Genomic DNA, 72,089 nt, shown 5'->3' on the forward strand with positions numbered 1-72,089 from the left:
GTCTTCTCTGGCGGGAAGGAAAGGACAGAGTCCTTTTCCTTCCCTGCCCACCGCCCGTCCCGAACGGCCAGGAACGCCGAGCCCTGCAGGCAATGGTTATTTCTGCCGTCCTGGGACGCACTATTAAAATGCAAAAAATAGGGGTACAGGATCTATTGATTTATAGAAGTAGGGGCACGCAGTGCCCTCCCGATCCCGCCCACTTCCACCACTGATTACAATATGACTTTCTTCATGGATATAAAGGAGTAGGTTTGCTCTATAACCAGCACAAATTTCAAATGAAGACGAGATGATAAAAGAAAATAGAGACTGACTCGTCACCTTGTTTCTCTCACTCGGCTTGGCCAATGAGGAAGGCCAGTCAGTCTCCGCCCCCCACCTATAAATGTCCGCATCGCCAGTAGCTCGGTTTGCAATGGGGAAGGAGGGTGTTTGAATGTTGGCGGACAGAATGTTTCTTATCTAGATCGTTTTGAAAAACGAACGTTACTTTTAGATTGTAACATCCATGCTGTTTGTTAGTCTGTCTCATACTAATGCACACTGTTTTGATATATATTTTTTTTTTTGTGGGCAGTGTTTTGGGGTTTTAAAATACAAAAATTATGTACGTTGTTTTTCATAAAAACCTGTGAAATTCACATGGAAGGAAGCGATTTGTTACTTTCGTGAAAAACATGTTCCTTTCTGCATCTAATTACCTTCTTTCATCACGATGTGCGTCTTTGAGTTTGTTGGGCTGTTTGTGTTAATAGTGGATCAGGAAGTGTCGGTTGGGGGCGGGGGGTGCTCCGCAGTCAACTGCTTGATTCTGTTGGGAACGGGGCGTGAAAAAGATGTACCTTAATGGGTCGAGAGCGTGCACTGAAAATAGGTTACATTTTCTCCAAAATGCTTTCACGTGGAAGCTTTTTAGACGTGTATAAAAAGGGCGCGCTCGGCAGTTTAGCTTGTGGTACCGTGCAGAGTAGATTAAGTAAACTCTTGCTCGCCAAAATTAACAAAAAAGAATTTCAAGGATTGTTTGTATATGCTGGAAAGTTTATCAACCGGTCTCCAAAGAGTTTTCGTGGGTTGCTCCAGTAATCCAGTCCTATCCGCCATCCCCAGACTCCCGTGTACCTTCCCGTGGGAGCTTTGATTGGTTATTCCTAGGGCACAGGCCCGGTTCTAGAGGGTGGGCCAGGCCCACCCAAACATGAGCTTGGCCCACCCAAACAAAGAAGCCTTGGACCTGGCAGTGAATCTGCCACCGATGTACAACAACAATAAAAACTGTCCAGATAACTGGTGATTTACGATCCTGCTGCAGGGCAACCATTTGTCTGTTGGTAGTTTTTAAGTCAGATAAACTGAATTTTATGGGAATAGCTCAGTGGGTTACTACCTCTGTCACAGATATCCGTGTGTTACTTGCAGTTCAGAAGTTACTATCCTAACCTAGGACAGTGACCTATGAACTGCCATCAAAGAGCTGCATACAAACTTCACTTTTTTGTGTTGTGATATAGTTAGAACTTCTCCATTCTTTCATTATTCTAATGTTACTAAAAAGTTTGTTAGGGCAGTTATCCGTTTTTATCAGTAAAGCCAACCACTGGAGTACTCTTTAAATCCTGAGTTTGTGCTTCTCCAGACTAAACCCCCCGTAAAATATATTGCCCACCAGTATGGATGACGTGATTTCTACACCTTGTAATCCTCATTGGTTTATGTGACATTCCCCGTAGACTGATTTATTGTGTCTGCATAATGTGTGTTATGTAAAGTACTGTGACACCCTACACATGAGTAGCGCCATAGAACAAATGGAATGGATATGAGAGAGGGGCAACGGAGAGATGAGGGGCACTAGTGGAGGGATGAGGGGCACTAGTGGAGGGATGAGGGGCACTAGTGGAGGGATGAGGGGCACTAGTGGAGGGATGAGGGGCACTAATGGAGGGATGAGGGGCACTAATGGAGGGTGGCAGTGAGGGAATCCGAGGAAGAGGTCATGGGGTGGGGGGGAGCTATGGAGAGATATGGGGCACTAGTGGAGTGGGGCAGTGAGGGAGTCAGAGGAGGAGGTCATGGGTGGGGGGGGCCTATAGAGAAAGGAGGGGCACTAGTCGAGGGTGGTAGTGAGGGAAGCCGGGGAGGAGGTTATGGGTTGGGGGAAACTGCAGAGATGAGGGGCACTAGTGAAGGGTGGCTGTGAGGGAATCAGAGGAGGAGGTCATGGGGTGGGGGGAGCTACAGAGAGATGAGGGACACTGGTGGACAGTGGCATTGAGGAAATCCGAGGAGGTGGTCATGGGGTGGGGGTGCTATGGAGAAATGAGGGTGACTAGTGGAGGGTGGCAGTGAGGGAATCCAAGGAGGAGGTCACGGGTTTGGGGAACTACAGAGCGATAAGGGGCACTGGTGGATGGTGGCAGTGAGGGAATCTGAGGAGGAGGTCATGGGGCAGGAGGCTACAGAGAAATGAGAGGCACTAGTGGAGGATGGCAGTGAGGGAAGCTGAGGAGGAGGTCATGGGGTGGGGGGGAACTACGGAGCGATGAGGAGCGCTGGTGGAGGGTGGCTGTGAGGGAATCAGAGGAGGAGGTCATGGGGTGGGGGGAGCTACAGAGAGATGAGGGACACTGGTGGACAGTGGCATTGAGGAAATCCGAGGAGGAGGTCATGGGGTGGGGGTGCTATGGAGAAATGAGGGTGACTAGTGGAGGGTGGCAGTGAGGGAATCCAAGGAGGAGGTCACGGGTTTGGGGAACTACAGAGCAATAAGGGGCACTGGTGGAGGGTGGCAGTGAGGGAATCTGAGGAGGAGGTCATGGGGCAGGAGGCTACAGAGAAATGAGGGGCACTAGTGGAGGATGGCAGTGAGGGAAGCTGAGGAGGAGGTCATGGGGTGGGGGGGAACTACGGAGCGATGAGGAGCGCTGGTGGAGGGTGGCAGTGAGGGAATCTAAGGAGGAGGTCATGGGGTGTGGGGTGCTACCGAGAGATGAGGAGCACTGCTGGAGGGTGATAGTTAGGGAGTCTGAAGAGGAGGCCATGGGGGGGAGTGGCTACGGAGAGATGAAGGGCACTGTTGGAGGGTGGAAGTTAAGTTATCTACAGAGAAAGAGGTCAAAAATACTTTTGCACCAGCAAAAGTCTGCCACTAAAGCTGACCCTGCCGTGGCCTTTCTGTTTTCGTTTATTTAATTAACAGTCAGGTGATTAGGACAACTGTGGAGCATACTTTAACATGCATGCTAATTACATTTACTGCTACTGCTATGTTTCGAGTTTGAAGGTGATTTTACTATTGTTTATTACTGGGAATAATGAAAGCGGAACTGAAAGGCGGCTGATATGGAGCTGGGGCCCAAGGTCAGCTGTGAGATAAGGTTTAATGGAGAGGGTAGGGTAGAAAAGTGGGTAATCAAGCCTGTAAGGGAGTGCACTGCAGAGTCAGGGGTCAGGTGGAGGTAGTAATGAAGAGTTTCTCCCTGAAGGCTCACACAGAGGGAGCCTGAGTAGTGTCACTTGCTTGATACTCCCACCGTAGAAACCTCTTCCCATCAAAGGGACATTACATGGAAGAAAATCACTTTTTGAGAGTGATAACATTTAAAAAGAGACTTGGAAAAGAGTGCGTTTTACTGTGCCTTGTAAGACTAAGGAGAGATAAAGGAGGGCCCAGAAGCAGGCCTGGCTAGATATATAAGCAATAAATCGGGCCAACAGTGGCCCACCCGAATGTACCCCTGGCCCACCCAAATAAAAATTCCTGGAGCCGGGCCTGCTAGGGCACCTTGATTTTTGCAAAGGGCAGGGGGCCTGATTAGGCGGGCTAACGAGGCACATTTTTTGGGGATAGAAATACTTTGTTCTGGTCATCCAAACATTTTTACCACCCCAGGCCCTCATTACCTCCTCGCCACAGTATATATAGTTTATTGTGCATTTACTGGGGCGAGGAAGACCAGGTCTCGGAGTAATCGAGAATACCGGTAAGTAACCGGGACATAAAACAAAAAAATGACCCGTCCGCCATTCCAAATGGTAACAAGTGTAATTCTCGTTTTTGTTTTTCTAAACTTTTGATTGAGCTAGACACATTTTGGTTCAAAATCAGCAGACGATCGAGTTTTGTGGCAAAGATACAAAATACCATGTTTACTAAGGACTTATTTTAGTATTGTGGCTCACATGGAAAATCCAGTAACCCCAAGGCTACCAAATTGCATAATTCTACTGGCCTTGGGTAACCTATAAATCTATCTGGATTCGGTTAAAGATCTGTCTGTATTTGAGGGGTGGTGGAGTTGGCAGTTCGTCCGAAGTGCTCCAAGCCTCACAACAAAGTTATAAAACCGCGTGAAAAGAATGGAGTGAAACTAAACCTCTTACTTGTTCTGAGATTAATTTCTCTATAAAATAAACTAGTAATCTTTTTGAAGATTAATAGTGAATAAAGTGGCGGTGAAGTATCAATGTCGATAAAATCAATACTGTTGAGTTGTATAACACTCCCCTGTTCAGTGCCACGGTGGTCTGCTTCACAAATGCACATCGTCTGGCAACACTTAGCCATACATCCGTATGTATACCTAATGAACTGAGGATTCAGATACTTTTGGAATGTAAATGAAGTACATGCAAGGTGACATCTGAAGCATTATGCAACTCTAACAAAACATGTTATTTTTTGGTAGGTACCAGCAATTCCCTTAATGACAAATTAAATTGTGTACCTTGAAATTCGTAAACAAATGCCATTTAAAAAAAAAAATGTATATAAACAAACTATTTCTGTCCAGCTAGCACCTGGCCGAGTGCCGTCCAGGCCGGCGACAGTTATGGAAATTGTGCATTTATTAGGATGTTTCCAACTATACTGCGATTTTCCTTTTTAGTAGCTTCTATGCGCTTTTCATCAGCTTCACCCATAACATTTCATAATACTATTTCTTCTTTGATACTTAATATGCAACTTCCTCCCAAAAAGACATAGCTGATTAACACTGAGCTGTTACAACTCGAGTAACACCACTGTTTGTTTAAGAATGTTCTTTATCCTTGGCTTCATGTACCGTAATGAAATCTCTATAATTTGCTTCATCGTAATGAAAAAGTAATGTCCAACAAAGTACGTCAATGCTTCTAAATTGTCACAGAATCTCCTCTGCTTTTTTCATGTTTCAGATTGGTCCATGCTTCTGCGATTGCATAAAATGGAGGTTGTTAAAGTTTTAATCACATTAGTGTTTGTCCTGATGAGGCTTTGTAAGATGTTACAGCTGAGAAAGGGCTGACCACAAGTAAAAGGGGCACAAAACTAATTTTAAATTCTTTATTGTAGTCTGCATATAGGAATGTAGATAATAGTCAAAATAGTTATATAACCTGGAGACCCCAAGGTTGGACTACGCCCCCCCCTTCACCTAATCAAGTCAATGACAGACATACTCAAATATTTGCTTGGTTAACGGGTCATGTTTATTCACATCAAACCATTAAAAAAAAATCTTGAGCTTGACAAAAAATATTTTCAAGTTACACAGTAGGAGGGTTGTCTCATGCAAATTACGCAGGATACATCGTAGTTACATCTCATCTAAGAATACCGGGTTAACAAAATGTCATATCAAGATCTACAGATTTTGCGTGAGAGTCCAACATGGGGGAAATGAAAGCCACAGCACTTGGGACTTACTTCCCTTAATCTACTCGGACCACACATGTGAAACCACCTGTATAGTTGAGGGGTGATTACAGCCCTCATACGCTTGAGGCCCCGCCAACAATGTGCTGTCCTGCCCCTCATCACAATGAAACATGTTGTTCCCCCTTCCCCAAGTCAGCTTGCGTGGAACGTTTCTTAATCACCCTGGCCCAATGCACAACTTAGCCATTTGCGAATTAAGTCACATGACAAAAGTCAATGGCACTTGACTTAATGCCAATGCCCCAGTTGCAGCGAGGTATCATATGTGACCAAGCAAAGAAGGCATTTGGCAAAGCCCGTCATAACCATGAAAGTTCTTGCAATATACACTCCCTGATGTGAGTTGTGCTGGGGGGTGCCCATAGAGAAATGCCAAGTCGTCATGGGCATAAATAGCCCACCAACAAAGCAACACTGGGAACGGAAGTGACGTGCCGTCCCCTAAATGTTTTCTGTCTCCTGTCCCACATTCACGTGACAAGGGACAGGAAACGTGAGCCATGGACCCGTAGCCTCCCTAGAGGGCCAAAGAATCAATAGAGCAGAGAGGGTGCATTTTCACGGGGGCCCCTAGGTTGTAGCGCCACACACTAGCCCAGTAGAGTGCACTTCATATAAGAGCTGGCTAGAAAGTTGATGGTTTGAAAAATCAATTTGGCAATCAAATTACTGTTTAAAAAACTGTGAACAGGGTATTTCTTTGATCTCTCCTTTACTGCTCTACACCCTACAACACAAAATCGAAACATTCAACAATCTTATAAGGGTAAAGATTTGTCACTGTTAGCTCATCCAATAGAGTTATCAAATGATACTAGTTGCTGTAAAATTTTGTCTACAGTTCCTGAGGCAAGGTCGATGTTATTGGATATAAAGCATAGTGCCAATATCGGCAACACTTCTCAGTTCTCGTTCAGCAACATACATAAATAAACCACAAGACATCTTATTAGTTTAGAAAATTGCTGCAGGTTTATTTGCATAACAAATATGCCAACATGGTGGGTTATCTTACGGGCGATCCAAGGGCAGGCCAGCCTCTCTGCTGCCTGCCCGCCTGATGAGCCAAATTACACCATGACCGTCGCCAATCAGTGGTTACCAATTTTGGGAGGGGCCACTCCTCCCATCAGTGGACCGCCAGTCCACGCACTTACTCACGCCCCCCAAAAGGGGGGGGGGGGGGCGGAGCGTTCCTGGCAGCCCCGGTTGCTCAGGCCCACAACCGCCTGTAGGACTAACGGGGCGTCGTCGCTCTTCCAGGGGACAACGCTAAGACATCCCTAGGTGTCCTTGGCTTAGCACCCTTGTTGTGCTGCTGCATATAGTACCCTTCTGTACCTTGCAGACTCTGGATTGCCCTGCAACTCCTCTGGCAACACAAAACAATAAGTTAGATTCTTCCCCTCACCACCTTCTGGCTGTCTGCAGGGTAAGCAGTAGGGCGGGAAACAGCGAGACGGGCAGCAGACAAGAGGCTGCACAGTGGGCGGGGGAAGGTATTTGTACCCTTGTCCTCCCCCCACCATGGCCGGAAGTGATGCGGCCGACTGACCCCCTGGTCCCTAGACCGGTGGCACTATTACACTGACTTGTGTGCCTTCCTGTGGCACTAAGGCGGCCACCCTGTTAGAAGTGTCCTCTACATGGACCCCGGGCAGCCTGACAGTCAAACATGGGAAACTATGGACATATGTGACTTCACAGTTTAAGCACGTGTAACAAAATAAAGAATAACGAGATTAGTTGGGGAGGTGGATAGAGTGTAACAATTGTGTATCATAGCTAATAACAATTTCTTGTGTTAAGTCACTTGACTGTTTAATGTAAGATCTAGAATTTTCCTTTCATTGTATAATTCTTTGTCTTTCTATTTGTGTATATTATTGGCAATGAAACATACACTCGGTGGGGGAATAGGGGCTAGAGGAGGGAACCGAGGAGGCAGCTACAAATTATGTGATCTAAAATTTCCATGTCCAGGGCGCACAGTGTGCATATTCTGTTCAGTTTCCGAAGTGGGATTGAAGATTTAAAGCATTGCACCCTGAATCTTCCTCCATAAACTAACATTATTGGTGTTGCATGCAATCAATTTTAGTTGTGCAAACTTGGCAAACCGTGATAAGCTACAGAGGACCCATAAATAAAGCACATATTCCCATTTCTGAGCAAGCATATCTTTAATCACTGCAACTAGGACACCGATTCTAGCCTGTTATTCAGATTAACCCCCAGTTAAACAAAATAACTTTTACAATTTGAGAACCACTTTTAAATCCAGCTTTTATTTATTTTAATATTGCATTTTTCAATGGTTACAATATTGGAATTCCTTTTTGGTAATATCCATTAGTACTAGGCCACTTTACCTTGTTTCAGTCCTTATTAATGAGGCATGTCTGCCTCAAACTGACCGGCTTCGTAAAGTTACAAGAAAAAGTAAATTTTGCCTGTCCACTTCTACTGTGTAAAAAGGATCATGATCAAGATATCCTGTTTTTAATGGTCCCAGGAGACAGTCTGCAATCCAGTTACTTTTTCTTTCATATCTGCAGCTGTATGCAATGTGTGGGCTGCAAAAAAATCAGACTCCTTTGTAGCCTGTGGAGCAAGAGGACCAAGGTTTATGGATCTTTATGAAGGGCGACTGGGCTATTTAGTCACCTTTCCTTGCAAAACCAAATAACAACAAATTAAAAAAAACAATAGTTAATCTGATTTCAGTTAGCACTCTTTTCATGTCATTTTCACCACTATTTGTGTTATTTTGTTATAACATACATTCAGTAATGCATGTATTTAAAACCATATGAATAAATAACACTTCTAAAGTGCTGAGCCTAGCCAGATTTTACACCACTGAAGTCTCTCCATTCAGAAGCTGATGTCAGGTTTTATGGTAATAGTCCAAGCCATGCTCTAGCTTGAAGCCTTGGAACAATGCAAGCAAATACACATAGCCATACCTTAACTCGATAGACTGGTGTAGCTCAGGCTTTCCGTTGTATGGATGGATGACTCTTTTGGCATAGTGTACGCCTACCATATTGAATAATAGTATTTCCAAATGTTGAAGATATTGAAAGTGGCTCAGGTCTAATAATGGCTGGTATAAGACTTCCTTTCCAACATGCTAACATTTGCCTTTTGTTGTTTCTCCCTTCTTAATTAAGAACATTCCCTCTCAGTGGAAGGAATGTTCTAGTAGCATTACAGCCCATCTGCCTCTGGCTGTAGCCGTTAAAGGTCCTCCTCTTTAGAGGGCCTATAACTTGGGTTCAAGGCCTTTAACAGTGAGTAAAGCCCTAGTCTGTGGGCTATAATTAAGGCTCCCGGTTTTCAGTTTAAACACATTTTTGCATATAAATACAGATGGCAAAATATTTTTGTTCCGTCTGTATTTATAAATAGAAAGGGAAAAATAAGACCAAATCGGATTCTGGAATTCTGAAAATTGTTTACCAATCTGTGTTCCAGCCCAGGGTTGCCTCGGCACGCCCCTCTTCCTGATTGCGGTATATGCCTGCCCACATTAACACCTTCTGGGCCAATAATCTTTGGTAGGCACGGGAAAATGAGTGTGACCCAAAAAGGTCAGAAAGACTTGGGACATAAACACATTAGGCAAATTAGGTTGCATTAGCTTTCGGATACTCTCCGGCCTTAAAATTTAAACTTTCCTCTATGACTTGGCACCACATGAAGAAACACAAACATTCGAGAGACAGACAGCTGGGGCATATCTGTAAGCCCTTTTTCAAGTTAAATAGTTTTTTTTATCATTGCACGAGGAAGAACTGTGGCCGAAGCAAAACTGTAAGGGATTACTGTATTAAAGTAAATTGTTCAAATGCTCCTAGGCTGTAGAAAGTAAAATAAGACAAGTGATACACGCCCAATGTCTTCAAGGCAGAGACTGTAACTTATGGAAAATGTGTTTTGCATTAGCGAAGGACTTAGTTTAAAAAAAATGTAAATCAAAAGCTGCCAGCTCACATGGGTGGTGTTGGATATTTTAGGCCTCAGAAATGCGAGGGAAATAGTGCCTGGCAGGACTAATGCAAGTGTCTTTAATTTATTTCTGAAATGAGAGCTTGCTGCTTCAGAGGAGGTTGTTTGCTCTCTCAGCCCATGGATAGTCAATGCGCACCACAGAGCATGCTGCAGGAAGGAGCATGGAACTGATAATAAGGAGAACGAGGCATCCAATATCTCTAATTTATCATGAAAGTAGACAGCTCTTTTATGACGTCTTTGGCCAGGTCACTGAAAGTGCACAGGTGCACTCGTCTAAATTCTAAATGTGTTTACATCTAATTATCATGGCTAGTGACTGTGTTTTCAATATTGTAACACAGCAGCAGTTCACTAATATTACTGTAAGTAATCTCTGGGACACCACTGTGACTTGTATTACAAAGGGAAAGTTGCAGATGGCTGTATTGTTTACTTAATTTGGTACATATAGCTAAACCTATACCAACCATGTGCACTGTCTTTAAATAAATGTGGAAAAATACTAGCAACGTCTTTTTTTGCTTGTGACAAAAAATGCGGATATATACAGATAAAAAAAAAATATGGATAAAGACGGGTGGAAATGTTAAATACCGTAATACCAGGACCCCTAGCTATGATGTGACTCGAATGCGTTACTACAGGCTTTATTTTTAGGTTTGGCTGCAAGGATGCTCCGTCACAAGGATGGCTGATGTCGTGTTTGCCTTATAACAAGTGCCTTCGAAAATAATGCTCATGAAATATAGATGATAGGATATCCGCTATATATGCAACAGAATATCCCACCCACCAAACTCTTAGGAAATAATGCACATGAAATATAGATGATAGGATATCCGCTTCATATGCGACAGAGTATCCCACCCACCAAACTCTAAATCAGGCCCCTTGTGCCTCTGGCGATTTGCCTAAAAAATGATAGATGGTGAGAGAGACATAAAAGGTGAAATCTATGTGGTGTGGAAGTGACAAGTGTCCCAACATTCATTGCTGAAGAGGGAGCCTGCAATCTAAGGGTGAAAGGGAGAAGAGGGGTCCTATTCGGTAGATTTCGTGAGACACAAATGAAATCATGGCAATGTGCACAATCAAATAAAATATGGTGTGCTTTGTTCCAGAGAGGTTTTCCTTCGTAAGTGGTGGTTCGTGACATGTGGAATTGTTAGGCGCAAGAAAAAAAACATTTTGCAAATTGAGAATAGCAGGGACCGTTTATACAAAATGTTGCACACTATTAAAGAGGGGACATGCACCCTCTGCCAACTGATAAGCACATCTAAATATCTCTTGGGGCATGGCTGAATGTGCCATTAGAAGTGTGGCTCTTCTGCAGTCTCCTCTTGCTTAGTGGCCCCTCATTTATTGCTATCTTGGCCAATATATGTACAGTATTATATAGCGCGAACTCAACCAGATTTTATTGGAGCACTTTACGTGGGCACCCGTTATATTACACAAGGACACATTCATTTTTTTGTGCACAGGAGATTGTGATATGCCGAGAAACATAGGATATTGAGCTGATGCCGGGACTTGAACCTGGTTTCCAAAGTAGTCAGCTCTGGCCTTTATGCCACATCCTTATGTGCCGCTGGTCTCTGTATCGAATGCTTGGCATAGAAGGGCCTTAACAGAAAACCAACACTTACAGTGACATTCTGAATCAATGCAGCCCTGAACTGTGTTTTTATAAACGGACCTTGTATATTCAGAACAGCTCTTTAACAAACGCACCCACCCCCAGTATGAGTTTATATTTTTCCATTGGTCATAATGAGTATAAATTGCCTCTGTGCCCTAGGCTTCAAAGGTCCAGCTGTCCCTATTTCCTCGACTCTTTTCAGTGAAAATGTCTTTGCTTCTCTGAATCTGTTGCTTTCTCATCCTACTGTCTTGTGCGGGTTGACCCTTGGCTCCCCTCACTACTCTCTGCATTCGGTTCTACATTTCTGATGGCATTTCCTGTTGGAGTTACGGGGCTGCTTTCTTACACTGGTGCAGACCACTTCTACTACCTTGCAGTGGCACCATGTCACCCCCCCCCCAGTCACATTTCCTATGCACACTATGGGCCATATGTAGGTAGGGACCCATTTACTACTTCATAAATACCGAATTTTACCGATTCGGTATTTATGAAGTGGTAAATGATATGTAGGTAATGAGTCGGTAATATTTACCGATTCGGTAAAAGTCGGTAATTACCGAATCGGTATTTACCGATTCGGTAATGAGGCATACCTTCCCATTGATGGGAAGGTATGCCTCATTACCGAATCGGTAAATACCGATTCGGTAATGGGGGGAACACATGCAAGGGTGGCAGGGTGTCACATTGACACCCTGTTGCACCCCTGATTCGGCCATGTGTGCACATGTGGCACACATACATGCCCTAAGGGCATGTATGTCTGCCACATTGCACACTTCTAAGCACTTTCAAATGCTTTTCAACATCCATTCGTCATTTACCACCAACTATTAGTTGGTGGTAAATACCGACTCCAGAAAACACCCACACACTCCCCCTACATCTCATTTTTGTATTCGGAATTTACCGAATCGGTAAAATTACCGATTCGGTAAATTACCGAATACAAAAATGATCCCCCTACATACCAAAAGCCAAAATACCGGTCGGTAACGGTATAATTACCGAAAATCGGCCGTTACCGACCGGTATTTGGCTTCCTACATGAGGCCCTATATGCACAAATATACTGAAGTGAAAGGCACCCCGCCACCCAAGCCCCACCTTTACCCCGGTCTGTCACTATTTCTATGCACACTATATGTGCACACTGTTCCGGGCTGGGCGCTTCTCTCACCACTGCGCCCGACCATCTCCTGGTCTTCACCTATGCATCTCTGTAACCTTATTTCTAAAAACCACAGTGCATCTCTGCACTAAGCTGTGCAAACACAGCAGTCTATTATCTGGTGTGTGTCCTATGAAGTGTTCTCTGCACATAAGGTTTGAATACAGCTTTAACTGGGAAACAGTATTTGAGTCAAATAAGTGAAAACATATTGCCAGAAGAAAAATGGATGCCCCTGCTCAAAAGATTATTGACTTACGTTGTCCAACACACACCTTGCCCCACTGATGGACCCGGCCCACACCTTTCTTTGGGAGGCCACTTTCCATTGATTACTGAATAATGGAGGGGCTCTTTGTTCAGTGGATTGGCAGCTCTTGAAGTTTTGAAGTGTTTCCAGGCTTGTGCTCAGTGCACTAACCTTTCCAATTGTTTCCTCCTTCATGTAAATGCCTGATACGCTTTCATGGATCAAGGGTGAGAAGTGCTATAATAAGAGCGCCTGCGTAAGGAGCGCAGCATGCTACAATAGCATCCAGCGCAGTTACAGTGCAAGCAAGAGACAAATACATTTTTTCACTTACCACACTGCCTGCGGCATGTCCTCTATATTTCTGGCACCAGACTCCTCGGAGCACAAGGTCCATCCAATCCAGACGCAGCTTACATCTGTTAACAATGTTAAGCTGCATGAGTGAAGTGTCTGGATTGGCTGGAGCAGGCTGGCTCAGTGCTCCAAAAACCCCTGGAGGCCTGCACCTGCTCTTAACTCGACTGTATAAGACCGATAGGTTGGAGAGGTTTGAATTGCTCATGTCAGGCTGGCCGAAGCAAGATAGCCTGCCAAACAAGACATGCTCTCTACAAACTGAAGTGGCCACTCCTCATTGCTGCCAATCAGCAACAATGAAGCACTGGCCCAGCCCCACACTCACTCGGCAGAGTAAAAAATAAACTGGTAATAAAATCATGTAAAACAAATCTATTTTAATTGCACATTTTCAATAAATACTTACAACACCAACCCCCCTTCCCCGCCTCCCACGCTCATAAGTATCGACCACTGGTCTGCCCATTCTCAAGGAGACTCCAAAACTTTCCTCATGGCTTGATGTAAATTCATACATACATAAGGAGTTATAATCTCGATCTAACAATTTACCCATTAACAAACGATCGCCTGTAATTTTAAGTGCATTTCACGGAGGTAGACAATTTAGATGAGGCCATTCCCAAGAAAGCCGAAATCATACATATCATACAGTTTACCCCATTTGCGTGGGGGACATATGTACCTATAAAACTCTTCACATGGAGTAATATAAATTCACATACATATACAGTCATATTCTCAGCAAACATTTTAACAATTAAAAATTAACTTTAGTGATTTCAAGTACATTGTATTATGTAGCCAATGTACCTAGAGATCAAAGTTTTTTACATATGAAACCATCTACCTCACTTGTTTGAGTCTTGTGATTCCTAGTACATTGTGCACATACAAATATTATATACAGATTCCCCCAGAAAACGCTAGGCATGCTTAATCTAACCCAATTAATTAGGGGTAACCATATTTTGATTTCTTTCCCCTTTGCCTGTCTACCTTTTCTAGCATAGACGGCTTCCTCCAGATTATAAACTGACAATAGCCGACCCAGCCATTGTTGAAACGGTGGTGGGTTCAGGTCCAGCCAGGCAGAGGCTATTGTCAGTCGTAAAACGGCCATTGCAACACCAAGAAAATACTCTACCTCCTGTGAGATTTTTTCTTTTTACACTCCTGATAGAATAAGGCTTGAGGTCAGACTTACATTTATTTACCATTTACACAAAAAAAACCTTGTGATTTCCTTCTTTAAGGAATTCAGGGTGCTACAAGTGGCAAATGTGGACTATGCCAGCACAAGACACAGAGCACTGGGGACATCTAGTTCATTAGCCCCTAACCCATTTAGCTAACCTGGCAGGTGTATAATATAACAAAAAGCAGGTCTTAAACTGCGCTTGCAAATTAGCTGACATAAAAACAGTTTGTGATAGAGTAAGAGGTTTATAAAAGTCTGAATCGGTTATCAATTTCTCTTACCATTTTAAAGAGAACTTATCTAGATCATCCTTTTTCTCGGAATTCAGGAGTGACATCATTTTCCAAGACCACTATTGCTCCGAGATATTAATTTCTCAACCAATTTGTTTCTACCAAAACCCACAGGGCCACTCCCCTCATGCAGAAGATACTCCCTAGCTTAAAGATACTTGAAGAACTCCCCATGATTAATACCAAACTCATTCTTTAGATCCTCAAATGTAACAACGCCAAAGGGAGAGTAAACAAAAACCTTAATTGTCAATGCCTACTTGTGACCACCTTTTGGATACACTGATCCCTAAAAATGAAAGGGACATTTCTGGGTATTCTGAAGAAGAGTATAGATGTTCACTCTTCCTATTCCCATCTGTTTATGCACCAAGGCCCACACCTTATAAGCTCCCAGAAGGCACTTAAAATGTACATTTCTTATAGTAATTAAACTCTAATTATCTCTTAAAACAGCCCCATGCATCATTGTCAATTAATAACTCTTAAGTAGAGGGAATAATATTCGTGTGCCCTGTTAATGTGTGGTTCCCGAAGTAATATAGTACTATATTGTAACATAGTGGCCACATAATACAGTTTGGCGTTTGGTAAAGCCCTCCCTCCTTTTTCTTTCAAAAGTGAGAGATAGTTTAGTGCCCTTCTAGGTTTGGAATAAGCCCATAAAAATCTTGAGAACACTACCTCAAGTATCCTCAACCAATAATTTGAAAATTCTAAGGAAATCGATATAAATTAATTTTAGGGAAGAAAATCATTTTGATTATATTACATCTTCCACAACTGTAAAATGTAGGTTGTTCAATCGAACAAGCTCCTTTTTTGTTTTCTCTATAAGAGGGTCCAGATTATCTTTGACAATTTTGTCTACTTCCGATGAAATGCAAATGGGCAAAGCACTACGCTACCCTCGTGTAGTTTGCGAAGTTTGCGCCACTTCGCACTACGCAAATTGCATATAGCACAGTGCAAACACGCATAGCAGTCATTTTTTGCTTGCTCGCAGTCCTCAACGTCAAGTTGGCGACTGCGAGCAAGCAAAATGACATCCCGGCGAGACTTTGTCCTCGTTCGCAACCAGCAGCATCAAGTTGCCGATCGAGAGCATGGAAAATAAACCTCCCGGCGAGCTTCTCAATGCGGGGAGGTCAGGTTTCTCATTGTGAGTGGTCGCGTATGCTCGCGACCGCTCGCGATGAGAAACTACCAGTCCGTGTTGAGAAAGCTGATGCTCGAGTAGAAATCTACTCGAGCGGGAGGAAACGACCGCTTGCACTGTGCAAGATGCAGTTTGCACTGATTGCACAGTGTGGACAAGCATCCGGCACTGTGCAATTAGTGCGAACAGCATCTTGCACATTGCACTACGCAGTTTGCGAAGCTCCGTGTAGCTCGCATAGCGCGAAGTGCACTTCACGTAGCTATGCGTAGCGCTACGTCGCAAACTACGCCCAGGGTTACCCAAATAGACCGCTTTTTTAACCACTCACTTATCAACCATCAAGATCTTATCGTTCTTGACAACTTGGGTCTAGTCTTTGTTCAAAGAATGTCCTGAGATCTCCCTGAATTGGGCAGCTTACTTTCCAGTTATCTTAATTGCCATTTCTGGCTTGGGGGTCACTAAGGCTATATTGTCACTGCATGCTAAAAAATGTTTATCGTATCCTTGTACTACCATTGGTGGAATTGCTGTGTTTTGCTCTAATTTGCGTATAAGCGGATCGATATACATTGCAAACAGAAGGGGGGGGCAGGGACACCCTTTTCTGGTCCCTCTTGTAATCTCAATGTTTTCTGTTGTCACCTGAGACGAAAAAATTGGCTTCCGGTTTATAATATACAGCTTTTACAGCCTTCAAAAACCCTCGTCCGATACAGATTGGCTGCCAGAGAAAGTGCCAGGAGACCCTATGAAATGCCTTTTCTGCATCAAGTAAGATCAAGGCCTTTGGGTACCCTGACACCTGTGCTGCATCAAGCAGCGTAATCGCTGTCCTAAAATGATCTGTTTTGTCCCTCCCTGCTATAAAACCATGTTCTCAGCTGGACACTATCTTTGGTATCACCTGTGCTAGCCATGCTGCTAGCACCTTTAGAATAGACTTTTGCGTCCCCATTCATTAAAGTTATTGGACAATATGAGCCAAGTTCTACAGCCGTTTTGTTCTTTCTTAAGAAAAATTTTGGCCCTAGACCACGAACCTGGAAGGGGAGCTCCGCTATAGATTTGGTTGAATAATTCAGCCATATTATCTTTTATTTGGGGTGCTAATATTTTATAAAATACCACAGGGATTGAATCGGTCCCAGCAGCCTTTTCAGAGGATAAGCAAGACAATGCAGAATGGATCTCATCCCATTGCGCTGCCCTTTCAAGGTGCTCTCTTTTTTTCTGTGGTCAATTTGTAAAAAGGTACTCTGTTCAAAATAGTCTATCTGCACTGAGCTGGTTGTTATTTTTTCAGTATATAAAAGATAATTATATGTCCTAAAGGCATCCCTGATCTTGCTGGGCTCAAACTACCCAAAAGAGGGGTCTCAAATGTCTCTAACTTCATTTGCTACACTTCTCTGTCTAGCTCTCCTATCCAGATGATGCCCTGCTCGCTCATTACATTCATGCATATCTTCCCTCCAAACTGTAAGCTTTTATGCTGCCCTGTTTGCAAATATCTCATTAAGCACCAGCCTTGCTGAAATCACCCCTATTTGAGACTCTTATTTCTCCTCCCTTTTGAACTACTCTAACAAATTCTCATTAGCAGCAGCTAGAATATCTTGTTTGTTTTGAATATGTTGTTTTTCTTTCTTCCCATTGCTCAATGAGAACCCTCCCCCTCCCTTTTACACGCCTTCAGCGTGTCCCAATCAACTCCTATTGGTGCATTACCAATATGCTCTTTAAAATATCTGAATCTAGTTTCTCATATATCTACAGTAATCCTCATTTGCAATCAGGGCCCCCTCAAAACTCCAGTTAGTTTTAATTTCCCTCCTGACAACCTGAATCTCCAGAACTAAAGGTTCATGGTCCAAAAGAAAACACAGATATTGTTCAACCTTCAGTTCATTGTGAGTGTATTCAAAATAAAAAAATAGTCCAAATGGGCTTGTGACCCATGTGTGGCAGTGTAATATGTGTACCTGTGCTCTAGAGGTCTCTTCCTGCTCAAACATCAATGAGCCCATGATCTTTACAGATACTTTCTAGGGTACAAAATACTCTGGGTTTCCGACCTGTGTATTTTTGATGTTTGCCAATATCCCAATCACTAGGCAAATTAATATTAAAGTCCTCACATAAAATTATTGGCAAAGGCCAGTAAGTCGGCTGATTACATAAGCAATCGATAAAATGAGGATCATCCAGAATGCTCCCATACACAGAACATAGAGGGAATTTAGCTCCATTTTTTAGAATGACACCCTGAGATCACCTATTTAACTTGTCTATGAACCCGCACTTGCGAATACCGTATCTTGTTACCTCAAGCTAAAATTGTCACCCCCATTCATACACCTTGTGTGGTCCCAAATTAGCTTGAAGCCAAGAGAATCTAATACATCTCTCTGTGATCCTTCAATATGGGTCTCTTGAAAACCTAACAATATCTGCCTTCAACGTTTGAAGACCTAATGAGACTCTTTTTTTTTTTTTACATAATTCAGCCTGCATATATCAATAGAGGCAATATGCACCTTTCCTTGCCCTCCCATTACTTGATTTTCATGGCTGAGACTTGAGACTTGTTTCTTACATTCAGATATAATTAGAGTAAAGCTCCACCATAATTCACATTACACAGTTTATTCTTCTGTCCTCTTCCCTTCTGAGGGTGTGGGATCCCCCCTCCCTCCCCTCCCTACCCCTAACCCCGGATGTATGACATTACAACGCGGGTTTTTACCACACGTGCAGTTACATCGCATGCGTTACAACGCATGCGATGTTACAACGCTATGCCATTCAAACGCAAGTCTTTACATCGACTTGCGCTAGATGGCGTGCTAACATTAAAAAAGTGCAATTTACTATTCCAACTCCAGTCCACTTAACAGTAGGGAAGGTGTTGGGATAGTAAACTACACTATTTGTAATGTTAGCACGCCATCTAGCGCAAGTCGATGTAAAGACTTGCGTTGTAATGGCATAGCGTTGTAACATCGCATGCGTTGTAACGCATGCGATGTAACTGCACTGCGTGGTAAAAACCGCGTTGTAATGGCTGTTCCCCCCCCCCCAAACCCCTGGGTGCCACCACCCTACAAAACTAAAGCCCCTCCTCCCTCCACCCTCCCCCAACATGTGGGAAATCAAGCCTAGCCTGTGTGAGGTTGTCTGTATTAACACTCTCGCCAATCCCCACCTTATAATTTCTTCATGATCGATCTGTCTGTTACTACCTTTCCTAATATCACCATGATTCACAAGCCATACACTATCAGTTTTAAAAAAATATATATCCTTGGGATATCCATCCCCTCTTGTCTTAAGGTTTTCATTTCCCCCTTTCCAAACCGTAAATCTCTCCTTTCTGCACCCTTTAAAGCTTAAATTATTTGACCTTATCTCAAATATCATACCTCCACCATCAGTTCCTTTAGATACTTCTGCCCTGAATCTCAGAAAAAAAACTACCGGTACACCCCTTATAATTGTTTTCAGTTTTGCAGGGTTTTGTATACATACCTCAGCTTCCAGCTTCTGGAAAGGTGTGAACATTTGCCTCAGATGCCACCTGTGCTCCACCGTAGCATGAGCAAAGTATGGTCTTGCAAAATAGCAAACCTCTTCAAACTTTTTTTTTTGGCATTTGGGCACGCCTGAGCATATACACATTCCCTCAGCAAAAAATTGCCAAAATGTACCGGTATTGCTCAGGGTAATTCTTGGTTACCTGCGTGCTGATTTTTAAGCATTAGGGGAAAACAATGTGCTCTTTGAATTTCTTTATCCCAGTCCCAACCTGGTAGATCTGGAAAGGCACCCTTCAAAAGATTTATTACACATCTTCTCACATCCCCCCCCCCCAACCTTCACTGCCTTCGGGTATCCCTAAGAGTCTTAAGTTCTTTCTTCTTTGCCAATTTTCCTGTTTTTTTTTTATTTTCCACATCATATTGGTTATCTTGGGATGTCCTGTACATTTTTAATTCTGTGACCTCTGATTCGAGGGACTCTGTGTGGGCCTCAATCGTTGTCATTCTCCCTGCTATATCCGTACATTTATTATCTTCCTTACTGTGCCCTGCAGTTTCTTTTGGCTTGTCAGGCCCAACAATTATCGCTTCACTTCTTCCTGCATCTGTTTAATGGAGGACAAGATAGTAGCGGGAGAGGGTTCTACCATGTTGGGTGGCTCTGAATCTACTGTACCACCAGCACCTCCTGCCGTCCAAGACTGCTTTCTCCGATTTTCCACCTTCTTGGTTAAGTAGCTGTGTCACTGAATAATCCCATCTTAATTTGAGTGTCTCTCCGTCCCAATCCATCTTGTTGGGAGCTCTCTTTTCTCCCACTCCCTTCCCCCCCCCCCCATCTGCTGTGAGCAAGATGGTGTCTGTGTAACTCTCCTCGCTACTCACTGCTCTGCCCTCACCTTGATAGCTCGTCTGTATGCTGGAATACCTAAGCAACGCGATGGATCCAGGTGTTGGGGGGAGCCTGTTGTGATGGTGGAGAAATGGGAGAGGAGTAATGGTCACTCGCATTGTGGTAGTCTTACACGTGGTCTCTAAAAGATCGTTGTGGTCTGAAACCTTGTATTGATTCTATTGTCAGCGGAGACCGTGAAGTAGTCAGTGAAGCTGTTTGTGGCGTTCGCTCCAAGAGAGAAGCAGTAAAAAGAAAAAATGGCAAGCAGAGGGGCAAACACAGCAAAAACTAGACCCCTACCTGCAATGACAGCTCTCTCAGCTAGAGTAGCTCAGCCAGGTGTGCAGGCTACAACACAGGCATTGAACAATCAAAAAGCAATGAGTGAAAGAAGAAATGGGAGAAAAGGCGATGAGTCAATGGGTAGAGGGAAACTAGATACTAACACCTGTAAGAGGCAATTGCAGCAGCCTGCCTGAGGTAACAACGCTATCGAATCTGAAGAAGAGCAGCTTTCAATACTGGACTTCTTAACTGTCACCAGGGGCAAAAGACGTAGACGTACTGGTGGTCCCGTCAGGATCAGACATCACTGGCTACACCTACAGTAATCCTGACCGCAAGCCAGAGCGATGCTAGCAATGGAAAGATTGGGGATTCGGCAACAATTTTCCTACCCTCGTTGGTTCCAGAAACTTTGTCTTTGAGGTATGTGGCATCTGGTGATAAAACAAAGATAGAGCATGGAGGTAATGATCTCCCACACCCAGGTTGCTTAGGGATCCGGGATAGTATGCCTGCTTGAGATGCAAGTTATCCCCAGCCAATCAATAGCCTTTGAAATGAATGAAATGAACTAGAAATGTATAATAAATGTGCACTAGTACCCGGAGGTGTCATCTATACTGGGAAATGGGACTTCAACCACCACCCTGTCAGACTCAAGTAATAACAGCTCTTTGGACAAATCAGTGGTGGCTGCACAAAGAAAGCGCAGGTCCAGGGGGAGGGGAGGAAAAAAAAAAGTTATACAAATTTTACCACCATTTTATTTTTTATGCTTTCTGTGCAGCATAGGTGGGTTGGACGCTCCTCCACCCCTATGGATGAACCACCCCTGCTAAGAGACCAGTTGTACAGAGCATTCGTTGGGATGAGGTGGCTAAGCCTCAAGTTTGCTGCTGGTTAATTGACCAAATAATCCTTTGTACAACAATAGATTTGACATTTTTACATTTTTTTTTTGTTACCCAAAAACGGTCCTTGGCGGTTCTCCCAGACAGTTCCATGTCTGTAATGTTAACTGTTGGACTTGGCCCTTCTGGCAGGTTCACCCCTGAACTTTTTTTCTTTTTACTGATGACTTGGTGTGGTGATTTTTTGGTTTCCTGCGCACTGTCCCTGTGTCCCAGGGTAAAGTGCGTGCGTGCTCTGAGTGCATGTGGTGAGATAGGCCTGCCCTCCCATAGGAATGCATGGGGAATGTATGTGTCCCTAGTAGTTCATGATGCGTGGGGTGTGCAGGCCCGAGTTTGGTATGTGCGGACTCGTGGGAGTGAATGCTGTGCGATGATGTGTGCGGCGTGCGTGTACCTAGTGTGGAAGTGCCACTTCTAGAGGTGGGCACTTCTGTGTGCAGTGTGTCTGTCGCGTGATTGGCTGGTCATGTCATGTGACGGGCTAGGGATTCCCCAGAGTCAGGATGAGTCACCCAGTGGTGAATGGGGAGATCAGCAGCTAGATGGGTGGGAGGAGTACACCTGGGTCCTGAATAGGACAGGGTTTTCCACACACAATGCTGGCCCCGCCCCCTGTGGTGCGACTGACGACCCTAGCCCTGCCAGTGAATAGAGTTAGGGGCTGAGCACATCAAGGGTGCTCCCCAACCAGCTGCGACTGGTTTTCCCCCTCACCCTGAACCCAGAACAAAGGGGTTTGCTGTATAAAAATGGGGCTGTGTCCCCACAGAAACTGTTCTGCTTTTTGGATCCTGACAGGAGGGGGCTGCTGCTGCTGGAGGCTAGGAGGAACCGCCACTTGGGACTGCCTCCCTGCCCTGGAGGGCCCAGTGAGCTGGCCCCTGGCCCAGCCTTGCCCCCTTCCTAAAACTTTGCTGGACCTTCTCTTTTTCTTTTATTCCCCCCAAAGCGCCTGGAGGCGCTTTCATTTTGACTTTCAGCGCTAGGAGCACTTGATTTGGGACTTTTGCTGAAGCCTCCAGCGCCTGGGAGCGCTGGACTCTACTTTAGCGCAGAAAGCGCTTCCACCTCTGCCCTCAGCGCCAGGAGCGCTTTATTTCTGATAGCGGGTGCCTACCCCGCATACTGGTGCTGTCGCAGGTGCCCACCCTGCTTATTTGCCGTGATTTAATTGGCGGGTGCCCACCCCGCATTGTGGTGTGCTTGCGGGTGCCCACCCCGCTTATTTGTTTATTTTTACGGCAGGTGCCCACCCCGCCGTATATCGCACCTGCAGAGGGAGCCTACCCCTCTTATTGCCGAGTTTTGAAATCACCGCCGCGGCCGGGCTCACAGGAAGTCAGGCGGCCGAGGGCGGGCCTCCGGGACAACCGGAAGTGGAAGGGCGGGAGCCTACCCCGCCTTCGCCGGTGCCGGAGAACGCCGTGACTGAGGGAGGCCGCGGTACTGAAGGAAGGAGCTGACGGGAGCCTACCCCGCGCTCCAGTGCCAAGGCCGAGCCAGAAGCTCAAGAAGTGTCGCTGGTCCTAGCGAGGCTCCCCGGTGACGGTGGGATCCTCGCGTATGGCCCCGAAGCAAGGAGACGCGGAGCAGGAGGTTCAGCGGGAGCCTGCCAGCGAAGAAGTGAGCCCCGTGCATGCTGCTGCCTCCATGAGTGAGACGCCCCTGCAGGAGTCCCGGTGAGTGGGGCTCCAATCCAATTGTTGGGGGCATTGTGTGCCGGCGGACAGCGCTAGTGCACTCCAAACAACAGGGCACAGTTGGTGCAGAGCCCACGAGGCTCCCACGCTTTCGGGGGCATTAATTGTTGACGAGTCCCCTGTGCGGACTCCAACGAAGGGGCATATTATTATTTAGAGCCTGCGAAGTTCAAGGGGCACATTATTGTTTAGAGCCTGCGAGGCTCGAGGGGCACGTTATTGATTCAGAGCCCAGACAGGCTCCAACGACTCCCATAAGTGTTCTAAGGGCCCCGAGGTGCCCAGGCCCCAGTCCCTACAGCTGCCCAGCACTTAGTGGGCAGCTGCAACGTTTAGGTTGTGCAGGGTGCGCCTGGCTTGCGCAGCCTGCGCAAGTCGAGCCCTGATATTATTGGATTGGGCATTTCTGCACCCCTGAGAGGCCAGTTGGCCTGGGGGACAGTTTTTCTGTATTGTGCCCTCCTCTAGGGTACCTGGTGATTTTTCTATATGTACTTTGGCGCCTGCGCAATGTCTTTATGATATTCTCCTTCCTAAACTGTGTTTATGCATTGGAGATTGTTTTACTAGTAGTAATTATACTAGTGTGTTCTTGTTTCCTTTCCTGCACCTCTGAATGTGTTTATGCGTCATGTGCTTTACACCTCTAAATGTATTTTATGCATCCTGTGTTTATGTGCTTAGACCCCTACAGGTAGAGTGATACTTAGGTGGTTGTTTTCTCCTTAGTACAGGTGGTACTAGTAAGGTCCTAGTTCCCTGCGTGATATTCCTAAAGGTGGTTAGGGTTGCGTAGGTGGTACTTTCTGGTTACCAGTAGTTACTGGTTGTGTGCTATATGTTCTATTTTTAGTGCTACAGTGATTGTATGTGCTATGTTCTAAAATATTATTCCTACGTTCTAAGTGCTATTTCTACAAAGTGCTAATTCCTGACAGTGGTCCATGTGGCCCTGTCCCCTGTATATATAATCCCTTGTAAATTCTGGCACATTGTAAAGTGTGTGTTTTTATCTAATGTGTTGTGTATAATACAAAGGTTATTTTTTATAGAATACCTTGTGTGGAGTTTCCTTTGTGGTGGGCCTTGGGTGTTGTTGCTGGGTGCGCGCGCAAACGCTTTACACATCGCCTCAGGGATAAGCCTGTCTGCTCGTGCCAAGCTACCAAGGGGGTGAGCAGGGGTTATCTTTGGCGTGTAACTCCCCAGCCCTGACTAGAGTGGTGGTTTCTGCCTGACTTTGGCGCAAGCCTTAGCCAACCAGAAATCCCATTTCTAACATTGGTGATCAGCGGTGGGATTTGGACTTGCGTTTGCGCTGTACCGCAGCGGCAACTGGCCACACTACAAAACTCTGCATTTAGATAAATCACATGGTATAGGGATTATTGTTCTAAGTTTGTTTTTAATTGTCATTTCTTTGGAAATGTGTTTTTGTGCACTGTGAGTTAGGTGTCCCTAGCTCGGGAGGGTAGATCATCCCCCTTAGTGCATTGTGTTTCTGGATTCACCAGAGGGTGGGATCCAGTGGTGGCAGCGTAATAGTGTCCTGTACATTTGTCCCCCGCCCTGCGCCCAGAGTTGGTACCTGTGTCACGTGGTGGTCAGGTTGAGGAATCAGGGGTGGTAGAAACTGCCTTACCAGTCCGAGGGGAGGGTTGTGTGTGGATGAGTGGTGAGTGGCACTAGGCAAGTGAGTGTGAGTTCTCTGGGTTAGAGAGCTTGCTGAATCTTTTTGTGAATTGTGTACTCCTGTTAAACTCAGACCCCTAGGTTCCCTGTGTGATCTTTTCTCTAGAACGTCTGCCAGAATGGAGCCTGCTTTTGATCTCAGTGATCTAGTTTATTACAGTATGCAGGAGTTGGAAAGGTTCTGTAGAGAAAGAAACATAGGGGTGAGAGAGTCAGACACTGTGTACGAATTGAGGAACTACATGATTGGATGGCAAGCAGATGAATGGAAACGTGAGCGCAGTGAGGAAGAAAGGGCCCGGGCCTCACACCTGGAGGGTGGTGGGTCTGTGGGGAGCCCTGAAGACTCAGAAGAAGATGACAGTACCTGGACGCCAGTAGAGAGTGAGGACCCCGTAGGTAGGGAGTCCCTTGCTGGGTCCAGCGTAGAAGATAGCGCCTCACCCCTTTCCCTGACCCCTGAGCGCAGTGGTAGTTTTCTGGATTCCCCAGTGAGGGTGGAGTCCAGGGGGGGCAGCAATATAAAGTGCAGTATAGAGAGTCCCAGTCCCAGTTCCCCGAGTGTGGTACCTTGTTCCCGAGAGGAGGAATGTAGGTTGAAGTTCAGGGGCAGTAAGAAGCTGTCTCACCAGTCTTGGGAGGAGGCTGTGGAGGAATGTCATGATGCCCTGGTGCACTGGTTGGTGTTTAACCCGGAGCAGGATTTGGATGGAGTACTAAATATGATTATCAAGGAGCAGATGCTCAGTAGTTGTTCTCCAGGGTTGCGCCAACACCTGTTGAGGTATAACTCTTTTTGTCCATTTGAACTTGCAGAGGAAGCAGACCGCTGGGAAAGGGCCAGAGGTTCTCTAGTGTCATTAGTGAGTGATTCCAACAATAGTGGGTCAGAGATCCTCCAGCCCAGCGTGGTGGAGGAGGCTCAGTGTAGCCCAGCTAGGTCCCAGGATAGCGAGGAGGGTGTAGGGGCTCACTGCCTGGCTCAGTGGAGCAGGAGTGAGGGGGTGACCGAGGGTCCCCAGACGCCCGAAACCCTGCCTCAGGACTTGGATGGTTTCATGAGGGAACACCAAGTTGGGGACCTAGGCTGTCCTGTTAGTCCACTTGAGGAAGATCTCTTAGTGAGTGGAGGACCTGGAGAACCTGTAACCAGGGCTCCTGTGGTTCTGGAGTCTGGCGGTACCGCTCCGGTAGGGAGGGTACAGGAGTCCAGCGTGAGTGATTGGGGGATGAGTTCCCCAGTGGAAGAGCCGGTGGGTCAGGGACTTCCCAGTTGGGCTAGGTTCCCGGGTAGTGACCAGGGTGACACCACTTCTGTTCTGGGGGATCTCCGCGCACTGTCAGGTGGACAGGGGACGGGAGATCAGCGCCAGACAGACAGTCGCTCGACATATGTGTCATTTGATAGCCTCAGGGGGATGGAGTGGAGATCCCCAGGAGTCCTGGAGTGCCAGGCAATTATTCCACCAAAGGTTCTAGGCCGGAGGTTGGAAGGCCAGGTTCGGGATCAGCCTGACCTGAAGGGTGGGACGTCTGTAATCAGCGTCCCGACCAGTTCTTCTTCCAGAGGTACCGCCCCAGTTGGTAGGGAGCAGGGTTCTGGAAGGGGGTGCAGAGGGTGGGAGAGCCCACCTCTGCCCCCGGTACAACCTGAGGGGTTAAACCCTGGGTTGGAATGGCGTTCTAGGTGTACCCCTCGCCAGAGGAGGAGGAACCCTAGGAGAAGAGGTAGGGGGAGGAGAGCCTTCCCTGAGACTCCTGGTCCGCCTGAGGGTGTAGACCCTAGGCTGGAGAACCAGTGGCAGTCTAGTCCTGTCTTTCAGAGAGGAAGAGTGGAGAATGGCCGCTATGTGCCAGGGGTTACTACCCCCCACTCTGTGGTTAGGCAAAGACCAGTGGCACCTGGGTGGCCTAGGGCCTGGTCTTGGCCGCGGACAGCTTGGGAGTACCAGTGGGGTAGCCCAGTTGGTCCAGACAGTGGTGTTAGAAAGAATTCCATGGGTTCACCGTGGCGTAGAACCGGAGGGTGTCCCTGCAGTTGCGGGCCCGCGTCCGTGTTCTATCGCCCCAAGCAGGGAAGTCCATCACGGTGGTGATTGGGCTGCCCTGCGTTTTGGCTGGAAGGGGGTTGTGTTGGACTTGGCCCTTCTGGCAGGTTCACCCCTGAACTTTTTTTCTTTTTACTGATGACTTGGTGTGGTTATTTTTTGGTTTCCTGCGCACTTTCCCTGTGTCCCAGGGTAAAGTGCGTGCGTGCTCTGAGTGCATGTGGTGAGATAGGCCTGCCCTCCCATAGGAATGCATGGGGAATGTATGTGTCCCTAGTAGTTCCTGATGCGTGGGGTGTGCAGGCCCGAGTTTGGTATGTGCGGACTCGTGGGAGTGAATGCTGCGCGATGATGTGTGCGGCGTGCGTGTACCTAGTGTGGAAGTGCCACTTCTAGAGGTGGGCACTTCTGTGTGCAGTGTGTCTGTCGCGTGATTGGCTGGTCATGTCATGTGACGGGCTAGGGATTCCCCAGAGTCAGGATGAGTCACCCAGTGGTGAATGGGGAGATCAGCAGCTAGATGGGTGGGAGGAGTACACCTGGGTCCTGAATAGGACAGGGTTTTCCACACACAATGCTGGCCCCGCCCCCTGTGGTGCGACTGACGACCCTAGCCCTGCCAGTGAATAGAGTGAGGGGCTGAGCACATCAAGGGTGCTCCCCAACCAGCTGCGACTGGTTTTCCCCCTCACCCTGAACCCAGAACAAAGGGGTTTGCTGTATAAAAATGGGGCTGTGTCCCCACAAACTGTTCTGCTTTTTGGATCCTGACAGGAGGGGGCTGCTGCTGCTGGAGGCTAGGAGGAACCGCCACTTGGGACTGCCTCCCTGCCCTGGAGGGCCCAGTGAGCTGGCCCCTGGCCCAGCCTTGCCCCCTTCCTAAAACTTTGCTGGACCTTCTCTTTTTCTTTTATTCCCCCCAAAGCGCCTGGAAGCGCTTTCATTTTGACTTTCAGCGCTAGGAGCACTTGATTTGGGACTTTTGCTGAAGCCTCCAGCGCCTGGGAGCGCTGGACTCTACTTTAGCGCAGAAAGCGCTTCCACCTCTGCCCTCAGCGCCAGGAGCGCTTTATTTCTGATAGCGGGTGCCTACCCCGCATACTGGTGCTGTCGCAGGTGCCCACCCTGCTTATTTGCCGTGATTTAATTGGCGGGTGCCCACCCCGCATTGTGGTGTGCTTGCGGGTGCCCACCCCGCTTATTTGTTTATTTTTACGGCGGGTGCCCACCCCGCCGTATATCGCACCTGCAGAGGGAGCCTACCCCTCTTATTGCCGAGTTTTGAAATCACCGCCGCGGCCGGGCTCACAGGAAGTCAGGCGGCCGAGGGCGGGCCTCCGGGACAACCGGAAGTGGAAGGGCGGGAGCCTACCTCGCCTTCGCCGGTGCAGGAGAACGCCGTGACTGAGGGAGGCCGCGGTACTGAAGGAAGGAGCTGACGGGAGCCTACCCCGCGCTCCAGTGCCAAGGCCGAGTCAGAAGCTCAAGAAGTGTCGCTGGTCCTAGCGAGGCTCCCCGGTGACGGTGGGATCCTCGCGTATGGCCCCGAAGCAAGGAGACGCGGAGCAGGAGGTTCAGCGGGAGCCTGCCAGCGAAGAAGTGAGCCCCGTGCATGCTGCTGCCTCCATGAGTGAGACGCCCCTGCAGGAGTCCCGGTGAGTGGGGCTCCAATCCAATTGTTGGGGGCATTGTGTGCCGGCGGACAGCGCTAGTGCACTCCAAACAACAGGGCACAGTTGGTGCAGAGCCCACGAGGCTCCCACGCTTTCGGGGGCATTAATTGTTGACGAGTCCCCTGTGCGGACTCCAACGAAGGGGCATATTATTATTTAGAGCCTGCGAGGCTCAAGGGGCACATTATTGTTTAGAGCCTGCGAGGCTCGAGGGGCACGTTATTGATTCAGAGCCCAGACAGGCTCCAACGACTCCCATAAGTGTTCTAAGGGCCCCGAGGTGCCCAGGCCCCAGTCCCTACAGCTGCCCAGCACTTAGTGGGCAGCTGCAACGTTTAGGTTGTGCAGGGTGCGCCTGGCTTGCGCAGCCTGCGCAAGTCGCGCCCTGATATTATTGGATTGGGCATTTCTGCACCCCTGAGAGGCCAGTTGGCCTGGGGGACAGTTTTTCTGTATTGTGCCCTCCCCTAGGGTACCTGGTGATTTTTATATATGTACTTTGGCGCCTGCGCAATGTCTTTATGATATTCTCCTTCCTAAACTGTGTTTATGCATTGGAGATTGTTTTACTAGTAGTAATTATACTAGTGTGTTCTTGTTTCCTTTCCTGCACCTCTGAATGTGTTTATGCGTCATGTGCTTTACACCTCTAAATGTATTTTATGCATCCTGTGTTTATGTGCTTAGACCCCTACAGGTAGAGTGATACTTAGGTGGTTGTTTTCTCCTTAGTACAGGTGGTACTAGTAAGGTCCTAGTTCCCTGCGTGATATTCCTAAAGGTGGTTAGGGTTGCGTAGGTGGTACTTTCTGGTTACCAGTAGTTACTGGTTGTGTGCTATATGTTCTATTTTTAGTGCTACAGTGATTGTATGTGCTATGTTCTAAAACATTATTCCTACGTTCTAAGTGCTATTTCTACAAAGTGCTAATTCCTGACAGTGGTCCATGTGGCCCTGTCCCCTGTATATATAATCCCTTGTAAATTCTGCCCGTGCCTGTTGGCACATTGTAAAGTGTGTGTTTTTATCTAATGTGTTGTGTATAATACAAAGGTTATTTTTATAGAATACCTTGTGTGGAGTTTCCTTTGTGGTGGGCCTTGGGTGTTGTTGCTGGGTGCGCGCGCAAACGCTTTACACATCGCCTCAGGGATAAGCCTGTCTGCTCGTGCCAAGCTACCAAGGGGGTGAGCAGGGGTTATCTTTGGCGTGTAACTCCCCAGCCCTGACTAGAGTGGTGGTTTCTGCCTGACTTTGGCGCAAGCCTTAGCCAACCAGAAATCCCATTTCTAACATTAACCTATTCCCCGTTTTATATTGGTAATTAATTTAAATTCAATGTAAGTACTGAAATAACCCATGTTTTGACAATGCATGTTGTGATGAGTCTAGTTCCCTTTTCATAATTACGGAAAGTATTATCTTAACAAATGTTCTATCTTCACTTAGTCTTTTTTTTTTTTTTGAAAAACCTTTATTGACGTTTCAATCATTTACACGTATGGGCCTACAACCCCCCGGGGCCGGCCGCTAAGCAATCAGAACAATAAAAGCACGTGTAAACACAGGCGGCACCTCGGAGAGCAAAGTCTACAATACAGTATAGTCCGGCCAATGAGCCGCTCAGGTAGGACACCAGGAGAGAAAAGGTTTTTCATTTTATAATAAAACAAAACAGTAGGATCAGGTGCCAAACAGTTTCCCAACAGCGATAAGGGCTAGGATAAGAGACGCAAGCAGCAAGCAGCAATACATTAAATCAATGGCGCAGACACGGGAAAGTACGGATAGGGAGAAATATCAAAGATAGTTGCGCCTACAGGTCCCCGTACCTAAAGCCCAGCGAACCCCCCGGAAACTGTGGCACACATTAAGAGCAAGCGACTCACGATAAGAGAGGTGTACCGCGCTGATCCCAGAAAAACAAGCAAAAAGACACAGAGAAGAAAAAGGAGGCCATGGAAAAAGAGATAAAGACTAAAGAGTCCCCTCCCCCATCCCCCCACCCTGCACCTCTGCGAATGAGTATGGCCCCACCCCCCAGCAGTGTGCCTGTCGCCCTGGAACTAGACCCGAAATATAGAAGAGACAGGGAAAAAAGGAGTAAGAAAGAGCCCCCCCAGACGGGGGGGCGGAAGAAATGTAATAAAACTGGAGGAGGGCCTTCAAAACATACCCCCGGCTTCTCCCTCCCGCACGGTGAAGTCTCCCCACGGCAAACAATTAGCAGCACCAAGTTGATCATATCAAAAAAGGAGGGGGGGAGTGGGGAGCATTATGCACCAACTATGCGAATAACCATGAGAGCACGCAACCATGAGTCCGCCTGTCTACTAGGTGACCACTCCCGAAGGATCAGCCTCAGCCTTGACCGCTCTTTGCAATTCTGCCCATGCCCGCCCCCCGACCCAGCACCATGTCCGATGTCCCAAGGTACAGGAGTGTCCAAAAACAGTCGGGAAGCGACGCACACAGGTGGGGTGGAAGTCCCCGAGCATCAGCACGGACCGCTTCATGGGGGGGCGTCTTTTCCAGTGCTGCCCCAGGATTTACACTGCACACAAGGTCCAGACAGGCTGAAGCAGTCGAATGAGACACACGCTGCCGGAATCGTCCCTGGGCCGCCAGAGACCGCGCACGGGACAAGGCCTCCATCTTCCGCTCAGGTCCAATACCTCCGGAGCAGATCAAGCCCACAGTTAGCTGACCACACGGTAGCATACTGTCCGGAGTGTCCGGCTGTACACTAATCGCGGGGGGGGCCGCAACATCTTCCTCCTGTGTGCAGTGTGGAAAGCCACTGTGTACTGGTGGACCAGCATGCCGCCACTGTCCCAACGCTGATACCACACCATCTAGCTTCCTCCCCAGGACCCCGGCGCCATGAGCCAAGGAGTAATGAAGGGCACCAAGGGCCTCCAGGAGGTCGCCGTACCCCAGGGCAGCTCTCTCCGATCGCTCTGCCACACTCCCGACCGTCACACACCCCCAGTCCCGCTGCGTCCCAGCGGACAGGATGGTAGGCTGCATAGTGACAAAATGGCCGCTGGGAAGGCCCGACTCGTATTGGGGCCAGGACCCCGGGACCAACGCCTCAAGGTCCACGTCGCTGAAGACAAGGATCCTGGGGGAGGAACAGATGCAACCGTTGCGCGGTCACGGGCAATAGTCGTCTCCGCCACGGACCAGCTCCCGCAGAAAGCCGGGAGCAGCCCGCAAGGATCAGGGCGAACCAGGGACGGCGTCCGGGCAGCTCACAGTCAAAGGCAGGGGCAAACACCACAGAATCCGAGAATCGCACACCCGGGCATGTCCTCGGTCCGCAGCGCTCAGCAGGGGGGGAGCGACCACAGCAAAATGCAGGCCGAGGGGAGCAACACTCCGGCGGACCGACTCCACCCAGTCACCACAGGCCGCTGTTGTTAAACTGCCGCCCGGCCAAGGCGTCCACTCGAGGTCCCGGCTTCGGGACCGCACGGGCCGCAAAGTTCAATCGCTGATTTCTCCGGCGGTATTGCAGTCAGAAACCTCAGGATCACACGATCGGTTGCCACTTTCGTTTACAAACACGATCGCGTAGCGCAGAATAAGGATCTCATGCAGGATATCCGTGCGGGATGCGGAGGTTCGCGGAGCCGGGAATCTACGCTGCCGTCCCGGTCGCCATCTTGGCTCCTCCTCTCTTCACTTAGTCTTAGTGAGATTTATGTGGGAAGTGTAAGTTGCACTAAATTGCCACATGTGCCAGACTTTATTCATGAGTTGATGGAGGCTGTAAATTAAATAAAAACATAATTTGCAATAGGAAAATTGGCATCAATTTTGGGGGTTTTGGAGGGGTATACTGATATACAACGTTCCATCGACTGTTTACCATAAAGGTTTAAATTGTCACTAGGTTTTTGTGCAAACTCCAATAGAACTTCCATCTCTCTAATAACAGGCTGTAGAAATAATGTTGTTTAATAATGCAACAGAAATGTGTTTTTTTTTTTTTTTTTCTTTCCAGATTATATATAGCGCAAACTCAACCCGAAGGCATTGGCGTGCTTTACATGAGCACCGGTTACGTTACACATTCAGGCACGGGGAGATTAAGTGATTTGCCCAGAATCACAGGATGTGGATGCGACCCCCGAGGCTCAAACCCTGCCAAGGATGCCCGGGGGGGAGCAACAACGTAGGGGACCATCCAACAGGGCGGCCGCCTTAGTGCCACAGGAAGGCACAGCCGTCAGCAGACTAGGCTCCCTGGGCTAGGGACCAGGGGGTCAGCTGGCTGCGTCACTTCTGGCCATGGGGGGGGACAAGAGTTCAAATGCCTTCCCCCACCCACTGTGCAGCCTCTTCACTGCTGCCCGTCTCGCTGTTTAAGACTGAACAGCGTGTTCTCCCCGCTGGACACGCTGTGTCCAGACCACGGGGAGGGTCGCGTTATATGGTTGTGGGATACCATGGGCGTCGAGTTTGATGCAGTAAGTGTGGGCCTTTACCGCCCCCCGTTTAAGACTTCCCGTGGCATAGGGGTACCCAATCACTGGGTTGCCCTGGCAGGTCTTCATGGCAAGTTCTTGGGTCCGAGCCCCAAGATGTGCGCTTTGACCACTGCGTGCCGGGGTCCCGATCTGAAAGAGACAGGTTTTGTTTTGAGCCCAGTGAGGACTGATTGTGTGGCCAGAGCCACAGCATATTGCACAGTCTTGCCTGGTGGCAGGGGGAGAGCAACACATTTGGAAGGCCCGCGGCCTGGTTGAGCCTGGGCACCAAATGGGTGGCTAGATGCTCCGGCGCTAGCACTAAGGGGTGCGCGATCACGATGTGCATGCCCCTCATGCGCACTGCTATTAGAAACACTCCGGCCATTAAATCAGCGTAGGTTAGATATGGGCAAGCGATGCAGAGGCGGAAAGGAGGGCGCTGGGTGGAGAACTCCATGTCCAGGCACAAAGGCAGCGTTGGCATCCAGGGTGCGCGGAGGTTATGGTCTGTGGCTGTGCGCGCTCACCTCGCTGCAGCAGACGCAAGCTAAAAGACATTTCACCCGCCCCCAAAATGCATGTTATCAAGTGCCAGCCCCTCAGGAAGCCCGTTGTGGCTGGGGGTGGGGGCCGAGAAGGCCAGTGAGTGTAGCCAGGCTCCGAGCGGCTTGGGGCAGGAGCACTTATCACACGGTGGGGAGGAGCACAATGTGCTTGCATCTCCTCCACCTCTGGTAGTGCTGGCTAGGCAGAACTTGTGCTGCCTACCACCACGGGGCCTCGGCCCACCAGTGGGCCTGGAGAGGTGGGGGTGGGAGCAGAGAGCCGCGTGGCTCCCACCTCCATTGCACCACCATGCTAGCCGTGCTGATACCTGTTGGGGGGGGGGGGGAGCAGCAAGCGATAGGGGCTCTCTTGATTCCATCGGAGTCCCCCTCTGTAGCACTATTACTGTGGTGGGGCCATCACCAGTGCCTCAGCCCGCACGCGCATGTTGCCGGGAGGCGCTTCTGCTTGGCTCCATCCTTTCGGAGACTCCGGTGACCACTGCTGCCAGTTACTCCGTTCAGCACACCGCTGTGCCCCCTGGTCTTGCATTTCTGTGGGTTCGGTTTCAGGCGGGGGCATGTTCTTTCCCTCATTCCCCTGCGGTCCTGGCTCTGGCCCATCTGCTGGGGATCCCGTTTTGCCCAGGTGGAACCGGGAGGGTGGAGGAGTGTGCCTCGACCCCAGTGTGGCTTTGTGCTCACGCTCTCACAGCAGAGCAGTTAAGGATGCCGTTAGGGGTTCCCTTTCCCCACGGGTCCCAGATAAACTAGCCCCATCCCCCTTGCACCAGGTCCGCACAGAGTTAAGTCGCAGGAAGCAAGTTGCCATGGAGGCACCCACCCAGCTACCACGATCACCCCTGGAATGCCAAGGCTAAGGGGGATCAGAGACGCGAGACACGACCCCCAGCTCCAGGCAGACGAACCGGTGGGAACAGGCCAGCAATAGCAAAGGGTAAGGAAGATGGTCGAAGCGCTTACTTTGAGGACATGCTTTCCAATACCGAAATACCATGGCCCACCTTGGCGCAATGGGCAAGGAGTGATGAGCAGCCAGCAGCTCCAGGGGCAGACCCTGATAATGCGAGAATAAAGCGTGTGCAGCAGTATCGAGTTATGCTGCTGTTCACGCTCAGGCCACATCAAGCAAAAAGATAGATATACTGGTACCCCCCCAGGCTTGACACCCGTCGGTAGTGCGGCAGGCACCCAGACAAAGCGCTCTGGTTCCCTCGGGCGTGTGCTCAAAACAACAACGGGCGGTCTTAAATACCCTATGGGCTTGCCGCGTCCAAACAAAGACCGCACTTGAGGGAGGTATGCCAGTGCCATAGCCAGCTGGAAGGTACTAAGTTGTAGGTCAGCTTGTCTGCGACCTATTGTGGCAGAATATAAAGTTTAAAGGGCTAAAGGTGTTTAATTGTTTCATAGTCTGTGCAAGTCGGCGTGTCTGCGGGGCTACCCGGAGCGCTTGATTGTAAGTTCACGATTCAGAACGTTAGAGGTTTCATATTGAGATGGACACACTGCCGTCCGGCTAGCAGGTGGGGGGGCGATTTCATAAACACGCTTTTAGGCTACACCAGGTTAAGGTTTTATTGAAGGTAGTCCCACGTGCCGACTGCTATTTAAACCCAGCTAGGTTTCGCGTGAGGAAAGTGGGAAGACTTGTTCTCGCACGCTAATGACTAGTCGAACCGAGTTAGTTGTCTTGGCCCCGGTACGAGGTAGCGCAAGCGGTTTCAATGTGGCACTAAAATTCCCCGTGCCTAACAATAAATTATTGGGTTCCCGTAACTGGTTGATAAGAATGGCTGGCTGGCGATACTTTATCAGTGCTGGGTTCAACTCTCAGCAGGGACGCCTAACATTCCGTGATTCTGGGCAAATTGCTTAATCTCCCATAACTGGTCGATAATAAGGGCTGCCGTGATATATATATATATATATATATATATATATATATATATATATATATATATATATATATATATATATATATTTTTTTTTTTTTTTTTGGGTGCAGTGACACCAGAGTCTTCGGAACCTATTTCTGCTGTAGTGTATAACTCAAGCAGCAGCCGTGGGAATGGGTATTTATTTCCCTTCATTGCACAAAGGCCCGTGCCATATTGCCTATGCTATTTTTGGAGGGGGCTGATTTCAGGCCCCTCTGTTATGCCTGCTTGTCAGAGCGGAAGGACCTTGAGATAAAAGTGGAACCGGAGCGCTCGGACAACCCCCCATGCTGACCGGTGAACAAACATCTACCCCTGGCAGCGCTGGCACTAAGCAGCGTGGGAGCTGCTGCTCAGCTCAGGGCCGGCTCTGGGGCGGTCTGACCGCACTAGGTCTGACCTGGCATCGGGGCGCCTGTCTTGCCAGTTATATTGGGATAAAAGGCCCTGCTGCCATTTCCGTTTCCAGCAATTTGTGGGGAACAATGTTCAGGGAACGGTGATTAACGTTCCACCTGGCGAGGGCAGAGGCTTGTCTTTAAGAACCTTGGCTCTGAGGAAGTGTCTATTCACGGTATGCAGCACTGAGGGTTAGGAGGCCTGCTGCACAGAACACCCTGGTCAAAAAGGAAGATCATCCTGGACTCATTCTGAAGCCATCTAATAACTTCAGCTGAGCTATTCCTGTAATTATCTGGGGACGTCATCCCAAACCATCCTGAAGTATGCCTATAGGGGAAAATATTTAAATGGGATGACTTACTGTAATCACAAAAACTATTCTAGGATGGTGTTCTGATGACTTCTACTGGCAGGGAGTGATTACCTTTTACAACTCAACGAATACTAATTGACAACTTCCGAATGAGTGAGACTTATTCCAGGATGGGTTCTAGACAATTTAAGGATGACTGCAGATTACTTTAGGATGATTCTACAACAATTTCAGGATGAATGTTGATTATTCCTGGATGATCCTATAACCGCTTCAGGATGGAAGTTTATTACTCTGGAATGATCCCATGACAATTTCAGGATGAGTGTGGATTATTCCTGAATGATCCTATGACCACTTCAGGATGGCTATTGATTACTTTGGAATGTCCCCATGATATTTTCAGAATGAGTGGAGATTACTCTAGGACGATTTGATGACAGCTCTAAAATGAGTATGGATTACTCGATTATTTAAGGCCAACTACAGAATGAGTGTGGATTACTAAATTATGACGACATAAGAACTTTCAGATGATTGTGGATCACTAATAAATCATTACGGGTGGATTACACCTTGACAATTCCATGTTAGTAGCATGTTAGCCGACTGCCAGTATTCTCTTGCAGGGTCCCACTAGTAGTTTAGGACTATCGATTTGCTGGTAGGAAAACATTTTTTGGACCACCTCTTCGGTGTACTTTCCTGTTGAAAACAGGCCATTTGGCTGTAATATGCCATATTTACACAATACCAAGAATTGTTTGTAATGCTGCGAGTTCTAAAGTAAGGCCCAGATTTACAAAACTGTCACTGAACGCAGAGCAGCAGCCTAATTGGCTGTGTTGCAAAATAGAGAGAGAGCTGGGAAGTGTCATGTCTATTCCACTCTCTAGCACCACTGCACTATAATGCAATGTTATCTGTGAGAGTCTAGCCTAGGTTTCATACTGGAAGGGTAGCCTTCTGGTACCCAAAAAATACTATGTCTAGACAAATGTGCAACCTTTCCTATTTCGGATGAGTGTTGTACCAAATACCAATTAGCTCTGATTTGAAAATCCTGAAAAGGATTTTGATTCAGGTCTGCATTATAAAACTTAAGCAAACCAAACACAACAAATCTCTAAATCTGGTCCTATTAATCTGATTAATTTTCTCTTGCTTTGGAAAGATTACTTTTTTTGAATTCTACAGTGAGAGGTAGACACCTGTATAAAATAAATCTGAGAAATGCTATTTTGGGCTAGGTTTGTGCTGCAGAAATACCACAAGCACCTTCATACAAAAGAAGTGGTCTGCAACAATGTTCTACTTTGTATTCAGATAAGCTTAACAACGTATGCTGCTACTCCCATACTCCTGACTCACTGGGACTTGCCTTGTTTTGAGGTACATAGCATTATCTGAAGCTGTTTGGCTTGGTGACCAGTGGCAAAAGACTAAACAAAACCGTGCTTAAAGGAAAAATGTTCAAAGGGTATGTGTCAACATGTAATTTAATTTATCAAAAGCACATATTTGGCCCCATAGGGGCCAGGATACCAAACATGGGAAAAAAATCCAGGAAAAAAAAGGAGGGAAAAAAGGCCCGACTATTGCAATCAGAACAAATGGCTGAAAGAAAACCAGCAACTTCGTTGTTTGATTCTCGATTCGGAGTTATCTTTAGTCCTGTCCTAGCATTGCAAATCTTTATAGCCAGCTTCCTTCTCATACTTCTGTTGACCAGTGATGGCCAGCCGTTGGTCCTGCACACAGACATCATAAACTCTGGAAAAAACAAATTAGCATACATCAGTGTCCTGTTACTACCACTATTTTTGGTTTTTAATATGGCTGAGCTGCTTATCAAAAGTTTCAGTTCCATTATTTCAGATAGAGTGCCAGATGAGATATGGTTAGGGTTACAACGGTTCATAAGTGTAACATTAAGTGCACTTGGTCAAAGAAGCACAGGTGAGAGCAAGGCATTGATGAAGAGGGGGGCAGAGGGTGAAAAAAGAAAGTTTGTTTATGAACTTAAGAGTGAAGCAGCAAGTTGTGGATTCAGGAAATCTGTTGGAGTTTCAGGAAGAGGACAGAAATGTCCACCTTCAACCAATGTCTTAGCTTTTGTGCAATGGGAAGCCTGATGATAAAAGGCTGGGTCCCCTTCAAAACTTCAGATAAATAACTTAGGGCAGCAGGAGTGGGCATGACTCAGAGCAGGGGTACTTTTCTGTAGCTTAAAATCTGCACTAAATGTGAGAATTATAAAAGAGCAAACGTGACTGACAACAGAAATTAAACACAAAGCGCCACCACACAACTGTTGTTTAGCTCCTGGTCCCTAATGTCCGTTATAGCCCCAAGTAGCATTTTTTTAAAACAGTCGAAGAAACTAGCATAGTGAACAGAAATCAAAATTGGAGCCTATGACCAAGTGCTAGGAACAGGACCAACTGATGTAATTATTAGGAGAGTTGAAGATGTCTAAATAAAAGCTGCGAGCGCAGTATTTTAGAAGTTCAGTTTGCTATCATGCCTTCATCCAGTTTGAGCCCCTCACCTGGACCTACAGATTCAGAAATAAAATCACAACTCAAGGCTTTGTGCCAGATTTGCATGCCATTTGTAGCATAAACTCAGCACAAATTGTTAAATTATAAGCCACCCCCATTGTTCTTCTTGCAGACATCTGTTGAGTAATGATGGAGTCATCGTACGATTATATGATACAAGATCACATATGCAAAGCTTTAAAATTATGTATAATAATGAATTGTCACGATCCAAGATTGGTTGAATGTTAATTTGAACATTTGTAATATCTTACCAAATAATGCATCAACCTTCTCCTCATCAAGGACAGCTGTTCCAGCATGAGCCTTTGTTACACATTTTGCAGATGCAAGTTTTTTTGGAGAAAATGATTTAGCTGATACCATTGAGAAGAAAACCTGCACTGTCCCGAGCTGCCTTGGCTTCCTCCAAGAGTGTGTGCAATTTTCTCTTTGGAACAATAACATCGCTGAACCAAGCATAGAATCGGAGGAACATGGCGGCCGGTGAGTAGCGGGTCGCGAACAAGATGCGAGTCTAAGTATTCATGCTTGAAAAAACATTGCGCTGTTTGATTCGTCAACCCTGGAATCTACTGTGATGCTTATTAGCCATTATTAGTCAATATTTAAGAGAAAACTAGAAAATATAATTGGAAGAAAACGAAAGTGTCTACGAGGTCCGTACCTAGGTTGGGTAGAGAGGAGAGGACGCGGGTGGTCCAGTGATTTTTTTTGTTTAGCAGATTCTGCGGTTTCTGCAGCCCTTGTTGGCTTTTCTGTGGAGGCGGGAGCCTTTGTGGTTCTCGGCGTGTTCCTGCTGGCCTGGAGCCGACGATTGGAGGAGTCCCGGTTTTGCCAGGACATCAGATTACCGGTTTCGTTGCAGGCGAGGTCAGTGGGGGGCTGCTGAGGTAGAGTGCGACCTTGAAGCCGCTTTGGGCACGAGCTGCACGGAAGCTACATCGTGGGAGGAGTGCTGTTGCTGTTCTTCCAGGGCGGGAGAGGCAGGGGCAGCACAGCCGGAAAAGTGAATCAAGGTCAGTTTCAGACTAAGGTGGCGGCATAGCAAGGAGGTGGGGTGTGTGAAGTTAGAGAGGGGTGCAGTTTTTATGAAAGACCTTCTTCTGAGCAAAAAGTAGAGGTTATACCAAAAGGGGGTATTAACCGTCATTGTATGTTAACAGATGCAACAAATTCGGGCTGGAGGCAAAGTAGGTACTCCTTAAGGAGTGCTAAATTAAAATCACATATGGTTGATTATCAAGCAGATGCTGATTCAAAAACTGCAGAAAAGGTGGGAAATCATCATTTTAAACGTTTTAAGAATCCGACAGTTCAAAACAAAACTGTAAAAGACAAAAATCCGGCAAAATTGGCAAGTTCTAAGAAGAAAAAGAGCACTGCTTCTTCTAGAGACCCCCACAAGTTAACACCCTCTCTAAAAAGCTATTTTAAAATAGCTCCCACTACTTTAGTATTAAAGCCACTAGATCGGTTAGTCAGCTTAGATAAATTAGACCAAAACGCCCTATTGTCTAACTTTCCTATTGACAACAGATACTCTCCTTTATTGGACGAGGTTGAAGTATCAGCATGGAAGATGGCTGATAAAATCAATAAACCTGAAAATATGGTGGAGGTGGAGGCTGACCTGATTAGTTCAGAAAAATCTACAGAGTTATCTACAGAACAACTCCAAATCCGTATTGATCTAAAGGAGAACGCCAGTATTAGCTCTCAAGCCCCCGGATTATTATTAGGCCTGAGCTAAAATTCCGTTCCGCTCGCGGAAATTGAGATAATTTGACATTTTCGCGTTCCGCGGAGAGCGCGAAAATGTTTAAATTTCTGCAATCCGCATTTTACCGGAACTTTTTTGCTTGCTCGCACTGTAAAATAATACATTCTCGCGTGCGCGCGATCGCCTTACCTGAATCCCCGCGTTCGCCAACAAGTTCTCCCGATCCGGTCGCGTTCTCCACGAGATGTTGGATTGTTGGTAGCCATTTGCGCTGTCTCGCGACAGTTCGCGCCCGCATTAACGTCATTCGTCGTGCGATCACGTCTTTCTTCTCGCGATCATGCACCGTGAGACAAGTGAAAACAAGATGGCCGCGTCCGTGAGCAACTGCATGGGTAAGTTTGCAAGCCGCAACCACACAGACAATACCGCGAACGGGCGGGAAAAAAAGTCTGCATCTTCTCGATATTTCTGCGTGTTTGCAGAGATTTTTAAAATTTTCGCGATTAATTTGCGAAAGTGAATTTCGCAAATTCCGCCTACCCCTAATTATTATATGAAGATTCTGGAAAATTTGGGGAGAAAAATGTATCGAGCTCCATGTGAGATATGTTACAAGCCCTTGTTAAATAGATTAAGGAGAGATTTTCCATCTCGGAGGGGAATCAAGTGGACATTAAAAACTCATGCGAAAAGTTAGAAGTTAAAATCGATTCACTTGCTACTAGAACAATGGCACTACAATTATCTGTAACCGAGCTAACAAATCAGGTGGAAGAAAATAAAAAGACTATAGTGGCTTTAAAGGGAAGAGATCTAGCGACACAAGAGAAGTTAGAATCATTAGAAAATTCTCAGAGGAGAAACAATATACATTTACTCAAAGTTCCGGAAGGAGTAGAAGGAAGTAATATACAAGAGTACATGGCAAAACTAATAAAGAAAGCAACACAGATTGAGTGCTCAGAAGAGGCTTTAATCGCGGATATTCAGAGGCCGAGGAAAATGTTGGTGCATTTTTTTACGTACACTCTGAAAGAGGAAATTCTTAATAAGGCACTGAAATTAAATTGTTTGATTGTGGATGATATAACTTTTCAGATTAGAACAGATGTTTCTGCAATCACGGCCTCACGGCAATGGGAGTTGGGGAAATTGTTAGAACCATTGAAAAAAGTGGGTGCCACTGCACAACTAAAGTTCCCAGCCTCATTGAAAGTAATGCACAATAATATCATGAGGACTTTTAGAAGAGATGATGAAGCTGAATACTTTTTACAGTGCAATTCAGGGGAATATTAAGGAAAAGTAAAAAGAATAATACTTAGCCTATGAATGAATGTAAGAATTTAAATAACTAAGCTCCTGACCCAAGAAAAGGTGCCCCATAGGCCTAGGGAGTGGCCGTGCAGGAGATGAAGGGGGGTTCTTTGAGGGGGGGGGGATCACATGAAAAGGGGTGGGGGGAGCACTGGGTGGGGAGCAGCGGGAAAAAATGAAAAAAAAAAATAGTTTAGGTCCAAATCGCCAATTTATTATCATAGAGAGTTTTAGAAGGATGAGTAACCAAAGAAATGGCCGGACCTAAGGTTGATCAGAATTTTAAGTTGAAGGTGCTTTCCTTGAATCTCAATGGTTTGAGGTCAAAATATAGAATGGAAAAAATATTTCAATACCTAAGAGACGTACCAGAGCAGATTCTCATTCTGCAAGAAACTCATTTGTTAAAGGATGAGTTGAGATCTCTTTTGAAGACCTAGAAAATGGATCCAAACTGTTTGTACTTCTCAGAAACATCCTACTAAAGGAGTTGCTTTAACTTTTTTAAAAAACCCAGCTATATCCCATGAGTATAGTTCGGTGGATAAATTGGGGTGGTGGGCTATCGCTGGGATTAAATGCCATTCATCTAAGTTTACAGTGGCAGGATATTATGGACCAAATACGGATGATCAATGACCTTTCTCCAGTCTGTTGTCTGAGTTATTGCAATACACAGACCCGTTAGTCTTGGCTGGTGATTTTAATGCTGTCCTGGATCCGACTCTTGATAAATCACAGAGTAGTAGAGCAATTGTAAATCATAAAACTGCAGTTTTGATTAGAAATACAATGAAACAATTTGCATGGTACGATGTGTGGAGAAACAAGACGGGTAAGAAAAGAGGATATACTTTTCATAATAAAAAATACAATCACAAATCTAGGATAGATTACTTTCTGCTGAGTTTACCATTAAAGAAATGGGTGCAGGCTATTACTCATGTTGGGGAACATCTTTCCGATCATTCTGTCTCCCTAACTCTTAGCATTCTAGCTAGGTTATCCCCCAGAAGATGGACGGTAGAGCGTGCCATCTTTCTGGAGGAAGAAGTAATTGAGAGATTTAGATCAGAAACAGAGGCTTTTTTTCAAATAAATATGGGTAGCGCCCCGATTCACATAGTTTGGGATGCGTATAAATGTTTTCTTAGGGGTGTAATTACATCTATACAGTTTGTTAGACAACAAAAATAGGAGGAAATTGACAGAATAGAAAAAGAAATACAAGTAAGTGAGAATTATATCAACTCGCACCAACTTTCCTTGTTAGATAATAAAATGCTAACCAGCATACAATCGTCGATCAGACTTAACAGCAATTCTCGAGTCAAGACTGAAAAGGAAATGGGAAGCCAGCAAAATAGCCCACTTCGATTTTTGGAGAAAATTGTGGGAAACTCATGGCATGGAAGTCTAAACAAGATCTGGCCAGAGGAATATTTAGGGAATTGAATTCTTCCATTCCAGGAGTTACACTTGATTCCCCAGATGAGATTGAAAAGGCTCCTCAATCTCATTTTGAAGAAGTATATCGTGAAGATCGCAAGGTTCAAATAGAAGAGATAGAAGACTGGCTGGGCCACACCTCTATTAAAGAGATTCCTGATGATAACTAACGGAATATGGATTTACCGATCTTGGAGACTGAGATTGGTAGAATCATTGACTCTGGTAAATCCGGGAAAGCCGCAGGCCCGGATGGGAAAACTGTGGAATTGTATAAACTTTTAAGAGAGGTCCTCACTCCGGTTTTGAGGTTATTATTTGCCCATGTATTTGAAAAAGGGGGAGACCTTCCTCCGTCATGGAATGAAGCTACTGTCTCCCTAATTCTTAAACCTTCTAAATCACCAAGATCTTGTGATTACTTTCGACCCATCTCTCTGCTCAATAATGATTATAAAAACTTTGCAAAAATATTGGCAGAGAGGTTGAATGGGTTAACGGAGTGTCTTTTGCATAGGGATCAAAAGGGTTTTGTTAAAGGTAGAGGAATATTTTATCTCATTTATAACTTGATAGGAGCATTAGATCGAGCCACTATATATAAACTCCCCTTAGCCATAATAGCGATAGACGCTACAAAAGCTTTCGAAAGTTAATTGGGTTTATTTACAATTTATATAAAAAAAATATAATTTAGGAAATAACTTTTGTAGATCGGTCTCTTTGCTATATAAGGCACCAATGGCAAGAATATTGGTGAATGGGATGCTGTCTGCTCCGGTTAAGATTCAAAGAGGCACTAGGCAGGGCTGCCCCCTTTCGCCTATGCTTTTTAATCTATATATTGAGCCTCTAGCTGAGAAAATTAGACAGAACCCAGATATACAATCTTTCAGTTTTAAGGGAGGGGATAAAAAAGTGGCCTTATACGCTGACGATTTAATGGTTTTTACTCCGGACCCAAACATTTCAATCCCATTAATATATGATGAAGCAAGAAAGTTTGGGAAGATATCAGGATATGAAATTAACGCCACAAAAACTGAATGTATGGTATGGAATGTGAGTACTTGTGTGTACCCGATAAAGAAGGTAATTAGATACTTGGATATTCTAATATCTCAAAATATTGATGAGATTACAGAATTAAATCTTCAAAAGATTACTAAGGAAATAGAAAATTCCTTGTCAGGATGGGCGTACTTGCCATTAACTTTGATAGGCAGAGTAAATGTAATAAAAATGATCCTTTTGGCAAAGTTAATTTTCCTATTTCAGAACATCCCTTTTTCTTTTAATGAAAAAAGCTTAAGATCTCTTCAGTTGAAATTTAATTCCTTTATTTTGGCCTCAAAAGTGATTAGAATATCGTGGAAAAAGTTACGTAGGAAAAAGAATAAGGGGGGGGTATGCCTTCCAGATTTAGTTCTATATGCTAGGGCTTTTTCCTTGAGGGCAGGAAAATTACTTTTGGATACTCCGGATGACTCCGATGTAGGACTGATGTTTAATGTGATGCTTTTAGAACTTGATAATGGAAGTCAAGGTTTTCTATACAAATATGGGGACCCGAGATTTTTTTTAAAAAGTCTGATTAAAGGTTTTACGGGAATTTGCCGCCAAATGGGCAAAGATCAGAAAAATTCTGAAGAGGAGTTATTTTTGTGCCTTTGATCCCATTTGGAACGCTCCGGGCTCACCGGGATGGACTAAAGATTCTGTCGTCTCCCCTGATAGATGCTGGTCTTCGATGTTGGGGTCAATTAGTATCAGGAGAATCTTTGTTGTCATGGCAAGATTTTTGTACGCTTACGGAGAACAGACTTTCAAAGTTTAAGTATTGGCAATTAAGAAGCTGGCATCAGAATTGCGGGTTTGAGGTGGGCAGAGAAAATGAATTAGAAAATGCACTTTGGAAAAAAATTGGGAAAAAGGAGATATCGACTTATTATTGGTTAATGCTGGACCTGGAGGAAGGAGAATTCAATTTACCGACGGAGTTATGGGGAGAGTGCTTGCCTGGCATTCCATTGAATGATATATGGCAAGTATCTCATGACATCTTGTATACTACGGTGCAGCCTGCATATCTGAGAAGGAACCATATTTTTTGTGTTCAGAGTGTATTGGTCTCCTCAAAAGTTATCGAAGTTCTCAAAAGGTCCAGCTCCAAATTGTCCAAAATGTCTCCTTGCTGAAGCAGATGATATTCGTATGTTCTTGAATTGCCCTAATATACACCATTTTTGGGAGGAGATTAATGAAGGTATTGGAGAAATATTGGGTCTGGACATTCAGGAAAGCCCTTCTTTAGTATTTTTTGGTATTTTACCAGAATATAAGTTGCTCTCTAGATGGGAAAATAAGTTGTTTATATTTGATTTTGTTGGCAAGAAGAGAAATTTGTAAAAAGTGGATAAGAGATGTATCCCTGACTATTATAGATTGGGTTATTTCCATTAGGTATACAATAAGATTAGATAGAGTTAAATTGGAGAGACAAATCATGAATAACAATAGGAACAATAGTTTTGATTTTTGGGAACCGTGTGAGTCTTGGTTGGGTAATCTTGATTGATGAAGACACGGGTCCAATGATTAAGCCTTTACACTATAAATACTTTACCTCCTTGGTTCTGTAGGGTGTCCAGGATACAGAACTTATATATTTATATTGAGGTTTTGTGTAAAGCATCTTCAATTGATTACAGAGCACTCCAATTGGTGCTGTCTAAGAGGGAGGCCATTGGAGTGATTCTACTAGCTCTGATCTATCTATTGGCGAATGAGGACTTAAAAAAACAAAAAAAAACACATCATTACATTGTTAGCCGTGTATAGATGCCAAATCAAAAAAGCAATATACATATATATATATATATATATATATATATATATATATATATTTATAGTGCTCGTTTGATTTGGCATCTATACACGGCTAACAATGTAATATTTGCTAGGTTAGCTCCAGGAGTATAAACCAGCCATATTTCAAAACATTGCATGCAGAAAAATTTCAAAGTCGTCATGCAGTAAATCTAACAAGGTTTGTCCTATATAAACTTTAACTGTGCTAAAGAGTGGCAAAGAAAACAAGTACCTTTTGTACAGTGAATCATCGACTACATATTTTTGACGCTACTGTATCTGTTAAGTTCCTTGAGTTGCTCAAAGCCGACATGGCAGCTTGCAAATACTCTATAGCCAACTCTCTATTGCAAGTGCCTTGCAACTGTGCTGCAATCAAATAAAAACAGTTGTTAAAGGCAGCAGATAAATGCAATATTCACATAACAAGCATACTTTTGGCAATGCATGTATTTTGGTGGAAAAAAGGATTATTAATGGGATTTTGTTGCAGTTTACATGGGAAGGTAGAATATCAAGCACGCACCTTTTAAGTGTTCGTTTTCAGCTTGTAACCGTACACACTCCTCATTCAGACAGGAACCAGGGCCAACAGGATAGCTTTCATTTTGATTATCGCCAAGGAGTTATATACCATTTTCTTAGAGAGAAAGCAAATCATAATTAGGCCATACAAGTGGAAATGCAACTCCGTAGGTACCTTAAGAAAAAAAAAACATTACCCCAGTGTTGAATGATGGACTTTCCTCCGTCATCAAATGAAATGATTCTTCATTGTCCTGAGGGTGGGAAAAAGAAAAGAAACCATTAGGCCCTCATTTATACTGATCATGTCAAACAGTTTTCCATTTGTTTATTCATATTTCAACAGGTAGGTATATGTGCCTTATTATTGAGGGAATGAATGCACCATATTAATTCTATGTTTTAATAAGTATCTATGCTTTTTGCAGAGATAACCGGTAGAAGTTGTGGTTTTGACACCAAAAGGAATGTTAAGCTAACCAAGGAAAAAAGGCTGGCATACAGGCTTCACAATGTGCACATGTGCACAGGTGTATAATGGCATCACTCATTCAGCTCTGCTTACATTATGGTCAAAGCTTTTGTTGCTTGCAAATGGGTCATCATGGCAAGGGGTACAGTTCACACCCACAGGTGTTACTGCAGATGGAAAGTCACTGTAGGCCAGGCTGTGTGACTGTGAGCCGTGAGCTAAAAACTTTGTGGTGTCAAAATATGTGGTGCCAAGGGTACCATAAATTTGGGATCTTGTTTGCAGGGTCTAGTAGGTGTTACTGCATTGCTCGAAACAGCCAGCTCTTGTGTAGGAAATAGTTTTTTCGGTATTAATTGGTGACGTGGAGAAAATGAGGCTTGTTTTTGTCCATGATATTTTGATTTAAGTGGGGTCTCCAAAACAAGTTCATTTTCACGTTCTACTGCATCATTTTTACTTGTGGATTTTGGCTGAAGGACACTAGCCATCCCTGCTAAAAGGGCCAGGTTTTCAAGTTTCTGCAAATTCATCCGCGAACTTGCATCACCAGGCCGAGAAGCGGTGCTTTCGGCATGAGCTTGGTTACCAACTCTTATATAATCCAGCCCATTCTGCTTGGCTTTTTTGTCCATGCATCTTTTCTCTGCAATTTCTTCCTCTTGGAGTTCACGTAACACCCTCTTAATTCTTCCAGCGCTTCCCCGATTGCCACAGTCCATTATCAACTTCTTTTCCTACGGTGCCCTTTGAAGTAACACCTGTTTTAGACCCTCTGTTGTTCCAGAATAGCTTGCAATTAAGTCTTCAATAATATTTTGAATCATAAGACACTGTTTCTTCACTAAAAAAACGAGAGAAAATATTTATATATAAACTTCAAAACAGAGAACACATTGATCACTTGCAATATATCTTCACGCGTTATCCAGAATATATAAATAAACAGGTATTGATATTAAAGGACAAATGTACAGTCTATCCATAACAAAGTATATTTTCCTTATGAGACAGTACACGTTGTAAGCCTGAACTTTAACCTCCTGAAAAAAGTTGCTAAAATAAAATAGTTTATCCACAAATGGCTGCCTTATAGTAGTGCCAAGCTAAATTTTTCAGCCCTTTTCATAAGTGTTACATTTGTTTCTGGCATATGTGAGGACATGCATATTCATTTTTACTGACAATTATTGAATTAATTTATTCTCAAATGTAGGTTTATACTGAATCAGGTTAGTAATTGGTGCCATTATCCTGCAGTTGCAAACTTAATATAAAACTTTTCTTATTGTGCTTACCAGATGATTAGAAAAGAATCATAGCTTTAAAATCTCTCTTCGGTGATTGGCCGACCAGTTTCATCTATATTTTCGACCAGCGATTTACAAAGAACTTCACTGGGATTGTCCGAAAGTAGAAAGTCACCATCTTTTCTAACACGCACAGAACGATCGCAAGTGAAAAATAGGACGTTGAATGAAACCATGATTCTGTCCTGCTAGATATAAAAATCAGGAATTAGTTTGTGTCTGGTTTAAGTTTCATAGGTATAATACAAAGCATATCAAACTGATTCACAGATTATTTAATTTGAGAAAAGCGTCCCAAAAAGTACACTGACCTGGTGCAATTTACATCTAATATGCATAGATTTTAGACTACAAAGAAGTGTTTAAGCATCCAATGAAGGCCGTTGAGGAAATTGCATGATAATCCAGTATGTGCTAAAGGGATTACAATTCATATGATATAATGGTAGGCAGATCCCTATGGAGCTGCAATAATTTGACTCATTGCCAGCATGCAGAAAGCAATGAAATTGGTGGTGTTTGGTAGCGCAATACAGCTGTGCACAGCATAAACCATGCCCCATCTCATCCATTCTATGACATGCTTCTAAGAGTAGAAAGAGACCAGTGTGAGCCCTACAGGACTACGGGAAAAAACTTCTGATGCTGTTTGCTGGGGAAACAAGCATTGGCATAGCCAATAGGTCTCGCCTTTGGGACCTTACAAGTTTTTTGTTATGCTTTACATTATTGTGTGTGGAAGTTTTAACACATTTATTAAGCATATTTATAGAACTGAATTGCGAAGTACTTATGAAAATTGTTATTTTGTACAAGTAAACCGCAGGGTATATATGTATAATACTAATAACAGGGTAGCAAACTAAAGTGGCAGAGAACAGAACCGAAGTATTGGGATGGTATAAACACAGGGCAACAGCAGCTGGTATAAAATGTTTATGAACAAAGTTAGGGCAACACGCTATTCTTGTTGAAAGCCCCACCCTAACATGACGCATATTTCAGAACAGCTTAAGGGAAATTGCAACTGTGTAAAAAAGCATCAATACCACCAAAAACATGGCTCCTCATTACAAGGGGCCATGTCTGAGGACTGCCTGCTCTCTTTTGAAAGGCCCTGTGCTGTGCAAGAATCTGGGTTGACCCTGGCCTGCAGGCTCCCCCTCACTAAAAAATAACTAAAAACGAACTGGCACTTTACTGAAGCCCAAAATCTGTATCTTACATGCAGTGGAATTTTGCTGCTTCTGTCCATTAGTTTGGACATTGAACGCAACATTACATATGAAACAAGCACAGACTATTAGCTTTGTCAATGGTTGTAGGTTGCTGAAGATAAATGAGCAACTATCACTGTGCTGTATATAAGGTTGAACATGTTGCGTGTTTTCACATGGGGAAGCTGTGGCCTACGGTTAGAGGAGGCAACCTTCTAGTACAGCAAGCTGTGGAATGTCTTTCATAAGCCACTGCAACAATGGAAATGTCACATTAGCAATGTGAATACTTGGCAGCTATGATATTAACCACCTGCGCTACCTCACACAAATGAAACCTGCCACTAGATGAAACTCCCATCTCTCCAGCAGGTAAAGTGTTTACTTGACACTGTGTGTTACCCGAAAACTGCTCAATATACAAGGAACATTGTAGTATTTTTAACACCTCTGTACTGCTACAAAACTGCAAAACAAAAGCCCCGTTACTGAAGAGAAGAGTGTTTTTGAAGTGCAGGCCCATTTAAAACACTGCCCCTGTTACTGTGCCGGTTTGTCCCTGTGTCCCAGGACAAGGCCAGAGCCTGCAACCCACTCCCTTTACACATACCAGAGAAATCCCCATAGCTGCCAAGGTTTCAGACTGCTATGTGTGACGTTTCATATTTTCAGTGAAATTATGAGTGACATTTCAATGACAATGAGTGACACCTTCACGAGAGGCAATGAAGACGAGGGAAACACGCTGGGCTTGAATATAAAAAATGCAACATAAATGAGTAGAAATGTTTTTTTCAAGCCTGCAGGGAGCAGCGCGCGCACTTCAAACGGCGGCATATTGATGTGCTATTAAAGAGATTGATATAGTGCTACTAATTAATGAATTTTGAGACTATGGAATTGCATTCTCTTTTTTTTTTTTAGGCACCTCTTATAAAAGTGATATTGTAATGTTGGTCGGGTAACTATCCTTTAGAGAGCACCTAGTGCTGGACAGAAGCTCTCTACCACTTTTTCCTTGATCTACTAACCTTCATTGTTCTACAGTGCTGGCTTTTCACATAATACATAATTTCATTGCCCATCATAGAAACATTCTCACAGTGCTTACCAGTAAAAAACGTTCACACTGCCCTGGAGTGCCAGTTTGTCATACCAGCAGCTAGTGCCATCATGGCAAGATTCGATACTTACACTCCAGTGTCAGCTTCTCACACTGTCCACCACTAAAAGCTCCTCACACTGTCCACCACTGAAAGCTCCTCACACGGTCCACCACTGAAAGCTCCTCACACGGTCCACCACTGAAAGCTCCTCACACGGTCCACCACTGAAAGCTCCTCACACGGTCCACCACTGAAAGCTCCTCACACTGTCAAACATGACCCAGTATCATAGGTCAAGCAGTGCTACCTATTCACACTGCCCACGGCTGGCCATTCCTCACACATCCAGCAGTGGCAGCGTCTCTCATTACACACCAATCACTGTGCCTCAAACTGCCCACAGGCGCCTGCTTAAGTAACCCTGAACTGTATTTAAAGTCTCCGATACTGTCTATTGGTGGGAGTTTTTCACCCTGATCACCAGTGCTGCTCCCTAAACCACTTTACTGTGCAAAACTCTCAAAGGACATGAGGCTCTCACTCTGCCACCCAGTGACAGTTTCTTTCTTGATCTTCTAGTGGCAATTTATCACAACTCCTGTCAGTAGCATCTTTTCACACTGATCACCAGTGCCCCCCAAGTAGCAGTATTTCACACTACTCATCTGTAGTGTACCAGCTCCACACACGGCCTCAGCTAATCACATAATCAGTCACTGTACTCTACTCATGCTGCCAAAAGAGCTCAGTGAGACCAGAGTCAGCTACTCACACGGGGCCATCAAGTTATCTTCTTGTAGTGTCAGCTTCTTACAGAGCCCCTGGGCCATCGCATAGCACTGCCCAGGAGTACATTCCATAATTATGATACACTCAGGTCAGGGTTCTCACACTGCATAGCGGTAGTGCCATCTTAACACACTCCTGAACACTTCCAGCTTCCTAAAATATCCTCATTTGCCAGCTTCTCGCAAGGGAGGAGCTGCAGGTCAATTCCAGGACAGGATCTCCTGGATAGGAGCCTGTAAAGCCCCCTTACCTTGGTCTAGCCCCAACTGAAGAAACAGGTGCTTGTCATCTGAGGTTTCATGCACCTGAACAGTACCTACGGGGTCCATTGTAAAACTCTGTGTAATGCCAAATGTGGAAAAAATATCCATCAATCTGGTTACCTGTATTTCATAATCCGTGGAGCATTGCAAGCACTTCTTGTAATCATTGGTAGCTGGAGTGATAATACCTACAGTGTAACTGTAATACTGCACCCACTTGTTGCAAATTAGTATAGATTTATGACCATGCCCACAAGAAACAATGTTTCTGCCACTTATCTCCCAACATGCTCTGAATGTGTTTGAAAGAGGGGCCGGTAATGTCAACATCGGAGCTGGTTTTGCGATATTTTCTGGATATTTTCTAGATTTGACAATCTCTGCAGTTGAAATCTGGAAAGGGCCAACATAGAAAGCCAGATCCCTCCTGGCCCTGTCAAAAGGAGAGCAAAGCAATATGAGTTGAGGACTCTGTGTTTTACCAAAAATAGCCATAAACTGTTGCACGAACATTCCAAAACTCCACACCAAAGGGCTTTGGTTTTAAATTAATGGAGTTACCCAGACTAAAGGGACTTGGCTAAAGTAGGATAACACAAGAGTCACATTTGTTTGATCAGCTACAAACCTCTGACTTATTGCTACAAAGTGCAAATTACACTGAGCCATAAAAGGCTGGAAATGATATAGATCTTCGGTGAACTCTTCAGGTGCGCTAAAACAGAGGGCATCGTCCATGAAGAACTCCCTCCTGTATTTGGGGTGGGGTTGACCTCACAGTGAGCAGTGGTATTCAATCCTTCTCCCTTTGATGGTGGGTTGATCACCTGAGTCAATATCTCTGGAAGAAATGCATGCTTTTGATGAGTGACTTCAAGAACCTCATGGATTCTACTTACTGCGTGTGCCACTGCCTGAAAGGCATTAGTATCGGACTCCATTTTCTGGGTATGACAATCTGTCACAAACACAGCAATTTGAGAAAGTGGATTTCGAAGCCAATCTCTATCTCGCCACATAGAGGTCGAGGGTTGAGTCAAGGATGGTAATGAAGATTCATACAAAGGGGTGAAGGTGGTGAGTAGAAAGAGCAACACTCCTGCAGGCTGGTGTTAAGAAAACCCAGACTGGAATCCCTGGCGCATAGCGTTTCATGACCATACTATGAATCGTCAAAGTCTCCAACTACTGGCGGGAGAACTCAAACTACTAAAGTTTTGATACAATAGGAAATAAGTTACATATAAGGGTATCATAGTACTGGACTTACTCAGTGCAAGCAGAGGGATTGCTGTTACTACCATTCAGCATACCGTGAGGCCTGCTCTGAAGCCAAATATAAAATGCCAATGCTGCACTGAGAGGGAGGAGGCTTAGACTAGGAGTCAAACTGAAAAGAGGACAACACAGCAGGTAACTACAAATAGTAAAGTAAGGAACTAGAGGACAGAAGGGACCTGACCTAGGGAGAAAACAACAACTGTGAAGGAAATGAACAAGCCAAGTGTGAAGAGTGCATTTTCCACTGCCCTGTGTACCATCTAAGTTCCTCATCTTCTCCGTCCTAACGTGTCTTATGGCCGATGGTTTACATCAACCTGCTAAACTATCGATTCACAGTATCGAACTACCATCATATTGTCAAGGTAAGCAGATGTTAAGTTAAGAATAGTAAGCCTTTATTCCTCAATACATACTTAGCTTCGTGATATGCTGGCAGTCAGTATCATCAATACAATATTTTGGCCGGGTGACATTAAGCCCCCGTACTCTGGCATAAAACCTGTTGATTTGTTTAACTTTCCAACATCTCAGAGGTTATTGGCAAAGGTCTATCCATTAACGCATGAGGAAACGACAGCCGATTAATAGGTGATTCACTTAACTTGTACAGTGTTAACTAAAGAATGTAATTTTGGCAAACCTTTTAGATGTATCCGCCACGAACAACACTGTAATAAGATGCATGTGCAATGAATAGTTTTCTCCAAACATCAGCACATCAACACATTAGTTAAATCCAATTTGTCAATACGCCTCCTGTAAACCAGGTTCCTTCAACTTTAGACAAGTTTACAATATATATTAAATACATCATTGAATATTAATCGGGTGAGTGTTTATATCCACAGAATAAAATAAAGGATGTTCAAATTTAGAAAAAATAGTTTTACTTGTTTTCGCCTTTTCCGTTAAGTCAACCTAAGCACACCCTCACTGAGGAGCCTGGCAAAAATGACCAATTCAAAATCTTTTAGAATACCCTCTGCAAACAAAACACCATAAAACCATTTCCATTCGGTGTCCCTGTGGACAAATGAGAGTTTGTTACAGAGTGTATTATCCCTGTAATACACCCAACCGGTGTAGATAGTAAGACCTTCCTGGGGCAGGTACTCCAGAGACTGCCTCAACATCTTCCTTTCACTTTAGCTGGACACTACAGACTGTCATTCAAAGGGAGCAAACAGCTACCATGTGTTTACTCATTCATGCTTTCCGCCTTCTGCCTCACATATCAGGATCTGGGGATAATCTAATATTAATGCACCCCAAATCAGCTGCAGCATGTCTTACCTGGGCTCGCTGGAATCCCTGAAGTTTTCTTGCTTTTGTAGTGTCAAGTGGCAAAATAAAGAGACCGAGGCCGATCCATCGTCTCCCTTTTATGGCCATTGCACTCGCACGGTATTCGTTCTTGCAGCAGAACACGGACGTCACTTCCGGCGCTCCTGGATTTGTGTCAGCATTGCAAGACGAGGTCACCAGCTTAATTCAGATGCCTCCATGGTTGCCAATCCCGAGACCCTCATCCAATTCGGATGAAGAGTGGAGATCCCTCAGAACTCACACAACTCACCAGTGTAGGCAGTTCCGATTCCTGCTCTGACCAGGGAAAAACATCTCGGAACAATTAAACAGCTGCAACAGGAAACGAGCAGAGCTGTCTCCTCGAAGGTAATCCATGAGAGAAGTGAGAAAAAAACCGGTATGCATAGTAGAAGTGGCAGTGTCTGGAAGGTAGGTGATGGCCGTGGGTAATCCCGATGTCTCCTTTGCATAAAGCAGCTCAACCGTGCAGTCTGCAATTTTACTAGGATTCCATGGGCACTGGAATTTCTTGTTGCTGTGGTGGAAGGATTACTCTAGTTTCGGAGTCTGTATTGGAAAGGTCCAGGTTCATGTGGCTCCAGGGCTGTGTGCAGAGAGGGTCACAGCTATAGGTTCCTGTGGTGTCAGTGTGTACAGAGGCTCACAGGTACAGGTTCCTGTCATGGAATAGCTGTAGAGGCTCATAGGTGCACATTACTCTTGAGATATGGCTCTGTACAGAGATTCACATATACAGGTTTCTGTCAATGCTGTGTACAGAGGTTCACAGGTTGTACTGCCATGAGACTGTATAGTGGGAAATCAACAGTCTCAAAATATAACACGATTTGCACTTCTCCCGTCACTGAACCATATCTTATTTGGGTAATAACAATCCTAGATTTTTGTCTGCTGAGGCTGAACACAGCCCATTTTCTGGTGGCTTATCCAGTACAAGGTTCTTATTTTAAGAATTTGCAAGTGTCTATGTGAAGGTTCCCCTACACAAAGCACGATGCATGTTTTGCTCTTTTGCTAATTTAATCTGCACTGAGGAGATTTACATATTGTCAGTTATAAAACAAACTAATTTAATTTTAGACTATGTAGGACTGCAATCGTGTTTTTATAATCTCTTCCGTCGCACAATCTGTTTCGCAGTAGCATGTTTTATACAAAGTGTTATACGTCAGAGGGTAACCTTACACTGTTGAATTAATTTGGAATTAAATATTTTTAACTTTGGAATGTTTTTAGCTATTTCATTTTAAGTTTTTGAAGACCTCTCTTCAAGAGACAGGCTAGTCTCACTGTAACATCTCTACAATTATGGTCACAACATCTTTGCTCCACCACCTCTCAGAAGTGTGCTGATAAAACATTGTTTCATCAACTTGAGCCCATGCACTGAACTGAACTGAAAAAGACCAACATGAACTGGACCAAGCACTCTGCTGCCAGCGGTTGTTTGTTACTATACCCTTTGTCCTATACCGCCTGTTAATCCATCGCCTCCGCTACATTACCTAAAAATCTCATCCCCGACATCCTCCTAATTTGCTTCATTTTATGATACCCCACAATATTTGTTAAGTTAGTTCTATTTAAGCTATATCATAAATTACATCTGACTATATAATGTCAGGCAATGTACAGGGGAACTACCCTGCCAGCAGGAAGTATAGGGCACTATGCCAATATACCGAATAACCGTGACTGCAGCAGAGATTTTAATAGTATTGTGGACCCCACTCCGGATAGGTCTCACCTGCCTTTACAAGACTCCCTGTTTATCAGACAGGCCCAGAAGTTTGTTTGCTGGCAGCTCCAGCGAGGACATGTCGACTCATGGAGGCGCACCCACCAGATGACCAAGGATCACTTTCTTTTTGGGTATACACAAGTTGCAGGTCCACCTCCACACATACCTTTGTACCCAGTGCAGGATGTTGAAAATCTGGCTAGGATGCTTTTCGATCACAACCTGGTCTTGCCCCATATCAAACGCTACATCGGAGTGCCACTTTTCTAGAACCGCTGGCCCTCTTTATTATTACCCTTGATGAAGCCGAGTTGTTGGGCGGTGATATTACGCTTTTAGAGATCAAAGCTATGGTAAAGAATGCGGCCAGTGGAAAGGTGCTTGCCTGATTCGCGGGCCAGCAGTATTGCCATTCGTTCCCACGCCCTGGGAGTTATTTCACCTGCTTCTGAATCCCTAGTGGTTTCACTGGTTTTCCAAGAGCGCTCATGGGAATGAGGCATTGTTGGATGCACTGTTTGTAGAAAACACGTGCACGGCTCGAATACTCCCGATATACCACCGCAGTGCCTGGAACTAATACCCCACAGTGGCGATTGGTGTGGGTTGATGGAGTGGGTGGCCTCTGGCATTACTCCTGTGGGCAGTCTGTTTCGTGCAGGGGTGCTGCTCCAATTAGCAGACCTGCGGCTGGAGTATGAGTTGCCGGGGGTCAGTCCTTATTGCATAGGGCTGTGATAGCAGTGATTAAGAAATATCAGAGCTGTCATCTTATTTGCAGATCTGCAGGCATTCATAGAGCGATCACGTGCTTCTATCAGGCACTCAGAGTGGATATTGGTGCTCCCCTGATTGGTTTCAGGTAGAAATGGGACGAAGTTCTAGGTGTCCAATCCAGGAGGCAGACTGGCCAAAAATTCTGAAACAAGTTCCAAACGTGTCTGGGAATGCCCAGTTTAAATGAACTAACTTTTATTTCCTTTACCGGGCGTATGGCAGGGTGAACAGGTTTTACCGTACAGCCAGAGCGGACTCTCATGTGATGTATTCCTCGCAAACACACATACCCTCAGTACATGCACTGACCATACATGTACTACACAGTACTGCTCTATACCGGTCCTGTACCCTTCCCAAGCACACATACGTCTAGTGCAGTCACTACTCCTGCACTGCGCAGCACTCACCATCTACCCGAGTAGGCTAAGTGTGAGTTACACACAGAGTAACAGAACTTCAACAAGGTGAGTGACTCTGCAGGCCTCACTCCTAGTGACACAGGTTAAAAAAGCCTGTTTACTTGTAATCAGCACTACACGGTATGCTGCTGCCCCTGCCACCACACGTGTGCTGCTTAACTTTTGTTGAAGGCGGTAGCCTTCCACAGCTATGAGAGTAGTGCTTTAAGCACCTCTCCTGATCCAACAAGACTGCAATCCATGAGACAGACCTATGTCATTGCGCACAACCATGCACTGGCAGCTGGTGACATTTGAAACTGGTGGGTGTGTAAAATGATTGGCATACTGCACTGAGCGTTGCAAGCGAGCCTGAACAACAGTTCCTTTACTTTTTCTCTCCTGGCATCTTCTTTTTATGCTACTTTTCTTTATTTGTTTCCGACTTTCTCTTTATTTACATACGTGCTTCGTTTACTTTCTCTGTTGCTCTCATTCAGATTATTTATTTTTTCTGTCTTGCGTTCTTTCTTGCTCTTTTTCTGGAACACCCTCCCACTGAGCCTACGACAGACCCAAGACCTGCTGACCTTCAGAAGGACACTGAAGACCTGGCTGTTCGATCAGTAGTGCCCCCCACCCCCCAGCACCTTGAGACCCTTTCCGGGTATGTAGTGCGCTTAACAAATGACTGATTGATTGTCCTTTATTTACAAGACACCCTGCTCCGATGGGTTGCCTACGGTGACGTATGAGATAAAAGGGGATTTTGAGGCTTGGCAAGTAGCTTTAAATGCCAAGTCGAAGTTGCAACAAACTGCACACACGGGCTCTACAATGGCAGACCTGAGACAGGTTTGAAAGGCTACTTATATTGGCGTAATAGGTGCTAGAAGCTCACAGATTACGTTGCAAGTACAAGGCCAGGGTATATGATATACCACTTTACAAGGGAAATATCAGTAATACATGACAAATGTAAATCTTGAAAACGCCGCTACAAGAGCATTGTATGTTTGTCAGGTGTAAATACCTTTTAGCGGCCTTCCATTAGCCAGGAAAATACTGAACTGAGATGTTTGACATAAAATAATACCAAGTGAGGGAGTCAAAGTATTGTCTGTTTGAGAAAGAACTACAGCTCAATTTCCATATTTAAAGACTATTGGAAGCAGAAACAATGATGCCAGTGAATAAAGGAGAAGAACTTGGAAAAGGAAAGAAACGTGGGCCATACAAAAAATGGTTATTAGAGGTAAGCGCACATCATAAAACATTACACCAAATCTGTTCAGAGGACACTTCAATCTATAAAACAGATTTACTCAACGGTCAGTAACCTCAGGAGACACTCTTCTATAATGACAATTTTTTTATTAAAGTCTGCTTTCTACACCAGTCACTTTCAACTAAGATGCAGTTAACAGTGCTACAGATGTCTCTTCATTCTTTTTTGAGGCAAGTGTGTGAAACAGGCCTCCTTGCAAAGAGTATAATCTGTTCTGCATGAGTTTTGTTTTACCCTGATGTTTTCTTTCTTGTGATAGTTTAGCTAGGCAGGCCAATAATAGAAGGAACATGGGTGCCGCTCGCAGGCTCTGACACTGTTCTTACTCGCCTGGGCTTATTTCCTGTTTTATTGCAACAGAGGACGCTACGCTGCTCGCAAGGGGACGCTGCCTCCACCTGGACTACACCATATTCGGGACTGCGAGGACCAGGCTGCTTTGTGGTCATCTCACCTGGTTCCTCTTCCCGACTCCTCCCCCAGCAGGTACTTGACGCTTCGCGGCCCCCGCTTCGCGGGAGCCGCTCGCATGCTCTGACACTGTTCTTACTCGCCTGGGCTTATTTCCCGTTTTATTGCAACAGAGGACGCTACGCTGCTCGCAAGGGGACGCTGCCTCCACCTGGACTACACCATATTCGGGACTGCGAGGACCAGGCTGCTTTGTGGTCATCTCACCTGGTTCCTCTTCCCGACTCCTCCTCATCCGGCCCCCTCCTTTAATTGTACAGTCCCGCCTCCACGCGCCAGCGGGACGTAGCCCGGGGCGAAGACCGGGCAAAGAGCGGGCCGTTTGAGGCCGTTCGAGTACGGTTGAGGTAGGCCCAGGCCCCACCCCTTAGGCCAACAATCGTACACCAGGGATTTATTTGAGGTTTGCCGCACGGATCATGTCTCCTAGAGAAACCAGGAGTAAATCAGCGCTGGCCGCTGGAGCGGCCACTGGCACCCTGGATATGTATTGTTCCAAGGCAGGTTCCTTGTTGATCGATGAAATAACTACCTTAGAAAGGCGTATCTCTCAGGAAACTGATTGGGTGAGGAGATCCTCCCTGGGACCCCTTGCACAGGTTACCTCCCCAGTGGCCCTTAATGCGGGGGTCGAACCTGGCATCCCAGAGCCAAACATTTTGATCACTCCAGTCGCAGATTGTGACATCTCAGCCCCAACAGAGCTTAGTATTTTATCCCTCCCACCACCTAGATCCCACCCTGCTCAAGCTATCCTAAAACCTAGTACCTCTGACCAGGTTCTCACCTTGGACAGAAAGCATCTAACTAAACCGTCAAGTCAGGGGGAGCAGGAAGGTGCAATCCCGAAGAGGAAAAGAAGGGCACAAATTATAAGGGGGCAAAAGTCTAAGATTACAAAGCTTAATCCGAGGAGTGTAGACAATCAATTAGGATTAACTGATACAGGGACTGACCTACTAGACATATCTGATCACACACTCCAGAGTTATAATGTTACACCGCGAGAGGCTGGTCTCTCTCTCTCGGATGTAATTTCTCTTTTAAAGAAATGACTTACCCCACTAGTAGATCGTCTGGCACAACTAGAAACATCCCTAGCGAACCTCCAAAAGGGAATTGATTTACTTTTGGATGTTTCTAGATAAGCTAGCCAACATGCGAATCCTACGCAAGCACCCCCAGTTAAGGAAGGTTGTCCTTTACCTAATCCCTCCCAAATACATCACCCCAGGCCATCCACCCCTCACACATTAAAATCTCTGACTTCACCTTATATCGCTAATTCTAGCTCTCATGGGAAGACAGCAGAACCTATAGCAGTGACACAAGGTAATGGTATTAGATGTAGGCCAATTAATTTACCTCCGGAGGCAGTCCCCTATACAGTCATCCTAACCGGTATTCCTGAACTCCAACCATCTGTCAAGGAACCAGTTGAGGCTCTAAAAAACAAGGTCATCCACTGGCTCTCCTCAAATAGACCCCTCCCTCAGGGTAGTCATAGTGAGGTCCTTATGGTGAGGAGAGTTCCTTGGCTAGGAAATACCAGAAAAACCATCCATGGAGACTGTGTATTGATCAACTTCAGGGACCCCCGCACAGTTTCCCATAAATGCAGTTGGCCTTATAATACCCAGGGGTCCTCCATTCAATCCCTTCCACTCTCATTCTTTTAACCGCATATGACGTCCGATCAGGAGGAGGAACGATGGGTATTAGTTGGTAGGAGAGGGAATAGGGGCGGCCAAGGGATAAGAAGGGAACAACCTGTCAAGGGACCCCCTCGATCTGACCACCTTCCCACATATAATAGGTTTAGCACTTTAGATATGGTGGATTGACCGTCTGTCTTGGGGGGGTGGTGGTGACCTGAACCAAAACAAGCCTTACACATCTCCCATTTACCTAGACACTTCCATCGAGAAGGAGTACCTGGAACACAGCCAATCGTACGCAGAAGGAGGTCTAGGGATTATTTGCCCTGCATCCAAATTGGCCATGGACAGGTGTCCCCATGAATGCAACTCTGCTTCTAACCTATCTATGGGGTCGAATTCTGGTCCGGTTTTTGATTCAATTGTACATCCTGCGACGGGCGTTCCGTCTCCCCTCAAGATTTTATCTTGGAATGTTGCGGGTCTAGCTACTAAATGGAATAACCCGGCCTGGAGCTCTTTTATCGAGGACAAAGATATTTGTCTGCTCCAAGAGACTTGGGCAATGGAAGACACCACCAATACGGGATTTGCAGAATTTTCTACTCGCGCAATTCGGGGGGGAAAAGGGCGTCCCTCAGGAGGCCTAGCAATATGGGTGGCAACCGATTTGGGCTGTAGGGCTTCTATCTTCCCGACAAATTCAGAAGACATTCTAGCTGTATTGCTGAAATGGCTTAATTCCCAAAGCCTCCTATTGATAAATATTTACTCAAGGCCAATTAACATCACACAGGAATCGCTTACAATTGCGAAGCTTGTGTCTGTCCTTAATGTAATTCCGGAGGGTACCCCTCTTTTAATTGGAGGTGATTTAAACTGCCAGTATGAGCCCCTCCCAGGCATATTGGAAGGGCTGTCCTCGGATGAGGACCTTTTGTGGTCCATCCCGCCCTCACAGGCTCCGGTCCTAAGATCGTGCTCCCCCTTAGCCCTACAAATCACTTCCTTGTCCCTGAAATTTGGCCTTCAGGCCTGCAATGGAAGGTTTCAATCGGACATCCCTTCCAGATGCACTTTTAATCGAGTGGGCAGCGAATCACGTCTAGATTACGTCCTGGTTCCCCTGACCTCATGGCTACACATCAGAGACTTTTGTGTCATAGTTAGGGATGACAGTGACCACAATGCCCTCGAATTAGCTTATGATCATCCTGGGCTTGAGGCCAGAGATCAACAAAGGGTGCTCCCTGAGGACGGCCTGGCTCTTGCAAACAACAGGCGTAGAGTAAAATGGGAGCAACTAGCTTCACACCCTAGGAAGATACCCAAACTATATGCGCAGGTAATTCCCATTTTTTAAAAGCTCCAGGCACTCAAGATGGAAGAAACTTCCCAGGACATATTCACTCAATTGGGGCAGATTCATGGTGAAATCACTCTCCGAATGTTTAACCCAGAATATAAATAGGTTTAACAGAAAAATTGCCGGTCCCCATTGGTAGAACAACGCTTGTCGAAAGGCAAAAACTGAACTTTCGCTCTCAATTAAAGAGGGAAAGGGCAAAGAGGAAGTCAGGGCAAGAAGAGCTGTCTATAAGTCTTTGATTACTAATGCCAAAAGTGAATGGGAGCACGACAAATGGGCAAGACTTACTACCTTTCTGGCTAGAGGGGACTCACGCAAATTTTGGTGTTGTCAACACGGGCTCGGAGGAGCTTGCCTCTGCCATACAACCTAATATATCACCTAAGTTATGGCAAAACCACTTTCAGTCTCTATACAAATTACTGCAGGATGACTCGACAAGCTCCACTCTTACGTCCTGTCCAGTTGGGACTGGGGAGTTGTTTACGGTGGGCGAGGTACGAGCGGTTGTAGTTGGTCTGACATCTGGAAAGACACCAGGCTTGGATGGCATGCCTGGTGATTTATTCAAGCAGGAGCCGGATGTCTGGGCGCCCTACTTCACAATCCTTTTCAATGCTATCCTTGAAGGCATGGCTATACCGGGTACTTGGCTGGGCGCAGAGATTGTCCCAATCTTTAAAAAGGGTTCTCCTCTGCTCCCAGACACCTACAGACCTATTAGCCTTATTGATTTGCCACAAAAGATCTTTGGCAGACTTATGTTAAAACGCCTCCAGGATTGGATTGAGGTGAATGTGATCATGAGCCCATACCAGGCAGGGTTCCAAAGGGGTATTTCGACTACTGATCAAATCTTCCGTTTGAATCTCATCTACTGGAAGACGGTGCTGTTCGAGGGCGGCAGTTTATACACGGTTTTCGTGGATTTACGTGCCGCCTTTGACCTAGTCCCTAGGGACAAATTGTGGGCTGTCTTACTGGACCTTGAGGTTCCCACGGACATCCTAACAATCCTGAGGAGACTGCATCAGGGAAACTTTGCCAGGGTAAGATGTGGCAGGGGGGGCTCTCTCTCGGATGCCTTCCCCGTTGACAGGGGGGTCAGGCAGGGTTGTGTCCTTGCACCCACCCTTTTCTGCCTCTTTGTCAACGGGGTTATAAGATATCTCAATGAGTTGAGTAACATCGACGCCTCTAAGCTTGACGGCAGCAGGGTCCCCGCAATCATGTTTGCGGATGATACCCTGCTGCTTTCTAAATCCCCCATGGGCTTGCAGCGGGTTTTGGATGGGTTCACGCGTTTTTGTGGACCGCGGATTGGAGATCAATGCTGGAAAAACTAAGTATATGATCTTCAACCCGCCCCCCAAAACCCGCGTATCTCCCCTCATAGGGACTTCAAGACAAGAGCGGGTTTATACGTTTGAATATTTGGGGGTAGTAATCAATCAGTCCATGTCGTGGGACCCTCACAAAACCAAGGCAAATATGAAACTCTCTCAGTTTGTGGGGGGTATTGCAAGGATGAAGAAAGGATAGGCCATTCGCGTCCCGCTTGCAAATTTATAAAACTCAGGCTAGAGCAACAGTGACCTATGGAGCTGAAATATGGGGCCATAAGTCAACGCAGAAGCTGCAGACCACGGAGAATAATTTCCTTAGGCAACTAACAGCTTTACCAACTAGCACCCCACTCTTGCCACTCAGATTGGATCTGGGTTTAAGACCGATCTCAGAGGTTCTGGGTCTTAAACCCTTAACTTTCTGGTGCAAAATATGGTCTTCCCCGGATCTCCTGAAATACAGAGCTGAGCTGTTGGAGATTTTGCGTCTCTGCAAAAGTATTCAAATCCCATGGCTCAGCTACATCAAGCGCATTTGTGAGGCAGTCGGTGATCCGGCATCTGCTTGTCCCAGGTTCTCCCGAAAGCTCATTTCGAAGGCTTATTACGAACACAATTTGAATGTTGCCATCATGAGCTCCCGAGAGGGCTCCCAAACCGCTAATTTCTTGGGTTTTAAAGATTTTTACCACCTGGAGCTTACATTCGACGACATGGGCCCATCACTGACTAGGAAACTTTACATGCAATGGCGCTTTAACACACTACCCCTTAGGGCATATACGGCTCTGTGGGCACATTCAAATCACACAGCCCAATGCCCCACTTGTGCGCATTCCTGTGAAACAGATTTGCATGTTATATTTTTCTGCCCGGCCTATCAAACACCAAGGAATTACTGGCTCCGTCCCCTTCTTAGAAATAGGGGTTTCAGACAGCATGTCCCAGCTTTCAGAATATTGAAATCAGATCTTTCTGCTCCTATTGTATTTGCGGTTGCAAAATTTTTAACCTCAATGTGGTTTATTCGTACGCACGGTCTTAAGTCCTCTCAACCGAATGAATTATTCTGATAATTTTAGTCCAATTGTTTGTTTTTGAATCATTATCGCTTACTTTACTTTGTATAATTATTGTTGCATTATTTGTACTCTTTTATGGTCCTTGCGACCGAAATAAAGATAAATTGATGAGAAGGAACATGTAAGTAATTACATTATTAGCTATGTACTTAATATATTACTGCAATCATCATCTAATTCATGTTCTGCGGAGACACAGCATTGCGTTGTGGAATTAAATGGTGCAGCAAGTTTAACGTGATCACAAAGTTAATATCAATAGACAGAGGGTTGAGGCTTATAACACTCCACACCTGACAATACAATATGTGAGCAATAAAACAGTGCAAAGAACCATGGAGTACACCCTTATATACTCAAATACCAGGAAATGAACATTTCCAAATCTGACACAAACACAGTAGATTCAGCACTGAGCAATGTATCAAGGTAATCAAAACAGTCTCTGTGTGCACATTGAAAAACTACCAGTCCTCAGTAGTTTCTTTTTGTTCAAAGTAGTTCTTTATTTAATTTCTTGTTAAAATTCAATGACCATAGCAGACACGTTTTGTCCCGCTCAGGGACTTCTTCAGGGCTCCACAATATATCATAGAACTTTCACTGTTGACATTCAATCATCAGTCTGTAAAAGGTCAGTTGTTTAGACAATTTATGAAGTACTCCTTTCCATCTTACCGGCTCGGTAACCGGCAGCGTGTACGTGCGTCTGTTTCTCAGTTTGGAGTCATCACAAAGTTATAATGTCCACTTTTGAAAATAAATTATTAACATAAGTCACCAAACCAGCTTCTCTGATTTGCATGAAGCCAAATCAATACCACCACACTCAACCAGCTCGATTATTATACCGAAACAGTATTTGTTCATTCTCATGTTCCATCCTAATAGCCATGCATATATGGTGAATGCACACAAGACACAAAATAATGAATGTTGTAGGTACAAGAATTGCTCAACAACTGGGGGACTTTGAGAAGTATCAAAAAGACCTGTTCTAAACGTGACAAAGTGCAGAATTGAATTAATCGGTCCTTTTTATGCATGAGAGTAGACAGAACATTTCATTGAAGAAGCAGATGACAACATACAATATGCAGCACCGAAGAAAGTAAAAGAAGGATCCTTGCAGACTTCAAGCACAGCAGATGACATAATCCCCAAAGGTAGAGTATGAAATTATAAACTCCTTTTTATACTGCTTGAATTAACAATTTGATGTATGAAAGTATATAGTTTGAAAGCACATCACTTGCAAAAATAAAGATCCTAATCAACCCACATTGAGTTTCTGCCACAGAAAAATTTAATTGGTTACTGACGTATAATACATTTACAATCTAATTACAACATATTTTGCTTACTAAATGTACACTGACATACTTTCTTTTGTTATAGTTCTTCATGCATCACCTTCTGCAGAGCAGTGTACATTGCTGTTGTTGAATTGCTTTATTCGATAATTAATACCATAAAAGCTTTTGCATCCATAAGATCAATATTATACAATTAAAAAAAAAATGTTATACTTAAAAGAGATTTTAAAAGATTAAAACACAGACTGTAACGCAAATAATTAAAACAGTAATTCATAAAAGGGAAGATTCCCAATAGTAAACAGATTACTCGTTTCAATGGGTGGTCTAGTAAGCACAATTCATCCCCTCTACCCTCTTGCAAGAATAATAGTTACAAGATCGTTATATAGCAGCATCATATGTTTAGACAGCTTTGGTAGTAGCTTTTGCACGGATGATCCAGGCGCAGCCCAGAAATTTAGCAACTCCACACACAAAAGCAGGCCTGGATGCATCAGATCTCAAAATGCGAAGTGCGACTTGGTAATTCTTAGTTCCCAGCTGAACACAGATCGGTTTTAGCCATTTGTTCCTAGCCTGACGATAGGCCGGGCATACAAATAGGCAATGGGCTATGGTTTCTTGCTTATCGTTACAACACGGGCAGCTTGGTGAAAGGTTTTTGGCTGGATCCCTTTGGGCAACTGTAACATTAAGATATGGGGACCCAAACCGAAAAAGCATGTACAACTTCCTGTCCATGGGAACTCTAATAAAATCAAAATAAGGTTCCAATTGCCAACTTGTTTGTGGAGAAGAAAATCCTCAGTTAATTTCCCATGCCTCGGGTGAAGTAGGAGCAGTTGATGTACCCAGTTCCAGTAGATCTTTTTTAATTCCACCTTTGGCAGATGTGCTTGGTTCTCCCACGCATCAGCTAGGCCCAGAGACAGTAAGAGTTCCTTAAGCTCTCTTAACTATTTTATCCTTCTGCCAGTGTCCAAAGTGATCAGTTCGCTAAGACCTGCCGCATAGTGGGATAACTCGGGGGTAGATCTTAGTCTTGCCCAATACAATAGGGGGCGTAATCTAACTATCTCGCTCAACCTATGTCTCCCCATGTTGAGAAACAAAGGTGTTAATGGAGTGCATGGGGGGCGGCGACCAAGTCTCTAAGGAACTTGTTCTCCGACCTTTGGATCTCTGTTGTTTGTTCAAACCCCCAGAGTTCCGCACCGTAAGATGCCGAACTCACTGCCTTGCCCTCGTATACGACCAGGACAGGGGAGACCAATCTGGAAGAGGACAAACACTGCTCTCTCAAAATGGCCCCGCTGCCCTTTTATGGTTTAGTAGCATCTTGCTCAGGTCAGGCCCCCATGACATCTTGTCCGACAACCTTATCCCCAGGTAGTCAAAGGAATGAACTTGCTCAAGATATAAACCATTAAGAGCAAGTTTGGGTCTAAACTGTTTCCCAGGATTAAAAGCCATACATTTTGTTTTTGAGATGTTAATGGTGAGGCCCCTTGATGTGCAAAAAGCCTGGAAGCGAGTGAGTAACGTTTGAAGACCCATGGGAGATTTGGAAATTAGGAGAGTATCGTCCGCAAAGAGAAGCGTAGCTATTTTTTTCCCCGCCAGGGTTGGTGCATCTGCTGGAATTTGGCTCAGGAAATTCACCACACCGTTCACATAGAGTGAAAATAGTGTGGGGGCCGGAACACGACCCTGGCGAATGCCTCTCCTTACTGGAATACTCTCTGTGGTCTGCCCTTGATCACCCCATCTTATCCTAGCATTGCATTCAGACAACTGTACAGCAATACCAGATTATACCCCACCAGTAGATGACACAGATGAAGATCCAATTGACGCTGTTTGGGATACGCTTTGTAGCAGCTTAAAAGGTGAAAGGGATGCTCTGCTTAAAGATGATTTAATTAATGACTCTGATTCTGATTTGGAACAACTTTTGGATCAAGTTGGATATACGATTCAAAATGAGTACGAAGAAATTCAAATTTGTTCTGATCAAACTAATACCACAGATAAATAATCACCTATTTTTGAGGGCTCCAACAAATGCTTAGGGGTGGTCATACTATTGCTTTGTTGCTTTATTATTTGTTTTCGCTTGAGTGATGAGGCAGCTAGCTATATGCTGAATCTCATCTATTTGCTCTTGCCACGTGATAATAGAATGTTCAAAACTATGTATCACCTTCACAAATATATCAAAAAAAGTGTTAAGGCCCCAAATATTACTTACTATTGTGCCACTTGCTACACACATGCTGATAAAAACACTCAGACCTGTCCTAACCAACACTGTATGAAAGATTTGATTCAAAGTGACTCAGTGTCTCATTTCATTCAGCACAGCCTAATTGAACAGTTAGACTATGTTTAGGCGAAAACATTTTACAGAAAAGGTGAGGAAACATCGATTTGATCACTATATGGAGAATGAGAAACAAACAAAGAAAGATGTATATGATGGGGAAATGTATTGGATTTATTCAAGAGTGGATTCCTGAAAAACCCTAACAGCCTTTCATTTGCAACGAACACAGATGGTGTTCCTGTATTTAAAAGTTCCAAAATATCAATGTGGCCAGTGTACTTAATGGTAAACGAGCTGCCTGCATCTCAAAGAAAACTGCGTGAAAATATATTACTATATGGTATTTGGGTTTCCGCAAAAAAGCCAATCTGGTCTTTCTTAAAGTCATTATATATTGAACTTACACAGCTGGAAAGTGGAGTGTCATTTAAAGATCACAACAATTGTAGTTTTACTTGCCACGCTACCCTTCTGACAATCACATGTGATTAACCAGCTCGTTGTCTTGTTTCAAACACCCAGTTTAATGGGAAGTTTGGGTGCTGGCATTGTCTACAAGAGGGTGAAGTCACTGTGTCAGGAAAAGGGCACTGTAGAGTATTTCCTTACAATGCTGAAAACCCAAAAGGCCCACCAAGGACACTCGATGGTAGTAAATCAGATGTAAACAGTGCAATAGCAAATATCGAGAGTGGAATTTCTGATTACAGTGTAAGAGGGATCCAAGGTCCCATGTGGTTCATGTTTTTGAAACATTTTTGTGTAAGCAGAGGATTTGTGATTGATTACATGCATGGTGTATGTAGTGGCACTATGAAATTGATGATGACCATCTGGTTCACTAAAGAATATAAGCATCATTCATATTCCTTTTTATGAAAAAGTCAAAGTAGTTAATGGATATTTGAAACAGATAAAACCCACACTGGATGTTAGTAGAGTTCCAAGGTCTGTTGATGAACTACCATATTGAAAGGCCTCAGAGTTTCGAAACTTTCTTTTATTTTATAGAATGCTAGTGTTATAACATGTTTTAGATAGATCACACTATTTATACTTTTGTGTACTTATGAAAGCAATTCATAAGCTATTAAATGATGACATTAGTCCGGAAGATTTAAATATAGCAGAACAGTGTTTACATTTGTTTGTGCAACTGTTTAAGGATTTATATGAAAAACTATTTTTGACAATTAATGTTCATCAATTGGTCCACTTAGTAGACAGTGTAAGAGCAGCAGGGCCTCTGTTTACTGCTAATTGTTTTGTTTTTGAAGATCTTAATGGTTTCCTTTTACAACATGTGCATGGTACAGTAGGTATAGAAACACAAATTCTAGATCCAGTAAATATGATACAAGTAATACCTGTGTTAATGGAAAATCATTTGCCTCCTGATAGTGTTGAGGCACAATTTTACCAGAGTATAATGTGTTCATATAAGAGAAACAGACGATACTTAAAAATTGAAAATTGCATTTACAGTGTTGGTTCTACATACCCTTACAGCTTAACAGAGAATGAACATATAGCAGTAACTTAGATTACTCATATTTTAAGCTCTGATGTAGTAGCCTACAACAAAATATTTTTAGAACAAAGTAATATTCTTGTTTACAACTCAAATTACACTCGTATTCAGAGGTGAGACCAAAGTGTAATAAAATATGTAACAGAATCTGGAGTGTTTGCCTATGGCAGGGTGACTAGATTCATTCAGTGTAAGCAGGCAGACGTGTCTGTTAACCTAGCACTCATGGTTCCACTTAAGTGTGAATCCTATGATATCAGGGAACCAGCTCATCTGGTTGTAGTAAATAACATCACAGCTATCAGGATATTAATGATAAAATGTGCCTGTTTTTACATTGAGATAGAAAATGAATCATTTGTAAGTGAAATGCCAAATCGATTTCAAATAGATTAAGGCAAATCATGCTAGAAAGTTCTCCTACATGCATGTTTCTTTTTATAGCGCATTTGATTAGAAATTATCTTGATAAACATTCTTAACCTGTGCTCCAATGACACCAAGGTGTCCTTGACACCTTCCCAGGGGTCCTAGACTGCTCATAAAACATAGTAATGTTGGCCAAATAATAAAGTGTATATCAATATAGAAGCAAAATGTACAACTGAACATTCAAAAATGTATTTATAAATGTGCAGCAATATGAAATTGGAGGCTAAAAATTCATTTGGTATCCTCAAATTTATTTTTGGGAGCAGGGCAAGTACATCAAATACAATACAGTATGGCCAATGGGTGGTCTGAATTGATTTTAGAAAACTTAAACATTCCCATTACAAGATAAATGTTGGGTTTGTTTTTGCATTTGTTTGTGATTGCAATGAAATATTTCATAATTTGTGTATTTGTTTGATGGATGCTTGTTTCCCTCATTTGGTGTATTGTTTTGCGGTGGAAATAATCAAATATCAGATGGCTAGATAAAGATTCGGCTGCATAATGTGCCTCCAGTGATTGCATAATGTGTTGCATTTATTTTTGTTACGTTATTTAGTTTATTCTGCCGCATATTTTCATACTTAATTGTCCCTTAACCTCAGTGACCATGCATACGATGGCTAATGTTCATCTTCGTTAATGCTAGGCATTGATCTTTTTACAGTGGATGCTTATTTTACCTGGTTTGTACAAAAAGAAAGTGACAAATATAAATGTTTTAAAAAAATAACCTCTAACTTGTACATAGTTTGCTAAAGCACAATGTATGCTCAGTTGTGTATAATAGAAAACTTGTATGTCATTTTGCGTTTATCTGCAATCATCCAACAGTTTACATTTTTCTGGAAACCTGAAACCAAGTGGTGGACGTGCTCTTTAAATAGACAAGCAATTCCTGTTAAAATCACCAGAAGCAAAAACATCTTATTGAAAACACAATAGTACCTTTGAAGTAATCCAATACTTATTTTCAAATCAGCCCAAAGTCATTAGGAACAATGTCGGCTTGTAAAGTTATCTGAGAGTCTTTTTCAAGTCATCCTTAAATCATAACGAATAATGACACCTACTAAAGTCATCAGATACTTATTTTCAAGTCATCCTCAAATCATCAGGCTGTGTTTTTCAGCTTTGCTGATGACTTCAAGAGCTTGATGATGTCTGAAGTGAAAATGACATCCAATGTAGTTGCATGATCATCTGAGGACTCTAGGATGGCTTCTAAAGTAATCCTGTTTGACCTGGGCAGGTAACATGCAGACAGAGACTTCTTTATGCTAGTAGCGATTACAGGGAGCGATTTACAGGGAGCGATTAACAGTCAAAAGAACTGCATGCCCCATTGCATTACATATTAGATTCAGAGTTTGGTGCTGACCCATAGCAAGTACTCTTCAACTATACCGCCCACCTGCATAGAGAACAGGTGAACCCACCCCTGCCTGATGTAACATTTCATATACACTGACTTACCCACCTATGAATAATAGTTATAGGCTCCAAGGGGAAAAAGGCGGAGTGCACAGTTAGGAGGCAATTATATGCTGCAAGTTTCGCAGGCTGTTGGTTTGTGGTTATCTCACAGATGAACAGCATCTTGTGGCAAGGAAAACACCGCAGGAATCTTGTTTTTACCTCATGCTCACAGGTTTCAGATCCCGATCTGATTTTCATTCTTCTGAGATTGGAAAAAGGAATGGTACAATTGATTTGAGACACTTTTCTAGGTAGAATATGGCCCCCCCCCCAAAAAAAAAATCAGTACCATTGAGTTGGGCGGCAATAAGCACCTTTCATCCAGTGCCTAGATGGGGGTGGACATGCGCTTTACAAGTATGTGGGATTATGTTCCCTGCAAC

At 44.8% G+C, this 72,089-nt stretch overlaps 2 pseudogenes; one reads left to right on the forward strand and one right to left on the reverse strand.

Moving 5' to 3' along the window:
- Positions 1-19,690: 19,690 nt before the first annotated feature.
- Positions 19,691-48,671, reverse strand: LOC146798328 (uncharacterized; annotated as a pseudogene).
- Positions 48,672-58,582: 9,911 nt separating this feature from the next.
- LOC146798329 (uncharacterized) lies at positions 58,583-70,188 on the forward strand (annotated as a pseudogene).
- Positions 70,189-72,089: the final 1,901 nt, after the last annotated feature.

Source organism: Triturus cristatus, chromosome 9 (assembly GCF_964204655.1).
Source record: "Triturus cristatus chromosome 9, aTriCri1.1, whole genome shotgun sequence".
Taxonomy (NCBI): Eukaryota; Metazoa; Chordata; class Amphibia; order Caudata; family Salamandridae; genus Triturus; species Triturus cristatus.